This window comes from Hesperophylax consimilis, chromosome 11, assembly GCF_061612785.1.
Source record: "Hesperophylax consimilis isolate HC1 chromosome 11, BYU_Hcon_1.0, whole genome shotgun sequence".
Classification (NCBI taxonomy): domain Eukaryota; kingdom Metazoa; phylum Arthropoda; class Insecta; order Trichoptera; family Limnephilidae; genus Hesperophylax; species Hesperophylax consimilis.
In genome coordinates this window covers 26669254-26741342 of record NC_142846.1, presented here as the reverse complement: position 1 = coordinate 26741342, position 72089 = coordinate 26669254, and the positions used below count along the sequence as shown (strand labels likewise).

Below are 72089 nucleotides of genomic sequence, written 5' to 3'. Positions count from 1 at the left end.
GCCGTGACTGCACCGGGGGGAGAATTGTACCGGACGTGTACACCGACTTTATATTAATTTGCATAAATTTGAATTTACGCAGAGGCAGTTTCCTTTACAAACTCACCTCTGCGCGTCTTCGAATTTATGCAACAAACTCTCTCTAAAAATCTGTAATCTTATCTGCACTTGTGTAAAACTATAAATCTTATCTGCTGATTAATAAATAAAACCACGGGGTCAAGCAGTCATCATTATAGACAAAAAACAAAGGCTTGACCCCCCAACACCCTCTTATAAATTAAATACCTATCATCTGTACAAAACATGGAAGATTTGCATGAAATTTTGAAATTGTGCAAACGCAGTTTCCTTTACAAAACTTGCCGTTTGCACAAAATTGAATATTGTGCAAATCTTCCCCATTTAAATATATGTTTTCTCTCTTCAATATGTAAATTTGCACAAATTAAATATTGTGCAAAGCTGCCTTGTAAAAAATATTTTCTCTCTGTAATATGTGCAAACTCACAAAATATAATTGAATAAAAATGACACGGGCAAAGTGGTTTGAAGAACAGTCAGGACCTAGTCAAAATCGTCCCCTTCCAAGTTACGCAACACCGGCGCTCTCTCCTGTGACAAATTCCGGGAACCCAAAAATAATTCTCGGAATTTGTCGCTAACAAAGGGAGAGCTAGGCCCGTTGGTCCTTTAAAAGGCGGACAACTTGTGCAATTTGGCAGAGAGCCAGCAACGATCGGACCATCAACATCTCTCCTGGACTGCCCCTGACTGCCTTCTTCAAGCCTCTCCTGCCCTGGACCTTCACTGCAACCTGGCCTTCTTCTTTCACCCGGCTCCCTGGTGCTCATCAAGAAGAAAACATTTTCACAATAGTCGAAGCGTCCCTAGTCAGGGCGCAGGTTCCCCCCTACCTTCCTCCCCCCTGCCTTATACCTTTCTCCCACATTTTCCCCATTTCTCCCTTTTCCCTATATTTTTCCCCATTTTCCCCCACATTTTCCCCATTTTTCACTTTCGTAATTTTTCCCCATTTTTTACCACATTTTTCCCCATTTTTGCATTTTCCCCATATTTTTCCCCATTTTTTCCATTTTTTCAACATTCTCCCTACCTTTTCCCGACCTTCCCTTCCAAGGCGTCGAAGCGGCCAGCCGGCCACTCCCGCTATATCGTCTGTGCGGCCGGCGACTACAGTGCCGTCCCGTACATTACCCATAGACCACCAATCACATTCGGAACGTTGTTTGAAATGGTCCAACAGAATTCAGGTCTAAACTAAAAACTTACCTTTTTAATCTCTCATACCCTTAAATTAAATATACCTTGTGTACGAGCAATAGTTAGAATAGTGGAAGATACATATAGTGTGTGATTAGTCTATGTCTATACTATGTCTATTTCGTGTCGAAAGTAGCCAATAGGGAAAGTAAGAATACATATGTAGTGTTATAAAATAATGGAATATACCTGTCTGAGAGTACAATTCTTGTATTGCCTATAATATATCCTAATCACACTTCTTTTCTTATTGGATATACATTTTTCTAAATATTTTTTATACCGAGGGACGAATCACGTTCAAGAAGATGAATTATAATCAAAACCTTGTACTGATGTACCGCCCAGCATTAAATTTATTTTTACTTTCCTAAACACGCTTATTAAAAAACAGAAATACATATTATCAAAATGAATACCGGAAATTCCAATTATCTACGGTGCGTGCATACCATATCCAAATTTCTCTAATAAACAGTAAACAGTGTTAATCTCAAGTGACCCACCAGGTTAGTGTGGTACTGTATATTTTCTGCCAATACAAAATATAAATAAATAAGAAAAACATTAAGGACGGGTTGTTTCGGAGAATCTGAACAATTCATCAAATTTCAACGTTCATTTTCGGGTTCTGTGAAAGACTTATTCAAGTTCTGTTTTTATATCATTGTAGGCTAGTTGCTTGACAAAACTGAAATAAAAACAGAACTTGAAAAAATCTTTCACAGAACTTGAAAATGAACGTTGAAATTTGATGAATTGTTCAGATTCTTCGATACAACCCGTCCTTAGAATTAATAAGAATATTTGAGCAATTTTGATTTAGTAAAACATGGTGTACCACAAGGAACTGTATTGGGGCCGCTACTCTTTCTAATATATTTAAATAACTTATGTAATATTAAAATACCTGGTAAAATTTTCTCATTTGCTGACGATACTGCAATAACAGTCCAAGGAAAATCATGGGAAGACAATACTAATAAAGCTAACAAATGTATTACTTTTGTCAAAGAGTGGCTAGATAGAAACTTACTTACCCTAAATTATGATAAAACTATTTGTATTCCTTTCTATAACACACAAAAGTCGGCTCCTAAAACCAATCTTAATTTGAAGTTTCATAACGTAAATTGTAACCCAAACACATTCTGTAACTGTGAGGAGATGAAATCTGGAAAACTTATTAAGTATTTAGGTGTAACTATAGATTGTCAACTTAAATGGACCAGCCATTTTGAAAAAACTGTTAGCAAATTGAGATACCTAAAATATATTTTTAAAAGAATGAGTAATGTAGTAAATATAAAAACCATGATACTAGTCTATGACTCACTAGTTCATTCATCTCTTTCCTATGGAATAATTGGCTGGGGCGGAACTTTCAACAATCATGTAAAACCACTAGAAATTGCCCAAAAATCAATTATTAAGATAATGTACCAAAAAACCAAATCCTATCCCTCTAAACAATTGTTCCAAGAAACTGAAATTTTGTACCTTAAGCAGACCTATAGTGCTCAATGTCTTAAATTTATTTATACGCGACCAAACAACTTTATTTAAAATTCAAATCGTGCCAGCCAACGACATGGCGCTTGTGAATATGCTGTGCCTCAATGCAAAACCAAGTTGGCCCAAAGGCATATTAGTTTTATTACTCCAAAAATGTATAATTCTTTATGTACAACCTTTAAAAGGGACACGTGTGTAAACCTTCAATCTTTTAAAAAGTACATCAAATCTTGGCTAAAAAACACTGAACTAGATATTTTTTCTTATAAGTTTTAGCAAAGCTATCTGAAACATGTAGAGATTATTTTTTTATTATTTCACATACATAAAAAACAGCGGATATATTTTATTGTTTGTAATGCTTTGTCTGCTAATTCACTTTTTAAGATGTCTTCTTTAAAAACTAGTATTTACCTTATTTTTTGTGTTATTATTAAAACTTTTGCATATTTCATGATTTAGTTTCTTGTATTGCATCTCTACAGTAACTCTTTTAAAATAACTTATATTATAATTTATATTTGATATTGTATCTCCACTTAAACCATATAAATAAGATAAAAATACTTATAATACCCACACTCAGGCTTCGCCTTCGTGGGATTTTTTTTTTTGTTTTTTTTTTTAATTATGTACATTTATTTCAATATTTTTTGTACATTTTTCAATATTTTATGTAACCATGTATGTATAAAAAAAAATTCAATAATAATAAAAAAAATAAAAAAAAAAAAAAAAAAAAAAAAAAAAAAAAAAAACAACAACAACAACAACAACAACAACAACATGCACGTTTGTAGAAATATTTGTACAGTGCCCTTGAGGTGATTTTGCACAAAAACGGCGCTATTTTATATGTACGGACAAACATGATTTTACATATGCCATTATATCATTTATTAGAGTTGATTGTGTTTATTTTAAGTATTGAAATTTTAGGACTGGATAATTTTTTTTAACTGACGTTTTAAAACTTGAAAATACCAATAGATTTAATTACAACATTATCAATAGTTATTTATATTTAATACAAATCATGTATTTATTTGCAAGACGGGGACTGTATATTGTGCATATTAATAAGAGCTTTTTATTACTTTCACATTTCTCATTTAGACATCGTTTTAACATGAAACATATCTTACTAATTATGGCAAGTTTGCAAAACGTCTTGGATGATCGCTTGCCATAATATGCCAAACTAATTTTAAAAATGAGATGAACGGTGAAATCTAAGTGGATCCATTGGCATAAAACAGCAATAGGTAGTTCGTATAATATGTTTTCATATCAATATTTTGAGCATGCTATTAATTAAATCGAACGGCCAAATCTATAACAGAGATCCCATTGCTAGAGTGGTTATATACCTACCATCCTATAAACATTTTCTATGTTAGTTACAGTTAGTTAAGTTAGTTAACATAATAAATGTTTATGGGAGGGTGGGTATATAACAAGTAAAATTTATTTCAAGTTGAAAAGACATCAAAATGAAAATTGCAAAAGTAAATATGAACCCTTAATAATGTACATAATGTCAGCAATGTTTCACTTTCACAGTCTGTGACATTGTAAATAACTACACATGTATAAAATGTATAGAACTATTGGAAATTTTGTATTTAAACATACTTAGAATTTTTAAATAATCTTTTTTTTTTTAAATAGTAAAATTACAATATTCAAATGAATTTCATATTTTATCATTTTACTTATATTACTTTGCATTGTATCTCATTGTTTGCTATGTTATTTAAACAATAAATTATAACTTATAAAAATGTATATGAAACTAAACTTTAAGCACCTGTTGACAAGCCAATTCAATTGGCTTAGCAGGACTTGTTTGTTGATATGTATTAACTATTTATTCAATAAAAAATAAATAAAAATAAAAAAAAATTAAAAAAAAGTTCTTCAAATAACTTAGCATCTGTTTTACACTTTATTACCTACGCAATTTGTACTTCTCATATTATAGGTTTGTCCGAATATATTATACGTTACACCGTGGAAAAGACGAAAGCCGTCAATCATGAAAATAAATATTATGATTCAAGATTCAGTTTATGTCTAAATTCTGTGCGGTATTATTTTTTTTTAACGTCCGCAAAATATAATACAATCTAATTAAGTTATAATAATTATTAAAATACCTGGAGTTAAGATTTGGGATTGAAATTCGCGCCGTCACTCATCAGTCATCAGCGCCCACGGGCGGCGGCCGGCGACCCGCGGCCCGTCCCGGGACCAAGGAGAGGTGCATCGTATGAAATGTTCTAACAATTCATCAAAAATAATCGTGCGCCACTTTTTGTAAAAATAACTGGCTGCCCGCATTTCATTTTGGTCGCTGATTTAAATAAAAACCACATCCATCACCAACCTCTTTGTTCAGAGTATTTTTAAATATTTACTTTCCAAATTTGCGATCGAATAATATTGTATCAGATTAAACAACAGAATCTTAAATTTGATAGAAACAAGACTTTCTTCATCGCTCCTTTACAAATAAGATCCGTATTTCAAAGTAGGAACTTTTTATTGAAAAATAATCGAATATTTACGATATATACGAAAGTGTTTCAGGATATAAATAGTACACGAAAAAATGAGTATTAGGTACTAATTTATTAGAATCTCAATAAGGTCAGAACGGGATTGGAGGCCCGAATGAATTAATAGGTTTCCTTATAAAGTTTTAGTTTAGAACGAATATTTTATCACGATCGCGATGTTGGAATACGTGTTTATGAAAATCCCACTTTTTTCGCATTTCGCCATTACATATTATCAAGGCAAATGCAGGTGCATAAACAAGTGTTCCGAAATATTAAGAATAAAAGTTCATCACAAATGGCTTTCAATCCCGTTTTTAATCGGATTACCAATAATTTTAAGAGATTCTTAAAAAATTTGCAATACTAATTTTTTTCAATACAGTTATAATAAATCATATTATCGCCTTTACGATGTTTTTTGTATTCATATTTATATTCATTTTAAAGGGATCTGTTCCTACCTATTCACGTATAAAATAAATCATTTTGATATATGGTATAAAGAGTTACGAGGAGTGTTGATTTCTATGGAATGGTCACGTAGATGCTAACATTCCTTTAAGAAGCAGAAATAGATCCTGCAGTAAAGTTAGACGGACAGGCTTAACCAAAGCACGAGTCAAGAGTTCAAGATACCAGCGTGTTGCGTGTTGCGTTTTGTGTCGTGGTTATTGCAACACGCTCACATCTAGATAGATCAAAGCAGAGCAGAGCAGAGCAGAGCTGTTTATCTCTTCAGTGGCCAGTGCCAGTGTCTCGCGTATTAAGAAAACACATAAATCATTTCGGACATTCGGATAACCGTTGAACCACGGGTCCCGATTTGGATTTGATCGCTGGAAATCCATTAAGACTATTAGCCGCTAATACCGCGTATGACTCGAGAGCCGGGAAGGTTGTGCAAGTCACGGGCAATAGCGATGGCAGCTCGAGGAATCCAAATTGAACTTTTATACGGCCATCCGACGAGATAAGCTCTTTTATTGAATCAATTGAGAATTGCTTTTTAAGATGAGCCATTGAATATCAATTTGGGGCAAACATTGTTTCTCTCTCTGGCAGAGCTGCAGAGGTGGGCCTATAAGGATTGGATCAAAGAGCCAGATATAGGCCAATGAGTGATGTACCGCTTTGGCTTTGATGCGTGAAATCAAATTATTACCCGAATTAAACGATTCCGAGGAATGGAAATAAGGTTTATTTCGATAAATAGCTTAATAATGCTTCGGCACTTACGTCCGAGTGTTATTTTTTATATTTTTTTGTAGGAGAAGCAACTTATCTGGTACCTAATAATAATAGCACGTCCCACGATAAAAAAAAACTAGAAAACTCTTATCACAGATGAAATTTCTTTCAAATCATATTATTTAGATTTGTAGAAAGCACCGAGAAAACTTACTGATATAAAATATTGCTAGTTTATTAAGAAACACTTAAAATTATTTGTAATTCGGTTAAAAACGGGATTACAGGCCCTTAACAAGTGAATTGATAGGTTTCCTGTTAAATATTAAGTAAAGATGAATCATCACGATGGCGGAACTCTTGGTCTTGAAAATTAGGACACTATATATTAGGACTGTTCAAAAGTTAATCAGGAAATTACAAATAATTTGAAAAGGTTTGTAATAAATCAAGAATAATATCTTTTTTACTTGTGGTACTAAACTAATAAAGTTAATTCGTGAAGATTATTTTTGAATATTTATAATCCTATCTGGAACTAACCGTCAACCTTCAATAACATTTCGACTGAACAAACATTGGTGTAATGACAGTCTGATAACGGCTAAAAAACTAAAACACGTACGATTCATTATTAATTATTATTAAATTTGATATATTTGGACCAGAATGAAGACGGCTATGATAAGCTGAAACCGATAACGGTTAGAAATAAAAAATGGAAGAAGATTAAAAAAATTTCAATTAAATTATATCATTAAATATGATATAATTTTTTTTTTTTTAACTGAATTGACTGACCACAAATATGGATGAAAGCCCACACAATGTTGTGTAGACACACACACCTTGCCTCATTCACATTCATACATCGTCTCATAGATACTATTCGGTTTTTTCGACATTCTCCGCTCTCTTTCCTCTGCATAACTTTCGCCATTTCATTGTATTAGTATTTTGATCAAGAAAGTGACCAGATTAATTACCAACTAACGGTCACATAATTGGCAAACATTATGTGATCTCTCAAACAAGGATATTACTTAAATTTAATGTTGGAAATATAATGAATAAAGGCGTTTCTTAACAGAGGGAGACAGCCTTATATTAGTATATTCTAGTTGTTCCGAATTTAAATGGCTTCCAGTGTGCAATTTTAATACTTATTTATTCAATATTTCATACTGGTAATAATTGTTGTTGCTGGCCAGTTGCCGTCGTAATTAATTTTTGCTGGTATTATTGCTTTAATAAATACATAGTGCAGTTCTTCTAAAGCCGGATAGACAAATTATGGGTTATATTTATTCCAGATAGATTTTACGTTTGGTCAGTTGTAATAACTGTATTTGAAGACTTGTCTCAAACTTTCAATAAATAATCGCTATTGAAAAACAGCTCGCCAAATCAGATCTCGATACGTAATGGGGGCAACTTTGGCAATTATTGTAATAGAGATATTGTCAATATGACATTATACCTAACCAGTGTCATTCATCATGTTTTTTTATTGCTTTCATTTCTGATTAAATGTTATATGGATTGAGTTTAAATAAGTTCACCATTTGCCTACGTGAAGGAATACTTACTAATTTACCAACGAGCTTTTAAGTAAATTGCTGTGGTAATTTAATTATTTAGAGAAATATTTACTTAAAACAGCGAGAAACGTTCCAATCATCAACACCTCTTCACACGCAGAGACAAAAGTAATCTAATTTAATCCGTACCACGGTTTTCAATTACCGCCGCAATATTGACATTGGGGCAACTTTAAAGTGGGCGTAGTTTTCTCGGTTGGGAGAGAAAAGATCTGCGCTGAAACATTGAATGCTTTGGAAATATCTTTCAGCAATAATTAACATAGCCGCCGAGCGTAGCACCAGTCAGGAGTACTGGAGAATGAAGTCAGGGAACTGGAGAATTGAACTGATCGGCTGCGGGATACAGAATTAGGCTGGGCAATTGGGCATGTCGTGGAACACGAACTCATGCTTTCATTTCCCTCACTAATGGGCTCATTCAAAAGATAGGAAAGTACTAGACTTTATTTTAGATTTCCCTAGAACTAGCGCTTTACCGCATTTATTGAATGAAATGTAGATACATTCTGCCAATATTCAAACACGAGTATCTGATAAAACTTTCTTAAGTTGGACTAATCGAATAGTTCGATGAGATAATTATTATTAAAAAATCATCTCTGTTACATATTTATTATTAATTTATAAATAACGGCACAAGTAACATTTATATACATGATAGCTAATTACATACAGACATAGTACAGCATAGAAAGAATAAAGAAAATAAACATTGTAAGATCATATAAGTAAACAAGTCAAAATAAAGAAGAATATTTATTAGTACAAAAACAAAAAAAAACCTATTTAATTTCAAAAATGTGTAGTGCTAAAATTTGTAATAAGTACATTAAAGTAATAAGCATATTAAAAACATCAGCTAACGTAGCATAAGAGTAACCAATGGTGAGTAATCTATTTATAAAAAAATTGTAATCTGAAACCGTAGTATAATTGTCACAATAATACATATAGTGATACAAAATACATAATTCTTATTTTCTGTACCTACACATAATTAATTTATGTGGCCGTTCTTACCGGTGATGTAATGGTCAACACAGATGCCTTCCAAACAGTTGATCGGAGTACGATTCTCAACGGAGGCATTTTTTAAAATTTGAAATAAAAAATAAAAAGTAGGTACTTTTTTAAATTATAAATCTCGTGATCTTGGTCTGCTCTAGTAGATATATAAAAGCTCTGTGAACACAGATGGCGATAGCAAGTCTTCGGGGACCGAGAAAACTTGTGACTTTCATGCATCAGTGGATGAACAGAAATTTCTGATTATTATAATGACTCAGTATTTATAAAAAGTAATCACCTTGTTCTTCATTACTTTTATCTTCGATACAATTCTTAAAAACACTTACACATAACGACTAAGCATTTATTTTTAAAAGCTAGTGGTTGAATGTTTTAACGATTCGTGGTATGGACCCATTTATCTGAAATAATCAATCAGCATTCCATCACTTGAACTCATTTATCTGTATGCAAAAAGGATTCTGATTTTTATCGAGATAAGATATATTTTTGCGGTTAACCACATTACTTGTCCATTTCTTGGAATTATTTGTTTAACGACTCTAAATTACATTTATTTTACCATCACGACTATAAGGCGTAATTATTGAACAACCGGTAAAAATGCGTGTATTTTGATACTGAAAACCTTTAACCCTTCCAGCGTTTCAGGGTCATATATGAAATTTAATACTTAATTTTTTCTACATTAGAAAGAAAAATAATTTTTTTTTCAGTTTGCCTCCTATATTTATACTGGATCCCTTGCTAAAATCCAAAAAAATAGCTAAGTGAATAATTAATATTTCGCGCCGCTAAAGTAACACTCGGCTTAACTTTAAATCATATATTTTATTCTTTGAACGAGATAAAAATTGAAGTTGCGGTATGCCTTTAAATTCCCTAAAAAAAATAAATGTGTTTTCGAAATATCAAGTTCTCTTAATTTTTCTACGTTTGGAGTAAAAAATTAAGTAGAAATGTTGTAAGCATTAACTAGTATTTATTTTTAATTCATATACACGAATGATAGTATACATATTCTAATTTCTAAGACAGTATTCGTTTTTACGGAAAATTAAGATGTATACATTATAAATGCCGATTTACATTCTCTTTTGATATTTTTCTTTTAGTGTTATAATTATATTTTAATTTTTAATCTTTATTTTTTATTTTAAATTTATCTTTATTTTAATGTTGTTTTTCTTTTCTTTTATTTTTTTTAAATGTATAAATTCTTAAATTATAACATGGGGGCCTCAGCACGGGTAAACAACCCAGTGAGGCCAACATTACTAAATTGAAATATAAAATATTGTAAAAAAAATGTATCAATAATAAAAAAAAAAAATAAAAAAAAAATACAGTGTACGTCCCCTTGCTCTGATCTGGAGGTTTAGAGTTAGTTTTAATCTTTTTTTTTTGAAAAAAAAAATACCATAATAAGGATTGGCGTACAGTTTAAATAAACTAGGTATGGTAAGATAATTATGGTAATTACTGTCGAGTCTCTAAAAACAGAATGTCAAAGTTTTTTTGAAAAAAAATGATAACAATATTAACCAGTAGAAAAACAACGAGTTATCAGTTTTAGCTATCAAAGAAGTATAGAGAAAATCAGACAAAGATAATTTTTTCGTAGATAATTTTAGAAAATACAGTACACTCAACAAAGCACATTTGAAATACATAAAAAGCATTGCAAATTGAAAAAAAATTTAGTAGGAACTGGAGGGTTAAACGAATTACGGTGGATTCGATATAGTATTAAGCATGTGTCATTGATCTGGATAAGTCAAGATATTACGTCAGAATTATAAGTGGGTTTCTTTTGTTTTCATGGAATATTATTCCTATGCGTATTGCGTACGAGGAGTATTTATGTATTATCAAGATAAGATGTAATAATTGACTAATCCGTTGAGAGAGTTATGTTTTCCGATAAGAACACTCTCCTCGCTTCGTTACGAGTTGCGACTTAGCGGAATGTACTAGTACCAGCTCCAGTACTATTTGTAGAAAGAAATAAGCGAGATAAAACGCTCGTTTATCATTTCTAGATTATGACTTTTACGCATTATTATTCTGAATAGAAAATAATTAAATTATTTTTAGCATTCAATGGTAATCTCTAACCATAAATTATTAACAATCTTCTATCTGTGGGCAACCCAAATCCACAATAATTCTTGAACAAAATGATTTACCTACTACCTTTTAACGAGAATATAATATAATATTGGACCGTCGGTCGTCCCAAAAGCAGTATTTATGAAAACGGTTTTGTTCGTCATTTGCTAAAATGTACTAAAATTTTATCTGCCTAATGTTACGAATACTGTCGAATAGTGGTTGGAGATATGTACACTCACGTAAAAGACATAAATAATACAATTATTGCAAGAAAACAATTCGCACTTTCAAAAATATGCGCGAAATTCCAGATTCAAATCGTGAATCGAAAAGCTGAAGCAAGTACAGGAGTTGATTTTCAAGTACTGTGGAGGTTCTATTCAAGTTCTGTCCCAACACTTTGTCGAATCCTACAAATTAGAGTAGCGTTGGTAAAATAGTTTTAATGTTTTGTCTTATATGTAGCGTTGTTGTAATTTCTTTTTTTTTACTTCATGTTACTCTTACGTTTTACTAATATTGCTTCACATTTAGTTTTCTTTTTTTTTAATTATTACTTAATATTTTCTCATTATACTTGTAATCACACTTTTACAATTGTGTATTTTGTACCTTCCTTACAATGGATTACATCTATTTACTGTCACTATCTCCTGTATTATACAGATATTCTCCTATGTACACTGCATCATGTATCAATTCTATGTAGAAGCCTTTTTAGGCGTAAATATAAATAGATATTTCTATTTTGTGAAACAAATGGCCAATAATGATATTGTAACAGAATTTGCAAAATTTTTACAAATTTAAAATTATTTTTCAAGTTCTGTGAAAGATTTTTTAAAGTTCTTAGTACTTCAGTTCTGTCAAGAAACTAGCCTGTAATGATATAATAACAGAACTTGAACAGGACTTTCACAGAACCTGAAAATGAGCGTTGAAATTTGATGAATTGTTCAAATTCTGTGATACAACACATCCTCTCCCATTTAATAGTGCACTGTATTCTACACAAAAATATGGATTTGTGCGCAATGCATATTCAAGAGAAGACTAGTTTGTGTTAGTATAAAAAAATGCTATATCTTTCGATGCAAATTACAAATGTAAAAGTCATTGCCACCATTAATTGGTACCTCGATTAATTATTAAAACTTTAATGAAAAAATGATTACCGTATTATGCTGACTATCATTGAAGTACATAATATATAACAATATTAATGATATTCAATAATTGGCTCGTAAAATGAATAAATGAAAAGGTTTTTTTGGATATTTAACTAACTAACTAACTAACCATCACGCCGTTTCTCCGCAGGGGTAGGCAGAGAGGACGGACCGCTAAACAACTCGGTTTTGGCACACACTTCTTGCCTTTTTTTTTATTTTTTTTTTATTAAATTTAATATAATTACATTTAATACAATATAAGATATGGGTAGTCCCACAAAGCTGTGACAATCAGCTTGTCTGTAGGTTCTACCATGTAATGTTATAACATAATACACATTAGCTTAAGTTTAAATATTAATACCAAATATATAATGTTTAGGATAGATAAACGTTTTGTTCATTTATTAACCACTTTTTTGTCAGTTTAGGGCAGGGTTCCTCATTATTTTTCAAGTTAAAGTTTTCGTTAAATTTGTTTTAAATCACAGGTATCAAATAGTCAAGTGTTCTGCTACCATACTTATTTGATATTAGTGGAATTTTTAGGCCTTTTTTTTCAGTAAATCTTGTTTTGTGACTATGCACCAATGGCTTTTTGTACGCATTTTCTCCCGCATTATCCATAATTATAATAAACCAGAGAAGTCCTTTAATTGGGAGTAGGCCCTCAGAGCCATACAGTAATTTTAAGTTGTTTCTTTGTTTGTAAATGCTAGGTTTAACAATTTTTTTAATTATAGCAGTTTGTAGATTTTGAATGAATTTAATATTAATATTACTCGAGTGTCCCCAAGTTCGAATTCCATATCTAAGTATTGATTCGACCATAGAATGATATATAAGTTTGAGAGTACATCGAGGCAATACAAATTTTAATTTATAAAAATTACTCGCCAAACATCGGAGCTGGTTACAAATTTTGATCACACTTTTGTCCCATTTAAAGTTATTGTCTACGATTATGCCAAGGTAAGTATATTCGTTTGCAAAATCAATTTTTTCACAGCAGCAGATATTATCCATTTTTTTATGTATACAATCAAAATTATGTGCAGTTATTTTAGGTAAGTTCCACATTTTCAAGCTCGGTGATCTTATATACATGCATTTAGTTTTTTTGACATTAATAATTAATCCTACATCATGAGACCATTTAAGTAGTTCGTTAAAGTCAATTTGTAATTCTTGAATAGCTATTTCAGGGTTTTCATTAGAGACAACTAGTGCAGTATCATCAGCAAAAATAAATCTACGGGCTATTTTAAAAAGTTTAGACATGGCAATTACATATATAATGTATAATTTTGGTCCTAAAATTGACCCTTGTGGCACCCCTGATTTAATAAATCTAAAATTACTCATTACATTCAAAATCTTTACATACATTTTTCTATTTGTTAAATAGTTTTTGAAAAATGATAGGATTTTACCACGGATTCCTATGATTTCGAGTAACTTGATTAATTGTGTATGGCTGAGTGTATCGAAAGCTTTTGAGAAATCAATAAATAATACTAGTACATGTTTTTTTGAGTTAAGCTCTGAATTTATATAATTGGAAAATTTTTCGAGCAGTTTATCACAGCTTTTTTGTTTTTGGAAGCCATACTGACATTCATCAATAATGCCCAAATTATTTAAATATTTATCCAAATTTATAGATATATATTTTTCTAATATTTTTTCTAATGCGGGTAATAAGGAAATAGGCCTATAATTATTTATTACGGTGTGATCTCCATTTTTAAAAATGGGCCTTATGATGCTGCATTTTAGTTCAGTTGGAATGTGACTTGTGTCAATAATTCTGTTAATTAGGTGAGTAATTATAGGACTAAATAATTTAACATGTTTTTTTAGATCATACATGCGAATTAGATCCACGCCCGGTGTCTTTGAATTTTTTATTCTTCCGATAATGCATTCAGTTTGTTCTGTATTAGCTCTTGGTAGGTACATTGAATGTTGCAAATGTTCTTGCTTCAACTCAGACGCTCGAACATTGCATTCGTGCAATAACTGATTTACACCGTCGTCAAAGAATTTTGCAAAGTTTTCTGCCACTACATCCGCAGTTTGGGAATTTAAGAAATATTTAGATATGACTTCATCACAATCTGATTTATTTTTCCTACCCAATACTTGATTTACTTCATTCCATGTTTTTTTAATGTCCTTGAAACAATGTTTAAATTTGTTATTATAGTATATTTTTTTTGTGTTTAATATTTTTTTATTTAGTTTATTTCTGTATTTCTTGAATTCGATTTCATATATTTTATTGTTAGGCGTGTTTTTCCATTTCCTCCATAATGTATCACGTAGTTGTATATTTTCAATGAGATTATAATTTATCCAGCCTTTTTGGTTATTACGCTGTTTATTTGTATTTGATTTTGTTTCAGTACTTTTTTCGTAAATATATTTGAATTTCGATTTAATTTCTTCATAAATTAAGTTAGGTTCCGTTATGTTTAGTATTTCATTCCAATCAGTGATTTCAATAAGTAGGTCGACTTTTTTTTCCGATATTACAGTATATTTCGTATGGTGCGATTTATTGGTGGTACCTGCCTCATAGGTAGAGAAACGCATCGTTGTTGCAATAAGGTAGTGATCCGCTATTATAGTTTCACATACACATGAGTTGATTTCATTTGTCTCTCTCTCTCTTACATAGATATGGTCTAGACATGTAGCCGTTACATAGTTAGTCAGTATGGCTTCACGGGTCACGTCATTAATACATTTTAAAAATCCAAATTTAGCCATAATGTTTTCATATTGCATTACAATTGGTTCCTGATAATTTAATAAGTTTATGTTCGTATCTCCAAGTACCATAACGGATTCTTTAATTTCAATATTTCCCAATATTACATCTAGCTCTTCGAGAAATATTTTTTTTATTTGAATTAGGTGGTCTGTATATTGCCAATATATGTAGACGTTTATGTTTTTTGACAGAAATAGTTCCGTAGACACATTCAAATTTAGTTGGCATTATGTTAATTTGTTCAAACGTTAGGTGATCTTTCACATATAAAATAATCCCGCCTCCCGATTTGTTTTTTCGACAAAAGTAATGAGAAGTAAAACCCAATATTTTGTATAGATGTATGTCATTTTCATTAATCGACGTTTCACAAAGCGTGATTATATCAATATTACTCAGAGAGCTAGAGATAACGACAAGAAACGTATCCCAATATTTTGATAAGGATCGAATATTTAAGTTGATTGCAGTTAAATTATTATTTCCCGAAACATGTTTTTTGATAATCCAGTTCTCAAAACTTTGTGTGCGTTCATAAGCGATTTCAGAGGTGTCAAAATCTACGTTCAAATCACCCATATTGAATAATATTTTAATAGGCGGCAATAGTATTTAAACAAGTGTGAGGATTTATCAAGGCAAATAAATTGTATAAATATTTTTACGAAAGTAAACATTACCAATATATTCCTAGTTAGATTTTTGCTTTGTTCAGTAAGTTTTTGGTTAAATAATTGACAACAATAAATATTTTTTCTACATGTATGGGTATACCTAGGATAAACTAACATCAATATACATTTCAATACTCCCGTGTTAACACTATAGATACCGGACAATAAATTAGAATATAATATATTTAAAGAAGAAAAAAATATCAAAGATATGAGATACTCATATTTCGGAAGTAAAAGATATACATTATTGTGCTTATCAGAAGAAGATGTTAAGTATTTAAATAAAGTTTTGGTTAGAAGCATTGATTTTTTAGAATAATAATACATATAAACATACCTAATCATAGTCTATGCGACTTTGCGCGATATGCATCATCTTTTTAAAGTAAGTGCAGTTTGTGTTGTTTGCTTTATGATTTGTGTTAAGGGTCATCTTAAAAGTATTGTTTTGGTAAATACAGTTGCTACATGTTTCTTCCGAGTTTTTGTTTGGGCATTCCTTCCATTCGTGATCCTTAGCACAATGTAAGCAGGTCGCGCTTTTGTCTTTGCTCAAACATTTCAGTGCAGTGTGTCCAAATTTCAAGCAGTGGTAGCACTGCGTCAGGGGGTTGGCATCTTCCACTCGTACTCTGCTGAATCCTATATTGATTTTTTCCTTTTCAATGAGGTAGGACCTCAGTGCTCCGCTGGTTTCTAGAATATAGTTAGTGAGTCCATTTTGTACTTTAGGTTTAAACATTTTTATTAGTTTTACAGTGTTTTTTGTATCATTTTCCATTATATCTTTGATACCTTCATTTTGGGTTTTTAAAGCCTCGATTATATCTTCTTCTGTCAGATCTGCCTGTAGATTTCTTATGAAAATTTTTGGGTTTTTCTTTTTTAGTTCTTCCGCAACCATATTTTTTTTGAGCGTTTTGTTAATTTCATCCGTCAATTTTTCTGCCCGTTTTCTGTCCTCATTCACATTCATACGTACTCTTCTATTATTCTGGTTCTTGACATGGCCCGACTCGAGTATCTGATTCACTTGATTGTGCCATGTCTTCCTCGGGCTTCCCCGACTTCTGCTACCATTCGCATTTGCATCATATATCCTCCTTACACTCCTATCTTCGCTCATTCGCTCTACATACCCAAACCATCTAAGCGTTCCTTTCTTAATCCCACTCATTACGCTTACATCAGCCTCGCACTCTTTGCCGATCTCCACATTCCTCACACGATCAAACATGGTTTTACCACACATACGCCTCAGGGATCTCATTTCAACAACATTCAATCTACTTTCATCCTTTCTTTGCCAGTTCCATGCTTCACTTCCATACATCAAGATAGGTACCAGCATTCCATTGTGGACTGCTAACTTCGCTTCTTTGGACAATTTTTTGTTAGCGCCAACTGCGTTCAGTCCTCCATTAACGAAATTACCTTCATTTACCCTTTTTTCAATATCTCTGTCAGCCTTCCCATCGGATAATCTCAATCAGCCATCATTAGCGAAAACTTACCAATTTTGTTTTTTTAATGTCAAATAATTCGCTGTTTTTCCCATTTCCTACGCTGATTAAAAACTATGCGCTCGCCATTTCTAGGTAGGTACTTATTTCACGGTTGGATGTAGGAATACTATATACATATTTTTTTGATCAATAAAACCCTTCCGACATTTCCTATTTTGTCTATTTTCGTTTAGAATTAGACTATGAACGAAAGGAAATTTTTATCGCTTTCTATTTATACCGCACCCGTACAATATCACCCGTTTCAAGAATACGGGGAAGATAAATCACCCGCCGAAAAAGAAATTGATATCCTCCCATAGATCACTCCGTCGCGGGCATAATTCACAATAATATGACGTCTCCAGCCTCCCTGCGACAGTCGGAGATGAAAAAGATCTCCGGAGAGACGGTTCGTCATCACATTTGGGAGGAGAAGGAATTAAAATTCTAATTATGCGCCAGAAGTCGCTCATGACGGTAAATGGCGCGGATAAAAGTTAACAGGCACAGCGAGTCTGGTATATTTCTGGTGTCATCTTCCACAAACTGTAATTGCAAACAGATTCTTAAAGTAACACGACCTACCTATCTCACTTTCTAGCTTGCCTTTCTTAGTAATGAGAATTTGAACGGCAAGCATTAAGTACTATATGTATTTATTAAGAATAACATTTTTTTAATAGAAAGTGGCCAAATTTATATGTTTATTTTATATTTCCAACTAATTTCGTTTAAACATGGACTATGAACTACGATAGCGCAAAACTTCTTTAGATTGTATAACTAACTAACCTCATCGTGTAGACGGTTATAACGGAAAACCAAACAACTACATCTTGACACACAAGTGTTTCATTCACATTCAGATATCGTCTCATACATACCCTTCTGTTATTCTAACTCTAGCATGTAGAACGAATTGACGAAGAAAGGAGTGTAAGAACAATGTGAACCAAAAAAGTCACCCGTTTATTATTCAAGTATAAGAACGTGAATAGAACTTTCAAAGAACTTCAATTTTAACTTTGAAATTTTATGAACAAATCAATTAAAAAAAAATTATTTATTGCATATTGAGTAAGCTCATATAACATTTCGCGTATATAAACTTATATGTACATGTTACATTTTATTGTTTATAAAATTGTATTTTTGCATTGAACATAACATCTATTTAAAGTCATCCATTCCTCAGACTTTCAGGCATTTAATCATACATCTTTAATCCTTTATATATTAAAGAATTCTGTGATTCTGTTTTACTCATATGCGGAAATCTAATTCTATTAACATTTCTGGTTTCATAATTATGAATAGTTAACAAATATCCAAATATTTGATCCTTAAAGTATTTAGGAACTCGGTTATTCAAAATTGTATTATTAAAATTAACACATTATACAGCTGTCTCTTGTTAATTGAAATTCAATTCAGCTCCTCTCTCATTTGATTAACTTTTGCATATTTTCCTTTCTGTGGTACAAGATACAACACGTCCCTAGATCGTAAAAATTGAAGAAAAAACTGAAGTGTGCATTTCCGTACCTAGTTGAAGGATATTTTCTTTAAAAAAACAGTAGGTATACTGTATAGTATAAGAAGATAAATTGAACTAAATTATTACACCGTTATTAATTTTTTTTGTAAAATGCAGATTCTTATTGGAATAAGAACGCTCCATATCGTTTTTCCAAGTAACTGAAGCCTCGCGTAGCTGGACTTAATGCACATTACACATGTTTGACCTCCACAGCCTCTGCAATGGGCACGTTGTAAGGTACACTGTAATTTTAATTCAATTTGTGAAGTGATTTAAAAAATTAGTAAAATTGCACGTTTTAAGGTTCACACGGAACATTACGAAATTCTCGCTCGGAATTCCCAAATGAAACAATGTCATCAACCTAAGTAGACAAATAAAGCTACCGTTTTTTTCCCAACAGAATCATTATAATGTTTGTCTACACAGAGAGATGATTGCTGTGGGGTACCACTCTCCAACACTCCTCTATACCTGCAGCCATGTACCATGTACTAGGTAGGTACTGTAGTTTATAGTTACCGTAGGTAAGCTGTAGGCACGGGGTCTCATCGCATGTCTCGGACGTAGAAATTTGTGAGATTGTTAAACAAAAAGTAGCATCAACCGCAAAGGAAATAGTGATGGGACGCACCGCACGTAACCAATTAAGAATATTATATTAATAACATCATATTTTTATTTTCCGTATTGTGTGCAATTGGTAAAAACCATTTTTATTTAGATTCTCTTAAACTGAAACCAAATAAGTCAAATTTAAAAATAAACAAACTAACAGTGAAACAAATGCTGAGCTTGAAAACGATGATGTTTATACATAAAATAATAAACAACCTATTGAAAAAATAATATTTTAATAGTTTTATGTATACATATACCACGTAATATGGCAGAATAGCATTTCACTACCTTCCTAGTTCTACTGGATTAAAAACATGAATAAATATAAAATTAAATTAAAATATAATGCTTTTCAATTAAAATTATTTACAACGAGGACATTACAAACGTTATACAAGAACGTGCACCAAAATAAGCCTATCAAAAACGGTCAAAGCTAATACACAAACAATGGAATACAATATTGTAATGCGCTGCTTGAAAGCATAAAGCCTGCACCAACTTATTTTTACTATTCATCAATGACATTGTTCCCAAATTAACAGATGTAGAAGTTCTACTATTTGCTGACGACTAACAATTATATAAAAGAATACAAAATGTATACGATTGCCAAATTTTAACAAGACCGTCTTGGATCATCTATATCAATGGTGCGAACAAAATGCTTTAGTTTTGAAAATTCAGAAATTTCAAGTAATACTTACGATTTTTAAAATTTCATTATTTCTTCCATCAATATACACAATATTAAATTAATACACATTTGTGAATTAGGTGTAAAATTCGATGAAAACTTGATATTCATTGCACACATCAACTGTATAACTAATAATGCTTTAAAGATGCTTTGCTTCCTTTGCAGTTAATTTAATTTTAAGTCCTTAGATTGTGTGAGAACCCTCTATATTTCATTAATTAGAAGTCAAGTAGAATATAATTCACCTAAATGGTCCCCTTTGTATATCTAACAATATAGAAAGAGTTCAGCACAAATTTACTTTTACTTAAATTTTAAGCTAAAAATTTCAATTGAATACATTAATTATGTCAGTTTGATGAATCAATTGCATCTAATAACGTGGTCTGAAAGGAAAATTATGTCAGACCTGGTTGTGTTACACAAAGTCATCAACAACCTTATTGACACCGCTGTCGTTGCTACTGTTAAATTCCATGTGCCAACTAAGAATACAAGACAAAATGTAACATTTTTCTGCAATACATACACAACCAACAAATCAGACAGACTCACTAACCAATAGGATGGATGATCTGGGTAACAATTTTGGGGGTGCTATTGACATATTTACTGAATACATTTATAGAAATAAGCGTAATATATTCCAGCTTTTGTTGAATCCTACAAGTTTATCAGTTCAACGATAAATATTTCATGCTTTAAAAGGTTTGTGTACAATATTCGATAGCTCACGAGGTATTTTCCGTTCTTAAAATCCATATAAAAGCCCGGCTGGCTGTAAAACCATTTTTTTAATACAGAAATTGATAGATCCAAGCTGGATTACAGCAGTCATATTAATAAAAAGAATATGCAATTAAAAAATCCAAATGTAAAAATGTATAAATGTAATTAATAACAAATTATACATTTGTAAACTTCGACGTACAAATGGTTAAAATAAAATTAAAAAGTTATAGTTACCAACATATCTAACAATTTTAAAAGAATTATTATTAGCATTTTTGAAGAAGGGTTACAGATTATGGGCTCCTCTGCCATAAATACATAAATAGCATTCACCCCTAAGCCTATTGCCGGAGACATACCGCGATGCCGAGCAAATATTGACTTATTTCAAAAGATGAATTCCTGCTACAGCTTCAGCCTACTGTCGGGATTACCTGTTTAGGGTGCCCGCCATACCTATACCTGCTAGTAGCGTATAGCGGTAGAGTGGATACAGTGCGGCCTGCGCTTAGGCAAGGGGCCGCCGCTGAATCAACAACATAATTGGCCCGGACTCGTTGGCTGGCCGCGCGGACCAAACCGCAGAGGCCTCGGGCACACTCTACCTGGTCAGAACGAATCCAGTTAAAGAAACCAAACTTATAATTTTACGGGAATTTATGGTCGTTATAGACATAAACTCAGCCCCGAGACAACAGCCACCCGTTAGCGGAGACGCTCAAAATAAACCACGATGTTAAAACAAACACCGACTACCGACCGTCTCCGCAAGAAACACGCGGCCTTTCTGGTTGCGGGTCAACAATGCTGCCGACCCCTGCGTTGATTGGATCTGGAAAAAGATTTAGGGCTGAAGTACACAGCGATAGTTGTAATCAAAAATCAATGCTCCGATATGCAAATAAGACTCGAATTGGTATTGAATAGTTTACACAACGTTTAGGCTGCAGAGTCTGCGAAATTCTACTCGAGGCTGACTCAAGGCTGATCTGAAATAATTATAAATCTGAGCATACCTATTTGAACTTTGTTTAATCGATTTTGAATCATAAAAAAGGTCTTTACCATATCGGCAATTGCCCAATTAGGATTCTGTTGTCCGAAGACATTTTATTTTTCCTGATTAATAGTTGAAACTATAATATCCAACTTGATTATTCCCATCGATTGTATCAGTTAATATGGATACGGTTGCTCAGTTTGTAGCGCAGGTCTGCTGTCTTGTAATTTACATCTTTGAATGTATTATTGTTCATTTTTTACTGTTTGACCTAGGATGTAATGATAAATGATGATTCAGCGCGCGAGCATTCGTTGGGAAGACTTGGATGGGACGACCGCCAGGAAACATGTGTAACATTTTATCTCTCACCGATGCGGTGGTATTAGGATATCACGGATGGATTAGTTCGCGGTGGATTGCTGGTATTTTGTTTCACGGCATGTCAGATTTTACATCAATCTGTTGTCTTTCCGGAAATGTGTATTTTCAATAATCCAGAAAGCTTCTGGTTTTATTGAAACCTACACCATGCTTCCTTTGGGTTTATTATTACACTAGCTTTGACTTTTTAAACTATTTATGAAACGAACATCAACTCGATATTTTAATTTCGAAAAGAAAGACAAACATTCCCGGGTTACGAACAATCTTACAATATTTTAAAATCTTTTACTACCTCAACAAAAAAAATGCATGCTTAAAATATTGCATTTGACATGATGGGGGACTTAGCCAGCCAAATAATTGAACATAAGACAACGCCAGGACCCAAGCGTAATGCCAAATCAGCCACTGACCAGCAATTAATACAGTACATTATAATTGAACGGATTGTCGGTTACATATTTATGAAATAATTTAATTAAAGGTATCAAAATGTCGGAAGGGTTTCGTTTCCTACATACAATAAATTTCACATAAAAAATGAAATAATCCAAAAGAAAACTGGTCATGTTCACTTATTAACTACAATGAGTTCACTTTTGGAAGAACTACGTGTCAAGCATGTTTCCTTAATTTATTTTTAAAACGAGTTATCACCTCAACGGTGCTTAACAAGACTTTTAAAAAACTACAGTAAAATTAAAACCTAAAGTTTGTTTCACGAGGTGCATCATGTCATTAACTATCCGCCTTATGTTAAATGAATGTGTTTGATGGGTTGAACGTATGCATTTGAAATCTGTAAACACCCAACAACTTTACAAATGAATTTCTACAAGTTTATTTTGGTTTGCAATGGCAAGACCACCGTAACTAATTAGAACCTCTCTAAAGCCAGACAATGCGCTCGGATATGTATTAAGGTACCTCAACTAAATATTTACAAGATAATGGCGTGGTCGGCATCTTTCATAATTTCTATATGAAAGCTGAAAGAGGCGAGATGTATCAAAGATTCTTTAGAGATCATTGCTTGCTACATTGTTTACCTTTTTAACCTGTTCAAAATGTATTGACTGAGGTAGTGTAACGTGTAATTTATTCTAATCACGCCGAAAATTAAAAACGGTCTTGAAATTCAATGAGCGTTCTTTAGGAAGTGTTGTTTCACAGAATTTGAACAATTTACCAAATTTCAAAGTTGATTTTCACGTTCTTGCCAATAATGATATAATAACAGAACTTGAATAGAATCTTCGCAGAACTTGAAAATCAACATAATTTTTTTATGATTTGTTCGAATTCTGTGAAACAACCCGACCTTAAATTTTATAAAATTCATTTCGAGTTAGAGTAACTTACAATTATTGTAATTTTAATTTTTTTGAATCTCTAAAATTATTTTACGCATTTTTGCACAGGTTATAATGACGGAAGACAAACCCATTAGAGAAGTCCCCGCATCTCATGGCTTCGAAACTGAGTGAAAATAAAGTTGATATATAGAAGCAGCACCCTGTGGGGAAGATAGACCTGATGATAGCCGACCTGCGATACGAGAAGGCACAAGAAAACGAAAAAAAAGTTCTCACCTATGATTTAACAGTGACCTTTTTCACAACTAAGAAGAGAATTAATTTTTTAGACTTTTATAGATGTCCATAGAAAGTAAGTTGTTCGATGACAGATAAGTTAGACTTATTAAAGTTCCTCCCCTTTTTTGTAATAAGTTCGGTCCAGCGCAGCAGTAGAAGGTCCGGTGGAATACAGTACCGTCTATCGCAGATCTCATATTGGCTTGATTGATATTTATCATTGCTTTTGATAGACGGATGGAGTCATAATAGTTCATTTCCGATCCAAGTCATTGAACTCTTTTATAAATTTTAATTACTGATGTTGATTAACTTCTTCACATGAACACAACATCCAATTTAATTATTGTAAAACACAGTAAACGATAACGGTTCAAATGATTTTAGATAAAAATTCTTTCACTTGTAATTGAACTGAGTATATTAATTTGGTAGAACTCTACTACGACTTTATCTACAGAGAGATAGATTTATTTTAGTAATAATTAATGATAAAGCAGCAGGTGAACGGCCTTATAAGTGCATCGGTATATGTACAGACAAACAAGACAAATCTAGCTACTGTGACAAAAATATTTTATGAATGCCTCGCTAAAAAACGTCGTGAAAATTTTATTCACTTGATAAATGACCGTGTATGTCAAAACCTTAATAATTGAAACGTATAATAGAATCTGACATAAAATAGTTCATGAAAAGGTATATAATAAAAAGGTTTACATATTCAGCGAAAGAGTATTATTTTACTGTTGTATAAAGTTGAAATAATAATAAATTCTCATCGAATTTCGGAATTTTTCTAAGAAATTTAAATGTTCCAGATATTGCTTAATTTTGAAGATGTCGTAAAACAAATACCATTTTAGAAACTAGATAACTTTACCGGTTATATTTTTGGTCTTAAATGTTTAAAAATTTGCTATTTTTCAATTTCTAACACGAGAAAGTTTTTTTAAAATAGGCTTACCACAAACACTATTAAAACGTTAAAAAAATTACAGAATTCAAAATTTTTAAAATGCTGTCTTTTTTATTTAAGGAATATGCAAGTAATCTGTCACCCCACTTTTTATCTCGTTCATACAATTACAAATAATTGTAGTTATAATTAGAAGTTCTACCGAGCCGAACCCTCTGATATGAAAATATCTGGAGTCGGTGAATTATTTTCCCATTTGATCTCTGCTGATTTGACGTGTTGTTTTTGTATTATTTTGTATTTATTATGTTTATATAATGCACTTGCATAGTGTGGATTGACTATATGATCATGTGTGGAAGGGTTTAGTTTTTCCTGTGGGGAAGATTTAAAGTCGGAAAAAAAATGACCCCAAATATTTATTGGTAGTTTGTAAAATTTGGGAAATTCGTTCCCACATATAATACAAATAAAATAAGTTTTTATTTCTCTCCCCGAAAGCCGTTTCTCGAATGGGAATGTATCTATTCTTAGATGGGTTCTCGCATTATAATATAAGTGCCGGCATAGGTACTGTGCGTTACTACACACTTTTGCCATTCACTCTCGCTTGTCTAACATGATTCCACTTTCTTCGCGTTTCTATCTTGCCATTTTCCATGACAATAGGATAGGACCATTATGTGAAATGTGTAACAGCCAAACAAGAGGCCGACATCTTGTCCAACCAACATCATCTGTTGTGGATGCTGCATACAAATGTAAATCCCATTGTGAGGGCCCTTCGCCATTGAGACAGGTCCTGCCACCAAATGGGCCCTTGGAACATGAAAGGGCCGCACATATGTAAGTATGTGGTATTATCGAAGGGAGTGCGCTGGAAGATTGCATCGGGTGTCACAATTGCCCAAAAGGCATCATCGGCTCAATTATAATTATTTTATTGAATGGATACCCATCACGTCACGCAAGCACCCGTGTACCGACAACCGAAATTAAAAAATGATCCGGGAAGTCAATTATCAACTTATAGCAAAGTCAAATTTTTAAATTTTTTTATTATGAGTATTTTTTTTACTCTAGTCTACCATTAATTAATTAATCAAATATCGACTGACCGAAGTTGAAGGGAACGAAGTTCACATGACATTCCTTGGACCAATCAGTCCGATGGATCAATTACCGGAGATGAAACACTTAATCCAGCGGATGACTGCGGAACTAACTGAATATAACTGGAAGGTCAGAAACATTCTTGGATCCGGTGCTGATAATGGAGATCGTCGTGTTTCCCACGTCTTTCTCGGCTTCTCTTCTCTCGCCTCTGCCGGTTCTTCTGTCCTGGGCCACAATGGGATTATCCACGCCCTGGCCAGGCCGACAATACCGCGGACGCGCTAGAATTTATAAAACTTTTTTTCATATAACGGACGCAGTTTTGCATCCCAAAAGCTGGAAAAAACTTCTCCCTGAAAAAACCTGTACGATTATTTCACGTCTCTCCAAACGGAGGCGAATTCGTGCTTTTCACACCGAAAAAAAATCCTCAGACACAAGTTCTTGATAAACTGGCCTGTTTCGGCTTGTCGCTGCAATGTCAACACCTACAGTTACTTTTTAACATTCTCGATAATTTAAATAGTAGGTAGTTACTGTAAAATTGGTTAAAATAAAATAACATAACGTGTCAATTGATTATGTTTTTGTTTGTTTTTAATGCACATTAATGCTGCCTTACTAACGAATTCAGTAAGAACCTGCACATTTGACACCAAAGCGGAAATAAAAAAAGCATCTGCACGTGGAAGAATCTAAAAACGGAAGTTAGATTATGTGTCTTTTGTAATTGTGTCAAAATATTGAACGTAAAAGAGCGGAAATGTCTTGGAAGGCGTCAACTACCACATTGTAATTATGATTCGCCTCATTCATAAATCCAGCAAAATTTACACCGAAGATTTATCAATAGTTTGTCATTTTATTGTGTAATTCTCGCAATTCAATACGTGTGTGGCAAACCAATTTCTCGTCATATCCTATAGACACTAAATGGCCAACGTTTGAACTGTTTTCGGTTTACCCGACTTTACAATAAGAAACCAAATATTTCGGTCAGTATTACGTAATTGGGTGAAACCTGCACAAAGGAGACTTTATTTCCTGGAAGGTATTCACGTATTCTCCTTTGTGGGGGCTAGAGCTCAGAGACCAGAGACGTGTGTGCATTGAAAATCAAAGCGGCCATTCATCAGATGTAATGTTCCCAATTGACACGAAGCCAGTCACAATATTTAGTGTCGTGGTGAGACCTAAATGGCTGTTGTCCGATTGTGTGGGGACCCCACTGTCACTCACACACAACACATACTCACTGGCGGAGAGTGGACTAGGATATTAAACATATCAATTTTCATTCAATTTTTTAAACAGTGTACGCTCCTACTCTTTTGGAAAATAATTCATCGTGTTTACACAAAAATTGAAAGAAAAATGAAATATTTTGTTTAAGTAATTTATTGTCCAAATCTAAATGAAGGTAAGAAAACGTTTTTAATTTGCGTCCATTCAACAAGGAGTTCGTATAAACTATAAGCGAATGTACCCACGCCGTCCATGTATTTTGCGAGCACGATTAAATAACAAACTTGCTTACATAACCTAAGTAAAAAAAAAGGTAAAGTATTTTGGAAAATATACAAACTTAAAAAATGTATGTAAGTATGCACCTATTATAATATATAGTATGTACCATAAATAATGCGTACTCATCTTCGCGATATGAGTGTGAGAAACGGCGAGAAACGTAATGAATTTTATTGTTTTTTATCAATATACTCTCTACTTGTGATGAGCATTTTAAATATCTTGATCGTGAAGCCATTTTCTGCAACTCTCCTTATAGTATAGGTCCTTGATAGAGTAGGTTTTTTTTTAATTATAACTGATCATCCAGGCTCCTAAATAAAATGCATCCACCAACAATGGTATGTACTGCCACAAACAAAGCACATTTTGTACGTTTTTCACAATCCAAATAATTTGCTAAATGAAACCCATTAATGGCCGCCACTGCGACTTTTTTCCCTAGAGGCGCACAGACAATACTATTTACTATCATTTTATATTGACGCCTCTAATAATGCATTTAATGGAGATTTGTGTGTGCATTTTACACGGGGACGCTTTACAGCGGATTACAATAGCTGCTGCTTTTTGTGGCAACCACACGCCATCTGTGATATGAGCTTCTCTGGCTGGATATTGTGGATAGCACTAGGCACTAGCACTGGGTGCCATATGTCGACATTTTTCTGTAGCCGTTTCGTTATGGGTATCATGTCACGGAACAAATTTGCAATAAAAAAATATAGGGGCATCATCATCTGTTTTACCGTTCCGTTAGCACCCCTTTAGCGACATATCATGGCCGTTTATAATTTGATTTCTCCTCTCTCCGGAGCGTAGAATATCACGGCGGTGTTGTGAGAAGAAGAGAGCAGAGAGGATATTGCTTTGAATAAATAAATAAAAATAAAAAATTACAAAAACAAACCAAGCAATCCACGTGAGTCACAAATAAAACCATCAGTGCTAACACAAAATTTACGGTACTATTTCCTACTCGGTTTGATTCTTCGAATTTCATGCATTTCAACGGAAGTACTTACGCCTAACACGGTCACTCTTCTAACTTTCTTTTATGATATTGGCTTCGACTGTATTGTTGTTGACTAAAATTTATATTCTAAATATAATAAAACACAACAGCCTAGTCTTAAACAATTTTTTTTTACTATTTTTGCCGGCTAGTTGGGGCTTAAATATCAACAAACATTTGTTAAGTTATCTGTTTCGTCTTATTTTAAATATCAATCACTAGTTATAGCTTTTCACTGAAACTAATCATCTCTCATGGTCGTGCTGACTTTCATGATAAAAATATCGCAATAAAAATAATATTTGTATAAAAACCGCACCCATAATGATTTATTAAGTGATTGTAAGTCTGTCGCTATTAAAATAGATTAATGTTTACAAATGGCAAATCCATTTATCAAGTTCCCTCGATGAACACATTGTTAAAATACTCTGCTGCTCCTCTGAGTTAGAGGCTCTAATCTCTAATGTTTAACAGTTACTGTAAATTTGCATGATTAGAGACAAACGTTGGAATAATATATGTCTTATCTTGTAGTAGGACACTTTCACCATCCTCTCTTCATTTATATAATGTACGAGAGTTGAAAAAATTTATGTAGTTGAAAACATGTATGTAGTTGAAAACATTTATGAAGTTGAAAACATTTATGAAATTGAAAACATATATGTAGTTGAAAACATTGAGATGTGAAGGATTGGATTGGAGTAATGAGGAAAAATTGTAATACCAATTTCAGAGGAGAGTATTATATTACGTAAAACAGAATGTTATAAGTATATCATGAAAATTCTCCTTCTATTAAAAATCAGCTTTCTGGAAGCCGTATCTAATAAATATGTTAGACGTCTTTTTTATTTTTATTTTTTTTGAAAATGTTTCTTCAATCAGTATGTAAAATTAGTTTACATCTATATTTAATTAATTAACTTAGTTTAAAAGTTAAACAGTTTTCACTTGCTAACATGTCACTGTAGTCAGAATTCAGATTTATAGGAAAAACTTTTGATTTTTAAAAACAAAACTGAAAATCTTTTCAATAAAACTTTTTACCTAGTTACCATTTAATTTTTAAAAAATATTGTAGATAATTTTTTTTCAATATAGATGACGGTTGACATAAGGTTCTCGTGAGCACTTTGGTCAGAGGCCCATTTGCTATCTCCTATTTTACCTCATTTCTTTAACACTAACCCGGTCCCTTTTATAAAGTTCACCAGGGTTGTCAATGGATATGTCGCTATTTCTTCTGGTTCCACAATGTGTCTTCCCAGGTATCTGAGCCTTGATCCCAACAGAGCGGGACATTGGCAGTATTGGCACCAAAGGTGAATTGGAGTCTCTTCATCCTTTTCACATTTCCTGAGTGATTTCCACTCCCGACAACTGCATGTGTCTCCTGAGATGACAGGGTCCTTTTAGTAGTCCTACCAGTTCCCTCAGTGAGTTTCTATCCATATTGGGCAGTTGTCATGTAGATAATAAGAATAAGGGTTTTATATTATTGACCGGTCGGTGGCCGAGTTGACATCGCGTTTGGGTCCCACTCAGGCGTAGTGTGTTCAATTCCTCGGCTAGCTAAGTCCTCCATCACAACACAAGCAACATTTTCCGCTTTCTGTGGTGGTGGTAGGAGATTTTCAAATATTGTCAGGTTATTCGTAACCCTGGAATGTTTGTCTTTCTTTTAAAAAAAAATATATATAAAGTATTTAGGTAAGTAGGTAGGTAGGGTTTTATAAAAAGTATTTAGGTAAGTAGATTGAATGATGTTGAAATGAGATCAGGAAGACATGGCACGATCAAGTGAATCAGATACTCGAGTCGGGCCATGTCAAGAGTCAGAATAATAGAAGAGTATGTATGAGACGATGTGTGAATGTGGCAAGAAGTGTGTGCCAAGACCAAGTTGTTTGGCGGTCTGTCCTCTCTGCCTACCCCTGCTGAAAAACGGCGTGATGGTTAGTTATTTAGTTAGTTAGGTAGGTGCCCAATCAAAAACTAATTTCGGGTAATTGCACCGAATAAAATAAGTATGGCCGATTTATTGAAATCCTTTTTAAAATATGATTTTCCACTAGCATCATCATTAGAAGCTTTATAAACACGTGTTCCGACGTCCTAATAACTTATTCATGTTTTACCGACAGTTTGGACACCTGTCAATTCATTCGTTGAGGGCCTGCAGTCCCGTTTTTAACAGGAATACGAATAATTTAACCAGAATTTTAATAAATCAGCTATATTTTATATCAGTAAGTTTTTTTCCGTGTGTAAGGCGTGAAGTCATGTTTTCGTTTTCGTTTGATTGCATACAAAATACAGTTTTTTGTATTGAAAAAGTAGAAAATAATGTAAAACGACGCTGTGGTTCCGTCGGGATTCGATGGAAGCGCAAGACGGTCTCTCCCCGCTGTTCACTATCCTTTCTCTCAGTTAGGAAGTTGCAGAGTTCATTCGATTAATAACAGAACTATTGGACGGCTCATTTGGTATTCTGTCAGCGCCCAGCGGTGAGAGGAGGTAATATGATTCACGTCTCGCCAAAGCAAACATTCAATGATGGAAGCATTCCAAGTCACATTATTATTCTTCCATCGCATCGTCATGTGTCACAGACGTAATGCACATTACGAGAACTGACATTTTATATGCAACTTTTACAGCAGGCAGTAATAGTTTTACCCACAGTTATGCTTTATTTCCTACTTTCATTTTAATGACATATTGTATTTCTCTCTAAATGGTGCGATTCCTAAAGTGGATTGTTTTGATAAACTGTTCTGTTTCTTAGCACATCACTATGTATGCACAATACTATGTAATAATTATTTTGATTGATACATTCAAGTTGAACTTAGAATAGAAATAGCAGATTACTTTTACTTTTATGGGTTTACTTTTACTTTTTATGGGTTTTCCAATAAGGTGTTATTTTGACATTCAATCGTAAAATATCAATGGTTTTGTTGCTTGTGTGGCACGTAGCACCGTTTTGTTGAAAATGATCATTGTCCAGATCAATACCATCCAATTCCGGCCATAAAAAATCATTAATCATCTCTCGATAGCGCAATCCATTCACCGTAACTGTTGCTCCAGCCTCATTTTCGAAAAAGTAAGGTCCAATGACTCCGTCGGACCATAAATCGCACCAAACAGTCACACATTGAAAAAAGAGAGGCTTTTCAACAATAATTCTTGGGTTTTTTGAACCCCAGATGCGACAATTTTGCTTGTTGACGAAGCCACCGAGGTGGAAATGGGCATCACCACTCAAGATGATTTGCATTTGATTCACTCAAGTGAATTTTAATAATTTCAATGCATTTTTGAAGCGTGTATTGTTCCATTTTTATGAATAACATAGTTTTTACTTGTAAAATGTTAAAAAATAAGAGCTTTAAAAGTAACATCTACCGAAATAGTGGGCTATTTAAAATAACACCTCTTATTGGAAAACCCTGTATTACAGCATCTTTCTACAACCGCTTCAGAAGATCGCCCAATTTTTGTATAGCACTACTATTGTACAGTCAGGTCAGGGGATGTCTAAACTCATCAGAAAATTATCTACACGGAGCTAAAATACTGATAATTCGTAATATTCGTAACCTGGTTAAAAACAGGATTGCAGGCCTTTAACGAAATAATTTATAGGTTTCCTAATAAACAGGTGCAAACAAGGTGCATGAACACGTGTTCGGAAGTATTATGTATTTATTAAAAGTTTTATAGGAAACGGCCTAAAACCCCATTTTTAACTGGAATTTAATAAATCATCAATATACTAATTTTTACACTCATAAATGTTGGTCAAAAGCTTACTTTTTAGTCTCTTTACGGGCGTATTATTGAGCAATTTATCTCTTGCTAATATTAAATATTTCATATACTCATAAATGCACAATATGAACAGCATGCATATTTATTACAAAATTATAAGCCAAACATAACTACTCTACGAATCAAAGTATTGCTATTGATGAACATGCGAACAAGATGTTAAATGTTATTATTTGAACACGGTATTTACTACCTGTTTTCTCGATCCTTTCGGTAGATATTCTTTCAGGATATTTGATATTTTCAACAAATTCTTCATGTCATAAATGTATAAGGATCCTTAGTTTTTTAATGATAAAAAAGCATTTGATCCTTCGGTAAAGTAATTTGAACCGTTTCGTGTGTGTTCTTTTTGAGACATTTCAAGAATTTTCTAATGTGGATACGTGAAACCTTTTGATTACTTTCTGTAAAATATTTTACAATAATTGATGGAAGGCTGAATATTGAATACTCCGTTTGTTGTTAAAGAGTCAGAATGTGTTTTATAAGAACACCACACAAGAGAATCACTGCCTGCAGCAGTTTTAGAATGGCACCCTAATTGATCGATTATGCATATCCGTTTTAACCGCAAATGAGTATTCCAGTACCTATTACTGGTAAAAACTATTAACCCCGGTGAAGGGTACGCAGGAACTGATAAGATCTGAAAGTGGAATTATTTTGACAAGGTAGCAAATGGAATGATTCATAAATTGGTTTGTGAAAGTTGCAGAGAGAAATGAAACTAGCAGGGGAAGAACGAAAGTAGACAGAATGAAGTTAATTTAAAATCCCTTTAACCTTTGTTTTAAAACTATGTAATGATAACTATGTATGAAGAAATACAAACTATGTAATTTTAAAGATAATCTCGATACATTTACCGAGTTAAAAATGTAATTATATAAAATTCCCTCGGTAGAAAAAAATCCCAAAGTATACTGAGAAAATTATAAAAAACATATTTGGTTCTGTTATTTAACATATTATACGAACGAAAAAAATTACAGTATTTCTTTAAATGCTACTTAAGATATTGGTGGAGAGATCTATTTTGAATCATTCATGCTTTATTTAATATTTTCGCTCATGCCTTTTAATTACGATAGTTTTTTAGCATTTGCGCGCACCCTCTAATATTCGTTTTTACATATCTTCCTTTCAAACCATATTCTTCCTCTTTTAATAAGGCATACGTACTGCGAAGCTTTATGCCCCGTAGTAAGCGTTTAAATATGGTTTGAAAGGGAGATAAGTAAATATGAATGTTAGAGGGAGCGCGCTAATATTAAAAAACGATAATAATAAAGCGAAAATGGTGAAAATATTGAATAAAACACGATTCGTTTGAAATAGAGCAAAAATCTCCCGAAAAAAGCTTTAGTTTTTCATGCCTATAACATATTAAATAACAGAACAAAACGTGTTTTCAATAATTTTCGAAACTCACTTTTTTTCTATCGTCGGAGTTTCATACAATTTACATTTCGGCATAACAAATGTATAAATATCATCTTCAAAACAACATATACTTTGTATAACTTGAAAACTTAAGGAGTTAACGGAAAACTTGTTATAAATCGTTAGAAATTGCGTATGCGTGGGTTTAAGAAAGGGACTTTTAAATGGAGGATCGAGATGGTAGTCGAAAACACTCTAAGAAAATATGGCTTAATTATATAATTGAGTTCATGAAACGATGTATAACTATGAATGAACCTAAGATTGAACGTTTCAATATAATAAATAAAAGATTAACAAACATTTTTAATAATTACCTACCAATACACCTTCTTGCATATTGAAGTACGTCGTAATTTTTTATAATATGACGTGAACGTATTCCTACGATTTCTATTACTATTTATATAACCACTCGGATAAAAATTAATGTCGGCATGTAAACATCAAACATGATTCACCTAATGGTGACCTCCGATAAGCAAACAAATCAACATTAGTCAAAGGAGAAAGCTAAATAAGGGACAGATTTCCACTGAGCCGATACCTTATTGCTCACGGCTGAAGGTACAAGGGACAGTTTAGTTATCATTAGGAAGTAGGTAGCGCTATAACCAATTTACAAATGACCGTCAGTCATCGCGCATCGCCTGTATTAATCAGCTCAGCCCACTGCAGGCCACTGATAATCATAATATGATGTAGCCTTAATGTAGGCTTAAATAATATCGTGGGATGCCCTTTTATGACTAAAACATTTCTAAGTGTGAATGATTTAAATAAGTAACAGATCGATCATCAATGATCATTGATAGCTTAGTTCCTACACTATGAATTCCATAAAAATATACATTTATTTATTGAAGTGAAACTTCTTTACGCGCTTTATGCATTTTCGAGGACCGGAGTAAAACCGACTCATGACTGTCACGAAAAACCGTGATCATTTCGCTATAGGAGCCTAGCCAATATTATATACCTAGTTTAGGTCACTCTCCAAACTCACCTTCGCGGTCTAGAGGCAGAGCGCCCGACTCTCGTCGTGAAGAACCGAGGTTCGATCCCCACTTTAACTATTTTTTTTTCTTCTTGTGATTTTTTTAATACGAGGAAAAGTGATAAAACGCTCTCGTGCTGCGACTTTGTCAGGCATACATATAAGAAGATATCTACATGATTGTTGTAAAAATGCACATTTTTATTTTTTTATTGAGTAATTTATTTTTAGAATTTTTGCGATCGAACCTTCTAATTCTGTTTGAAACGATCGATTGAAGGAAGCGAATTTTGTATCGGAATATAATATCATATACAAACTCCGTTATAAAAATAAGCGCGGGACAAGTTAATTGAGGAGTACACGTTGAATACGCGGTTCTCGTCGCGCGAGATACCTCTCCTCGCGGTCTAGAGGCAGAGCGTTCGATACTCGTTATGCGGGACCCGGGTTCGAATCCCATATTTTTAAAACTTTTAATTTTTTTTTTATCACATGCTACTTATAAATATGTCAATATTAGGAATCTAGTTAAACGTTCATTTGTTAACAACACGCCTATAAATAAATTTATGCTTTATAAAACTATAATGTACAGCATTCTGAATAATAATAATATGAAATGAAAAGAAAGAGACAAGAATACTAAAAGTTTCACTTCCGTCGTGCGTAGGCTTGCCACACACTGTATTTTTATTTATTTATACTTTTTAAATAATGTATTATTGACATCAGTCGCTCAGATCAGGGACTTGGGTGTTATATTCGATGAAAAATTAACATTTACTCTGCATTAAAATGATATAACAAAGAGAGCTATAAAAATGATTGGTTTCATATGCAGAACGGCGAGTGATTTCAAGTCACTTGAATGTTTTAAAACATTGTACCCTTCTTCAGAAGCCACATAGAGTATAATTCGCCTATTTGGTACCCATTGTATATAACGCATTCGTGACAATATTGAAAGGGTACAGCACAAATTTCTGAGATTTATTAACTTTAAACTGAATATTCCAATTCAAAGTATTAACTATGTCCTTTTGATGAAACAACTTAACTTAATAACGCTGTCAGATAGGCGGATCACCTCTGACTTTATACTATTAAATAAAATTATTAATAATTGCATTGACAATCCTGAAATTCTCGCCAAAATGAAATTTTACGTACCGACCAGAAATACGAGGCAAAGTGCAACATTTTTCTGTGACAATTTTAAAACCAACTATGAAGCTCATACACCTATAAATAGACTACATCATTTTGGCAATAAATTTGGGAATATTGTAGAGATGTTTAAAGATTCCGTATTAGTTATAAAACGAAATCTTTTTAATATCTTTACTGAGATGTATGAATTTACGATTCCGTAGTGAATACACCCTTTTTTTATATTTCTATGTTTCTTAATACCTATTTTGCTTTCCGTAATCCACACTATTAATTTTAATTTACCGTAATATAATCATAAATCATTATTTATTGTAAACTATGTACCTAACACAACTGTATTACTTGTTACCTATTTTTGTAAAAGCCCATTAAGGCGTTAATAAATAAATAAAACGTACTATATTTAGGTACCTACATAATGTGTTTGTTACTCGTAGGTAGTAGATATTCAATGTAAAAAAAGAAATTGGCCAATTTAGATTTTCTTATTACACTACATTCTTTCCAGCTGGAAAAACAAAAGATTCTTCAGTTATTGGATTTCGATACAACTCTAAACATTATTAAAATTTATGTTCCTGCCTGCCTATGTAGAAGCAGGGTCTAAGAATAACCCTCGACCATAGACATTCAAACTGATAGACCAGCCAATCAGGGAAATGGGGACTAAAATCAAGTTGCGCGGAGCGAGAGAGGCGGCGTGCCCTTTCTGTGATCTGTCAATAAATGAACCTGACAGTATACAGGCAACTCGCATTGAAATATCACAATTCAGCGAAAATAAAATCTGCTCACGAATTAATAATCCTTTTTACAATAGCGCAAAACTTCACTACAAATCCCAATCGGGTAAACAAATTTTGGATTTGTTTTCAAAATATTTTGTTACACTATTTAGTTAGACACCTCACTAATTTAAACCGTCGCTACGCTAAGCGGTTCGTTTAAAAACTAACATTCAGATCCTGCAGAGAAAAATTCCACAATGTACTGCGCTTCAAACGTTTGCCTTGCCTTAGCGAACTTTATTTTCTTAGTTAGTCGAAAGTATACTCATGTTAGGGCAAGTCTATCAACTTGGATGTCTATGCCCTCGACCAAAAGCTGCGGCACCTACCAAATGGCGAAAAGATCACATTTTCGATATTTCACCGCTCCAGGTATTTATAAGTCTCCAACTGTTTCCCATTGTTATTGGGTGTATTTTATAATGGGCCAGTATTTTTTGTTGTTGATTTTACCAATATTCTCAAGATAGGGTTTTACAGTCGGTTTCAAAACGTACCTACCTCGCCGTTGTTGATTTTTGATCTATTTTGGAATGACGCGTGTCTATTAACACAATCCCAGATATTCAGAAATACCATTTGGTTGTGTTTCCGAAGGGGTAGGCAAAGATTTGTGCGTTTTCCCAGCATGAGTGAATTCGATGTCTAATGGTGAAGACTGAAGGAGTACAATGTTATAAAACCTTTGTTAACAAATTAGCTTTATTCTCACCAACTAGCGACTAGCGACTCGCGATGGATGGATGGATGGATGGAGCGGTTGGCTAAAGCCCAAACAATGATTGATATTTTAAATTGTTTCCAGTTATCTTCGGAAGCATCTCCCGTCCATCAATGGAGTGACTTTCGCCTTGGAAATATTCAAATTTATCAAAGTGGTCCATTTGGTGATCTATCGTGAGTTCGGTTCGTTAGTGGCTAGCAGGGCCGCCTCGCTGCTATTATTTCCTTGAGGTGGGTGTAATAATATTTTACGTTAAAGAGTTGCTGAAATTTTATGGTTTACTTTAAAAGGAATAGCTCTCCTTAATTATTCACGTCATTTTATAAAATTTTATTAATTTTTTAAAAATTAAATATTATTTTATATACCTTGTTACCAGCGCAAGGACGTATATTGGCATTATTTGGAGTACAAAATGTAAGTGACATTTTCGTCATCAGTAAAACTTTTTTTAAATATTTTTTTTGTCACTAAATATCAATAGGTACTGGCCAGTTAGTAGCGGTTATTCGGCTTAGATTTGTTGTTGTTTGGTTTTGATAAAAAACGAAAGGGTCCATATTTATTTATTTGTTGTTGTTATAATTAAGACACCAGTTTTTTGTCTACTTTTTGTTTTGTTAAACTTTTTTTTTGATAATTATCAGTAGGTAGAAGTATGGGAGGTATATTTTATAGACCACAAATCATATTTTGGATAGTAAATCTCGAGATAATTGATCAAATCACTTTTAAAAAAAATCTGTTTTTGAAACAAATTATTCATGAAAATCTCGCTGTTAATTTGATTCCATAAGCATTGGTTTCTATATATCTTCAGTATTTAGTTAATGTTTAATAATATATTATTAGAATACCCCGGCCAGCCCTTGCGGTTATTCCTTGTTATGAGTGATGCTGGTTTGGGAAAATATTTGATCATCACTGGACCCGCCGGCAGCTCTCCGCTCCGCTCTCCGCTCCGCTCTCCGCTCTTGCAGCCGCTATAGCTGGCCGTATGCCGCGCGCCCCGCTGTTAGCTGTTACCGAGAGGCCACTCTTGGACCAAGATTCTTATTATTTAACTGTTAAAACATAATATAATCTTATTTATGGGCTTTATTGGGTCGGCCCTTCTAATATTTATGGAAATAATATATTTAAAGCATTTTTTGGCGAAAATAAAGCTTTCGTAAAATCTGAAGTAAATATTCAGATATTATGATAATACCATAATGTTGGATGTGAATATAACTTACAATTTGTTCACGAAAAGCTCTTAGGAGAGAAAAGCTTTATGGTAATAAATACATTCACACTACTTGGTATTTACGGATACCGCGTTACTTACTAATAAAAAAATAATAATTGGATTATGTGCCTACTAAATTATGAACGAAAATAATTCTGTTATTTTTTTTTTTTTTTTCAAATAATTTTTTTGTAAAAGGATTTTCAAGAATTTTGTGATTGCTGAAAATCTTTTTTTTATATAAACGAAAAATCATGGCTACAGTGACGTCAATAATTTCATGTGTTTCTAAACACGGTGTCTGGAAACACATAGTACAAATTTTATTAAATTGATAAACGACCGTGTACGTGAAAATATAAAAAAAATATAGAATCAGACATAAAATAGTTCATGGAAAAATAAAATATAAACAACATTTATACAAACAAAGATTTGTATTTATGTCGTATAAACTTAAAATTTCTCATCGAATTCCGTAATATATCCAAGGTATTTTAAATGTGCTTTATTTTATTCTTGAAGACTTCGTAAAATCAAATACCATTTTAAGAAACTAAATATTCTTCAAACTACCTTTTAGATTTCTGTATTTGAAATGTACTATGATGATTTTTTTATGAATTGTTTTGTGTATTTTAACGGTTGTGATTTATTTTATAATAAGGCTTTCACGTTTTTATTTCTTCACGGTGAAGGTGAGGTAGGTTCAAAGTTATTTTTTTTTCGTTGTCTTTGTAGGTTTTTCAAATATTACCACAACGTAATCTAGTTACTCATAGATACCATCATAGAAGTGTAAATAAAAATACGCATACGAATGTAATACTATGATTTTAGAAACTAGACGTTTAAATAAAGAGGCATAAATTATTTAGATTTTTTTCGTTATTTTTCCACAGAAATACACGTGAGGGTTGAGTGTTTGAGAAGTGTGTGATGGGATATGGCCACCATTGCGAAAGTGACCATTATCCATTTGTTCCGCAAAACTAATGACTGGTCCGCAATGGGACGGCCCCGACCACTTTAACCATCCTCGTCATGTCCAATACTGCTGAATCAGCATTCCTGTAATTATTATTCACTCTGATTGTAGGCGGCGGGAATAATACGAAAGACTTTCGTTATTTTATGCAATCAGCAATCATTAAATTACTATTAGGTCAATTCAAATTTAATTCATGTTGATGTATCTATAATTATTATTAGCTATTATTTTACTAATTTATATTTTATATACAATGTACCATGCTCTGGTACAGTTCAATGTTGTGAAAAAATGTTTTTCCTTATTGACAAAGTAGGAATTAGCCAACACAGGATTTTTTGTTTAATGTACAAGTACATAATTATGAAATGAAAATACATGTTATGGAAACTATATACTAATAGATATTTTTGTACAATCCTAAAATATCACTAGGCTGATCCTGTTACAAGGTAGTAGAAATGGAATTGAGTTTTAACATATGAATTGAATGTGAATAAGTCAGAAAATAATAAAATTATATTTGTATAATTTGTACGGCGCCGTTTTTTTTGTGTGAAATGTCACCTCATGGTCATTAGTTATGGAACAATGCTAAAGAAAGTACATCGTACTGATATATAAAATAAGCAAAGTTACAAACATAACGCATGAGTTAAGCATATGAGAAAAATATTGAAAACTCATTTCCCTAATTTGAGAAATCAATAAGATTAACAAATTAAATTAATTAGTGTAAAGTATAAAAAAAATATATAAAATAAAATCTATTAAAAAATAAGGTAACATAGAAAAAAATCCATCGGTTTCACGAATGAAAATAATATGATCCCTATTAAAGTGCTCGGTGTAGGTTTGCAAAATAATAATAAAAACACTTTGCAATAATAAAACGGTGACCGGATATGACATCTTTAAAAAGTTATATAAAGTCATGGAAAGTGATGAAACAAAAACTTTATTAACTGGGTTAGGTAGGTTAGGTTAGGTTAGATTAAAAAAAAAATCATCGTTTATAATGACTTTATATAACTTTTTTAAAAGTGTGTTGAATTGTCACTTTGTTGAGTTATCATGGAACCAATCAAACAAATATTCATATTATCTTTTATAATATTTTTATAGTCGTTTTTTTTACATACATGTATAATTAAATTTTTTGTTTGTTTTTTCATTAGATGATATTTTAGTTTTTTTTGTTTGTTTTTGGGGTGTTATGCCGTGTTGCGCTAACTCCTTCTTTAGCCGACGTTTCGGACAGCGTTGCAGTGTCCATCATCAGGGCAGATCCGGTAGATCCGAAGATGTGTTATTACATTATATAATAATCTATTTAAGACTACCATGATACGGGCATGAGCCTAGTTTATTATTTACCTTTCAGAAAAATGAGATATCGAATGGATTGATAGTAATAGTGTTTCTTTCAAACATTAGAAAAATAAACGAAATGGTCAGCAATAAAAAAAATCATTCGCCGGATTGGAATTCCACCGTGAATTATTATAGAAGATGAGCATTTAGTTGGTTTGCTTACCTTTGTATTCGTTGTTATTGTGGACTAAGCCATGGGTTGGTTGGATGGGTAGAAGGTATAAGGTAGTGGCAGTGGGTAGGTACAGTACCCGTCTATAGTCTACAGCCGCTGCCGCCACCACTTGTTGCCCGCTGTGGGGCGGAGTGCGGGGCAGGGGGAGGGCGGGGGGATCGGAGCCTCCGAGGGGGACCCACACCGCGCTCACGTCAGTCAGCTCTCAGCACTCGTCGAGAGCGGTCTTTCGTTTAGAAACACAGAACAGTTAACGCATTTCTCCGTAACGTACACTATTTCTGTTGTGTTCGGAAAGTTCAAAACTTTTATATAGTTGTTTTTACAAGTTTCAAGTGAATTCAAAGTTTCGTTCGAAGTTGAAATACACTGTTTTTACCTGGAATATTATTTGATACAATGAGTTTTTTTTAAAAGTTTTGGTGATATTTGGACAGTTTGTGCAATGTTGACGGAGTACAGTATTAGTGACCGGAATAAAAGCGCTGTATTGTTAGCTCGCGCGCGGTGACCATCATGATGATGTTAACAATGTCCGTGTCAGTATCGTGTGTGTGTGTATTGGTGACCCTTGTTGGTGTACTGGTTGGAGGGGCGCAGGGCCGAGCTGCGCGCCTCGAAGGGGCCCCACGCCACTGCTCTTGGCAGCGCCTGGCGGCCGAGGGCTCGCTGGGCCTGGCCTGCCGCCTTCGTACCGTTGCCGGTGCCCCCGCTCTGCTGGCGGATCTGCCCGCGCCGCAAGCTGAGCGAGTCTCCTCACTTTCCCTCGAGTGCAGCGACGTCCTCTTCTTCGAGAGCTCTTTGGAAATTGGAAAACGCGCCGATGACGCTAGCTTTCTAGGCCATCTGAAAAAACTCAAAGAACTTCACATTGAGTATTGCAAGATACGCTATATTCCTGCTTCGGTGTTGGCCCCGCTCCGCGATCTGCGCACTCTGTCTTTGCGCACCCACAACACAGACTGGTCTGCAATGTCCATGGAGTTCCACCGAGATAGTTTCCGCGGCCTCACGGAACTTCGTATCCTAGATCTGGGAGATAACAATATCTGGACACTGCCGGCGGAGGTATTTTGCCCGCTGTTTAACCTTAAAGAACTGAACTTGACATCAAACCGCCTGCAGGATATCTCGCAAATGGGATTTTCCGATTGGGGAGAAGGCCCCACGGCTCCCGGAAAGTCGTGCAACGGAGCTCTGGAAACGCTCGACGTATCTCAGAATGATATCATAACCCTGCCAGACAACGGGTTGTCCAGTCTGCGCTCATTGCGCAATCTGTTCCTTCAGGAGAACTCCATCTCCTCGGTGGCGGACCGCGCCTTCGTGGGTCTCAGCGCACTGCAGGTGATGAACCTGTCCAGCAACAGTCTCCTCGCGCTGCCGCCGGAGATGTTCCAGTCCTCGCGCGACATCAAGCAGATCTACCTCAACAACAACTCCATCAGCGTTCTCGCCCCCGGCCTCCTGGAGGGACTCGACCAGCTGCAGATATTAGACCTCTCCGTGAATGATCTGACCAGCGAATGGGTAAATAGAGATACATTCTCCGGATTGGTTAGATTAATCGTGTTGAATCTATCGCACAATAAAATTTCTAAGATTGATTCGTTGCTATTTCAAGACTTAAACAACTTACAATTTCTAAGTTTAGAAAATAATAAAATATTGAAGATTTCTGAAGGAGCATTTTCAAATTTAAAGAATATTCATTCCCTTTCGATGGCTCACAACAGATTAACGCACGTAGACAGTTATCATTTTTCAAATCTGTATGTTTTGAATCAGTTGTTTTTGGATGGAAATCGTATTGAGTCTGTCCACGCCCGATCCTTTGAAAATATTACTAAATTACAAGATCTGGGACTGAGTGGGAATCTTCTGAAAGAAATTCCTGAAGCCATTAAGAGTTTAAGATTCTTAAAATCTTTGGATTTGGGAAATAACGATATAAGCGTGGTGGAAAGCAGCCTATTTGAAGGCTTAGATGATCTCTATGGCATGAGATTAGTCGATAATAAGATCGTCAACATAACTAAAGACGCATTCATTTCACTTCCATCGCTTCAAATTTTAAATCTCGCATCGAATAAAATAAACCACGTCGACCAAAGTGCTTTTGGATCGAACCCGACAATAAGAGCCATCCGTTTGGACGGCAATGAACTAACAGATGTTAGAGGAGTGTTCACCAATATGAATGGCCTGGGCTGGTTGAATATCTCTGATAATAATTTAATGTGGTTCGATTACAGCCACTTACCCGCGAGTCTCGAATGGCTTGATATGCATAGAAACCAGATTCAAAAGCTAGAGAACTATTTTGACCTCAAAACCAACGTCAATATAAAAATGTTGGACGTGAGTTATAATCTACTCACAAGCGTAGACGAATCGTCAATACCGAATAGTATCGAAGTTCTCTTCCTGAACGACAACCAAATAAATAGAGTAAATTCCGGAACATTTTTACACAAACCGAACTTAGAAAAAGTTGTATTGTACGGTAATAAGATAAAAACGGTTGACATTGGCGCTTTCGCCCTTTCGCCGGTTTCCGAAGAAAAAGATTTACCAGAGTTTTATATCGGAGGGAATCCATTTCACTGCGATTGTACCATGGAGTGGTTACAGAGGATAAATCATCTAAGTCACCTCCGACAGCATCCTCGGGTCATGGATCTAGATATCGTTACTTGCACGCTTGCGCACTCGAGAGGAAAAAATAGCGATTTCCTGTTAGATGTGAAACCATCGCAATTTCTTTGTCCATACGAAACACATTGTTTCGCTCTTTGTCATTGTTGCGAGTTTGACGCTTGCGATTGCGAGATGACTTGTCCGGACAGATGTACCTGCTATCACGACCTCACGTGGAGCTCCAACGTCGTAGACTGTTCCAACGCCGGCTTCGAAAAGGTTCCCGACAGGATCCCTATGGACGCCACGGAGATATATCTGGACGGCAATAATCTCGGCGAACTCGGAAATCATGTTTTCATTGGAAAAAAGAAACTACAAACATTGTACCTAAACAATAGCAACATCAACTCCATACATAACAGATCATTCAACGGAATCGACAGTTTGAGAATTCTGCATTTAGAAAATAATAACATAGAAAAACTGGACGGAATGGAGTTCAGAAAATTATCTAATCTAAATGTTTTGCACTTGGAGCAAAATAAAATACGCACGATTCATAATGAAAGTTTCTCAGCAATGTCATCGCTCGAGATTCTTAAATTGGATAATAACGGTATCGTTGATTTCCTACCGTGGAAGATATTAAGCGACGCTTCCCTTCAAACCAAACTCAGTCTACAAGGCAACAAGTGGCAATGTTCGTGCGAAGAAATAATGAAACTGGAACAGTGGCTCCTGTCGCACTCTCAGGACCCTGACAGCACGCCGTGCCACGCTCTAGTGGGTGATGCTAGTACCACCGCCAGCTCAAACAATTCCACCAATCCCACCGTAGCCGGATTCCTCCTCAAGTGCCGCAAACTGGTGGAGCAATCCACCGTCGGCTCGGTCACCCAAAAACATTTATTTCTCGACTCTTCAAAGTTAACGGAGAACTATATTCCGTATGTGGCGATAGTACTTATAGTGACAATTGTAATTCTGTTGGTTTGCGCCCTTCTATTCATGTTTCGTGAAGAGTTCCGACTCTGGATGCATTCCAAGTACGGGGTGCGAGTGTTTACGTGCTCCGCTAAAGAATTGAATGACTTTAAGGACAGAGGTTATGACGCGTACATTGTGTATAGTTTAAGAGATGAAGACTTCGTGACAAGAGCCATCGCCACCGAGCTGGAGCAGTCGGGCCATTCTCTTTGCCTGCACCACCGAGACTTGCAGGCGGGAGAGAGATGTTCGGACGACGGAATTGTGCGCGGAGTGGAAAACTCTAAAAGACTAATAATAGTGTTATCCATTAGTTTCCTTCAGAACGAGTGGTATAAAGCGGAGTTCAAGGCGGCCCTTCAGAGTGGTATAAACAGTACGAACGCTAGTCACAGGCGTCAAAAGATTATATTTATAGTGACCACTGACCTGAGCGCGCTTGACTTGGACCCCGACTTGAAAGTTCTTCTTAAGACGTGCACAGTTATCGTGTGGGGGGAAAAGAACTGCCGGGAAAAGCTAAATTTTCGCTTGCCCGACGTGAAGATCAAATCCCCCAATCGGACGCACAGTGTGAATAACGCCAAAATAGTGAACGAAGGTGGCAAAAATGTGAATATGCGCTACACCGCCTCCCCCACGTGCCACGACACGTGGTTCAAGTACTACGGTGGGGCGGGCAGCCCGGGGGTGGGTACCCCCAGCCCCCCGCAGTCCACTTACGTGTCGGGCGTGGGGTCGGAGGACGAGGCCGGCTCCGAGGGGCTGGAGCACAGCTACGCCAGCATCGACAGTCGCGAGCAGCTGCCCTTGCGCCAGCCCTGCAGGCCCTGCGCCCCCTGTGTGCCCCCGCACCCGCCCCACCCCTCACACCCTACACACCCCTCACATCCCCCACATCCTCCACACCCCCCCATGCACCACGCGGCCAGTAGGAAAACCTACTTTGTGTAAATTACGATTTAAAATTATCACCGTGTATATTAAGTGCAAATGCCAAACATTATTTGAGTCCTACTATTATAATATAAGTCACCACATACTATACTATTGAGCTCTTTCATTATTTTATTGTTGTGACTTTTATAGAGAATCAGTTATTCTAATATCTTTTAGAACATTGAAAAGTGATATTGTTAATATGTAAATAAAAATGTAGATATATGAAGAGTTAGGAGATGGGGAGATAGATGTATAAAGAGTTGGGAGATGGAGAGATAGATGTATAAAGAGTTGGGAGATGGAGAGATAGATGTATAAAGAGTTGGGAGATGGAGAGATAGAGGGAGTAATTAGGAAAATCAAAACAATATTTGTGTTTTCTTCGATCTTTCACAATTTATTAAATTAGCATTCCTGTAAATTCATAATTCATATTCTTAAAGTGTTAAACAATAGGTAAGCCAACGGTTAAAATTAATTTTGTGATTTATTTGTAGGGCTACCACATTATTGTCGTGCAAATGAAACAGACTTTATAGATCTGATAATACAATATTGTTCAGAATCAGTAGTTTAATTGAATGACTGTGAATTACTTTAATTAGTTCGGTTCCTCCATGAAATGTTTATGATCTGCTGGACTGTCGAAACTAGTCAATTTATTGCTTGTATTATAGTTATATTATGTTCACCTAATCGATTGAATATTGTACATATTTTAGTTATTAATTTATTGTCATCTTTGATGAGTCATGCGATAAATATTTTTGCATTAAACGCTTATAAATATATCTGAAAACTGTTTTTTCTGTTCTCCTATCAAAACCTTAACATTGATTAAAACTAATTTACTAAGTCATTAAAAGTATCCAAAATAGTAAAGAAACAAATAAATCTACCTATAAATAATTATATTAAAACATATATTACAATTTGTTTGTCATGGATAATTGTTTTTAACGACTTTTTAAATTGTGTTTATATATAATCACTGTGACATTCATAAACCTTACATCGATTTTATGTTTTGTTTGTCTCTAAACACACGTTGAATTATAATTATATCAATTCAATATAATATTATTATGATTTCTGTTCTCAAAGGTGAGTTGAAATTGATGATTTATTATTATTATGAATTATTATTGTCACTAACACTGTATATTTTTGTTAAGATTGAATGATTCATCAATAATCATTAATTTATTAGTCATTTACATTCCCTACTAATAATTATATCTCTAGTATAATTATAACATTCTGCCTTCATCAAGTGGAGAACAAAATTAAGAATTAAAAGTTCATTTTTAATTTGGTTTCCTTACTGACATCTGAACAGATCATTTTTCATTCTCAAAACACATTTTTCTATGGTAATCATTCACATAAATAACACATTTTTTTATGGTTATCATTCACATTAATAATAATTTTGCACTTTGATAATGTGTTTTGTAAAATGAATATACTCTGTATGCTTCTGTATTATTTGGAGAAGTAATTTGCATCTTATTTGCACCATAAGAACATCCATGGGAAATAGTAAGAAACTTACTTTACCTGGGGGAATAATACCTACATATCAGGGGAGAGTTCCTTTCCTACAGAGACACAATGAGCCAATTATAACCTGTTCTGAGCTCAATTATCAGAATAATTATAATGAACCATTAATTTATTTAATCGAAACAACAGAGGGTATGAACCTGCACATCACAGCTCTACGTCCTCCTAAACAGGTATTTAAATACCAAGGAGGCAGTGAAAAGTGGATGAATATCAATTCTTGGAAGAATATCAGAATTTTTATAGCTTTTATGAATATGTGTTCTATCTTTAATAAGCCCTGAGAACTATTTTCTAACCACCACACGTTTCTTTAAGGGTCCAAATAAGAATAGTAAAGCCTTTTAAAAAAAATTTATTACCTTTCTTAGAATATAGGTATGCACGTTTTTATTTCGAGTTTCACCAAATATTACAGATGCTCATTCTCTACTTCAAGCGTCATGGTAGCATTCATTGACTTATATTCAGTTGGTTTTAAAACTTTGTTCAGAAACAAACGCAATAAAATTAAAAACCCATTAACAAAAGCAAAGGATGTAAAAAATGTACTTTTTTGCTGTTCATAAATCTACCGAAGCGTTGTAAGTAACCCAACGTTCTTGCGTCGGATTCCAAAAAACTTGCCACAATAAAATTCGTCGCATCTCGGTGTTTGGGACTATTCAGGTGAAAGTGACCTCACAAAGATATAGGCCTTGTGAATGGATTCGGCGGATCTGGCCAGCAGATTCTAGTCACTAAACTAGTCGGAGGGGTCTGACGGTCCCTCCCTCGTGGTTGCCCCACCCATAACGTGTAACTTTAAATTGAAATTCCGCGTCCGATCGCCCGCCGCATCCTCATCGTCTCCTGATAGTTCTAACTCATAGTTATATAGATACATAGCTAGTGGTGCGGCTTGGGAAAATGTTACATACGGACATTTATAATTGAAGTTTTATTCGCGATATTATAGGATATTCCGGATACAAAGCCGTACATTGTAATCTTACTTCGAAGTTACTTAGCTAACTTTATTTGTATTCCATTAATATTAACATAATAATATAATATGCTACTACCGAAAGTTGTTTCCGAGAATGTAAACGTACGGAGCAAACATCACGTTGTGGATTTTTAATGTCACTTCTTTATTGCCTTTTTGAGCGCTTATTTATTTGACATTATTCCATACTACCTCTTAACTAAAAGCTGCCGTAAAATCGTTTGGTGTCAAGTTTCACGATCCAATATTACATTGAAATTTGTAAGAAAACAGACATATTATGTCAATTTAATCGTCTTTAAATGTACTTTCAGAATTCTTTAGAAAAATTTAATAGTGTTAACTTATCAGATACCTGTAGGTACGAATTGAGTAGGAAATACCTATTTATAATATTTTTTTCTACTTTAGGAGTGTTAACGTGTGGTAGCATATGGAAAAATTTTGTAAATAATTTTCTGTAGGTTCCTGTTGTTTAATGCTTTTTTGATAATTTTCTTTGATACCTTATATTATTTATGACAAGCTGGCGATGCTGGGGGTTATTCTTAGAAGATATACATACATCACCTTACATTTTTCTGAAGGTCTTTTTAAGATATACTATTCCGTAGTACATTATTTTGATGTATCTCAAAAGATTTAGCCAGCATTATCAATGTAGTGCTTGAAAAAATATGTTGACTACTTGATTATGAAACATCAACTTTTCTCTACTTTATATAAATACAATATGCATGTATTATATAAACCTTCCGGAAGAAATTTTCTAAGGACGGGTTGTTTCGGAGAATTTGAACAATTCATCAAATTTCAACGTTCATTTTCGGGTTCTGTGAAAGACTTATTCTGTTTTTATATCATTGTAGGCTAGTTGCTTGACAAAACTGAAATAAAAACCGAACTTGAAAAAATATTACACAGAACTGGAAAATGAACGATGAAATTTGATGAATTGTTCAGATTCTCCGAAACAACCCGTCCTAAATGATAGTTAAGACCCTATCAATATCTAAGAACTAAGCGCACAAACAAACGCGGATAGCGTCATTATTTTATACTATTTAGAGATTAAAGATACGCCATGTGAATATCATGTTAAAGCTCTGTTATAAGCGTTCAAAAAGAAGAAGAAGATTACTAAAGATTGTTTAAAAGGGAAAAATGCATATTTGAATGATGGAGGGAGCGAATATAAAAAAAACATAAATTAAAAAGTATAAGCGACGGCTGTGCAAAGATTTAACAAAACATGACTTATTTAAAATGAGCAACATTTGAGTTAAGTAGTATTTAAAGAAGCAGTGTAATTTTTTTAAGACCTATGACATCCTACATAAAATACCAGATTTTTAAAATATTTTTTTAAGAATTTTAAAGGAATTTCATTTAATTACTTTTTCTACTCGAAGTCTGACTAGAGATTATATTATGTGTTCATAGAATGTATGTAATATGTCAATAGAAATTCGGTATAAATGGATAGTGGTGCTTATTTATCACAATTAAACTTGATTCGCACTCCACGACACTTAATATATTTATTATTTATACAGTTGATACTATTAAAAAAGTCTTCAAAATTAGTTGCTTTAATAAAAAAAATATAAAAATCATTAAGTTGAAAGTCCGTCCATACAGTCGCGACGGGTAAAACTATTTTAGTCACGTAGTATAGCTTGAAAATGACCTACGAAAATCCTTTGTAAAAGTATTTTGTTGGTCTTTGGAAAATTCCACGTTATTTCCATGCCCTTCAAAATCAGGACATCGTCTTTAGTGATCAAAATTTGAACAACGAAACAATGAATTATTAACTTTAGCTTTATTTTCGCCGAGACACAAAAATATAAAAACGTTGATAATTTTTCCTATCTATTTTCCTTCGTTTAATTTGGTTTCATTGATCCCTGCTATTCCAAGATTGTTAAATTTAATGATACTTTTTACTGATGACCTCAAAATTTTTAAAATTATTCTCTTTATTTATCTTTGCAATATTCTTCTCTACTTTATAAAGTTTTAATTATATTTATTTTCGTTGTAAACAGTCTTGATATGTCCACATTTTACAATGTTAGGAATTTTCAAATCATTGACCAACAAAATAACCACATTCAAAATTTAAGACCACATCTTTAATTAGAACATTGATAACAATACTTTTGAGACATTAACACAAATTACTAAAGACTCAGACATCCCTTTTCAACAAATCTTTCATTTGTTAACTACAAAATAGAAATCTCTAATAAGGGCTTACAAATGTTGGGATCTATAAATGTGTTTAACTAGAAATTTACTGTTATATTTTGCCTTTGTCAGTCGTCAACTTGAGAACAATTCTTCAGTCTGGAACCCACATTATAATATTCAAGTACAGGCTATTGAAAGAGTACAAAACAAACTCTTATATTTTCTAAGTTTTAAAATGGGTATTCCACATAGACATGAGAAAATAGTTGCAGGAATTTTTTTGAACTACATCACTTTTTAAAAATCAATATGCTTAAATTATCGGATGGAAGGATTTAAACTGACTTGATATATCAAAATTCTAAATGATGCATTTGAAAGTCCAAAATTGCTTACATTAATAAGCTTTCGAATTCTAATTCGTTATACTAAAAATAGAGATTTATTTCAGTACAAAAATTCTGGGACTAACTACCGTATATAGCCCAGAATTCTTATGAAGGGGAATAATTATGCCAAAGCAGTGGATATCTCCAATTTATCGCTTAAAAAATACAAAAGACTGTTAGTGAGGCAGCCCAGTTATTTATAATAAATACTCAAAATGGGCGTTAGTAAATCAATCAATAAGAGTGCATTAGAAAATGGTTCTACAGCTGTCGTAAGGAACAATGAAAAAAATGTAATTTCATCCAACCGCAAAGCTTCGTTTTTTTCGTCCTTTTTAAAATATCAATCAGTTTGTGTAAACAAGGATTTATGTATCGAAAATAATTGAAAATTTATTTTTCAGACTAAAATGATAAAGTGTAACATATTCAATATTTTTCCGGACTACGATTATATTTTTTCAAATTGTGCCCACAATATTTACATTCATAGGACATTTAAAAAATAATCGCTAGATGAATACTATTTATTTACAGCACAAACCCGTGAGGAAATTACAATATGTTATAATTAATATAGGATTTGTTAAGCTGAAATTCTTTATAAAATACTTGCTTCAGTATCTCCATCAAAAAATATCAGAGACATCAGTAATTTACCTTTCGAATGAATAATAACGTTAGTAAACTTTATTAAATATAGTTATTACGATTTAGAACTGTCAAATATAGGAACATATTTAAATCTGTTTAAAGTGTAAACAAAAGAAATGTGCATTTCAAATAAAGAATTATTGAAATTTATTATTTTGCTGTACCTATTGTATCGCTTGTCTGATATGATTTAATACCTAACAGTTTTTGAACATTAGAAGTTCATTGACTTGAATAATTTTACGCATTACACAAACCATGCATGCACCGATAATCGGAACAGTAGGTTTAATTATTTTTTTATAATCATATTGTTACATTATTCTAACTTTCATGTTTTACTAAGGTCATTTCTGGTAGTAATTACTACCCGTCTTCGCCTTAGTTCAATACAGGTTTTCTGATTTTAATTAATATTTTTGTGGTATAAATAGTAGTTGGTAGGTACAAAAGAGTCTATTGCATCATTTTAGTAAAACACACCCGGAGGGCGCAATTAGGTTTTGTAACATAATTAAGCCATTGTAGGTCGGTACCTACTCGCTACACATTTATTGTTATTGTATTTAAGGCGAAGCACTACGAATTAATGCAAAATCAAGTGTTTTTGTATTGAAAATTTTATTGCTTGGAAATATTTTAGATGCTTTAATAAAATGCTACCAGTGGAACTCATCTCGACCTATGAATTAATTTTTTTCGATAAGTTAAGTATTTTATAATCTTTAAAAAAATTAATTGTCGGGCCTATAAAAACTGCTTTATATCAAAATCTCCTGCTTGCGAACCCTACTTCAGTTTATAGTTATATTGTATACTGTGACAAATTAAATTCTTTAGAGAATTATTGTGAAATATTTAAATATTTGAGCCTAAACTTCGCAAAATAAAACAAAACACACTTTTTGATGGTGTTTTTTTTTCTTGCATAAATCATTTATATATTAACATTATAACAATTATTCTTACTTGACTTTTTTATACTGGGATAATTTATTTGCCTTTTATGAAAAATTACCTTAAAGTTAATAAAGTTATGTATTTAATTATTAATGTTACGTAGTAATAGCGCAGACATCTGTAACAACGTTGAACAAAAGAAATGCACGTTCCAAATACTTAAAGATTATTTAATTAATTGAAATAAAATAATTTTAATAAATTCTTTATCTTATTTGAATTATTGTTCCAAGATCAGTCCCAGTTCAATGAACCGGTGTTACAGACGGAGGCACAACTGAAATGGAATATTTAAATAAATAATTACTAACAAAAATATGGAATACAGAACTAATAAAAATTTTATTTAGGTTGGTGTTACTACTAATACCTACTAAGAAAGTAATAGTAATTTGAAAAGTAATTTAATCTTTACAAAAAACCGAATACGGGAACATTTCATAGTTGGGTACGAAAAAAAACTCTTTTATGGTGATCAACATAATACTTATAAGAAAGAAATAAATTTAAAAGTTCGTATTTCCTTAATAACTTTTCCTGTATTGTTATGGCCCGGTATATCAGTCAGTCCGTATCCTCGCTATGTGCAATCGGCCGCTTAAGCCTTAGAAAGCCGCAGAATAGTCCCCTGAGACACCAAGGCGCTAACAAATGTCAAATATGACGTTTACGTACTCAAATCTCACCGACACATTAGTAAATTGCATAATTTTATCAGTATGGACTGTTAAATTTATCGAACGATGGAGGCTGTCGATGTTATTAATTGATAATCAATCTAAAATCTAAATCTAAATCAATTTAAAATAAACAAATGGTCTTGTAAGGTAATATAAAAGAAATTTTTCAAAGACGGTGTTTTCAACGGCTTGTATGTCATCATTTAACGAATAGTGCATTTACTATAGCAAAACAAAAACTATTTAAAATTAGAATGCTAATTGAAGTGATGAACTTTACCAAAAAAACAACTCGTAAATTAGCCCGCCTAAAACATTTTACATTTTGATAGCCCTCGATCTCCCGAAAACGGAGGAGCATAGATATACTACTCACGCAGCATAGAATCAAGTACTTTTCTCTAGCAAAATCATAGACAATACGTGTAATATTGCTAAGCTCCACATTTCAACCAAGCCGAGCTTTAAATCAATCGATACACCGGACCTAAGTGATATATATACCTGCTCACACGATGTTTGGTCAAAATCTAAACAAATTTAATATCAAAAGTTAGACAAGGAGAATGACTAGGATTTTTTTTTTGATTGGCATCAAGTAGGTTGAAGGCTCCGGCCCAGAGACTAGAGCTGGAGAGCTCTCGAGAGCTTACCGTTACGACCCGAAAGCATGTAAAGTGTTTTATTATCTTTTATCTGTGTACTGCTTCACGAAATTTGACGATGCAATAAAATCAAACAAAAACAAAATAAAAAACTGTTGGTAATATCGACCATCGACCAGCGACCACCGTCAGTCAGCACAGAACAAACGCTGCAAAAAAACAAAGGGAACTCTCGATGGATTGAGGCGAGGCGAATCAGGTAATTCGGTGAGTGTGTCCTCGGCACGTGATCTGCCGCCGCTAGGAGCAGCGCAGACTTCATCATAGTCCGCATCATCCAGTCATCCGCCCCCCGTTCGACAATAAAGCTTCCACTACGACCGGTTTCCGCTCATTTGTAGGAATCATCGTGGTCTCGTGTCCCATCAGGCTAAGTGTGGCGGTGGAGACGGGAGACGCGACGGGAGGACGGGCGACCCTCTCAGGTTACTGCGCTCCGCTGAACGCAATCAAAACATAAATAAAAACGGCACAATGCCACTTTTGTGTCGGTTCATCAGATTTCATGCATTTCCGGAATTGGATACAATTGCAGCGCGGGAGCGGTTTTATATTGTTGTAAGTGTACTTCCAATATCATTCACGATTTTTTATTCTAGTTTTTACACCACATAGGAGGCTCTGAGGAAAGTGATTTCCCTTAGAGCCTATGTCACCTCTGTGGATGCTGTGTGGAGGGTCATTTTGAAGAGAGTAAGGAGTGAACATGGGTTCTTTAAGAAACCCATGTTGTAGGAGGGAGGTAACACGAAGGTAAGCAAATCGATCCACAGCTGAGCTGTTGAACTCAAGAACAAGTCATAGAAGCGATCCATATCTCATATGTGCCACATATCAACCGTGTACAAATGTTGGGCGCGCGTTTGGCGTGTTTCCCGATTGGAATGATGGCACCGGAAATACTGTACTGAAGTTCGTAATTCGGCATTGCACGATACTTTTTTTCGGCTTTTAATAGATCAATTTCAGAGTGACAGATACTCTCAGAATCACCCTGGTGAAAGACCACCATTATTTGAATAAATGAAAGAAAAAATGACTTTAGTCGTTTTGATGACAAGATCAGAATAGGCAGATACTTCCCCACCTTCCTCTTCCCCATCACCCTCCTCTTAGTCATCACCTTCCCTTCCCCTTCCCATATCTACCTTTCAGCCTCGCAACCTACCCATCCAAATTATTGTGCGGTATTCGCATAAACAAAAAAAACGTATTATTATTATTATTACGAATAGGTAAACACCTAAATTACCCTATTCTATACCTACTTACTCGAAAGTTTCTTTCTTTATGAATTTAGATCAATTTCGCGAAATTCTAACCTGCAAACTTTATTTTCAAAAGTTTAAAACTGCGGGAAATTAAATAGGATATTTATAATGAATATAAAAAAAATGCTTGGAATTTGAACATAGAACATTAATGTTTTCTAAATTACTCGAATAAAAATAAATTCCCACAGTGTTATGGAATGACACTGCCATGAATCAGATCAGAACTATTGAATGCACTTTTGATACAATTGCTGAATAGTTTAGCGTCACATATGTTGTGCGTATTGCTTGCAGCTCGTCTCACGTTTCTTCAGATATCTATCTAACAGCTCCTCCCTCCTGTTCTCCTGCTCCTCGCTCCTGTTATATTGTGCAATTCAGGATGTCGTGGTTGCATTATTGTGTGCACTCAGGAAGGTACGAACCACATTCTAAAGGTAATCCCGAATACCTGCGTTTTGTGCACAAAGTATCTTTTCGAGTTCCGATTCTGAGAATTGTGCTTTTTAAAATGTAAATTTAATACCATTTTTTATCGTTTTGAAGGTAAGCAGTATTTACTTTAAAATGCGTGTACGATTATGTAGTTCTGTTTATCTTGTTTTTTTTTTTAAATTTAATGCTTGAGATGTTTTTAAATAACTATTCGCGGTACTTAATAATTTTATTGCAAACATATTTGCATGTAAAAATGTTTCGAATATCTTAACCATTCGGGCTAATTTGTTCGTTTTTTGTCTCACAGAAATCGTTGCGTCTCCCTTACTGTCGTGGTGAGAACTATGATCTAATCCGTGTTAGAAAGAGAAAACACCATGCTTTATATTTAAATTTAGAAGTTAACCACAGAAGAAGTAAAATGTTCACCTTTATGATACCAAAGGTTCTGAACTTTTGAATTGAACTCAATGAATTTTTTATATGAAACGATAAAAAGTGATGTGACAATTGCCTTTGTAAAATAAAATATGTGTGCTTTTGTAAATTTTTTCGTCATCAGTAATTTTAGTTAAAAAAAACGTAGTGAACCATTTTTATTTATTTTTTTTGTTTACATTCAAAAATTTAATATAATTTTTTATGTTTATTTCTAATAATTTGAACGCTTATTTCATCATCTTTCCAAAACTATTTTTAGTTTTCGGATATGTTCAGAAATATTCCAATATTTATATTTTATTGCAAAGCGGAAATACCTCGACCTTCTCACAGAATAAGCCTGAGGAGTTAAGTCCCTTGGTCTCTTTAGAATTTAAACATTGACTATTTGTGTGGAGTATTATAAATCGATTGAGATTTTTCTATTATCTGTAACAAGATTAATGAGCTATCAAGAATTTAGGTAGTTGAACAAACGATAATGGCCGGCGATACTGTGGTCTGCTTTTTTTATTTCCGATCTCTCTAATACGTGAATTGGCCAGTGGAATTGTGACGGCAATAAAATAATATCGATACCATCGATGCGATGGTTGATCTGATTATTTTTTGTAGTCAATAATGAATCTGCGATGGTCCAATCTCACGAGATCTCGGAGCAAAAAGCTGGCAAAAAACAAACACAATAATGGGCCTGTTGGTCCAAACAATGCCGACCTGTTGCCTGTTGCTCGTTGCCTGATGGCTGTTTGCTGATGCTCTTGTCTTCAGCCTTTAATTTACTTTAATTAAGAACACGGTTCATTTACTTAAGTACCTACTTCATCAGGAATCTACCATCTACCATCTACCTTCGCTGAGCATTGTGTATTGATAATTCTTGTTATCGGTGATGAAATGCCTTTGAACGAAATACCCCGTTGTCAGTCTCTTAATTAATATGAAAAGGGCAAACATGCGTTTAGATTTTTTTTATATCTCCGGTTTTTTTGTAATGACGGTAAATATTTGTGATATGCCAATCACGTTGGAAATATTTGTTGTAGAATGCAATTATTATTGCACACCACGTCTCGATCTTCACAAAAAATAGCAAGACTCAAACTCCCAACTTTTGGGAATAACTCCATAATGATTGCATCTGAAGAGTCTCATCACTGCCTGCATAATGCATGTTACCTCTTTATTTTCTAATTTTTAACATAAAACAGAGACGGTCGGGGTCTCGATAAATATATTTGGAATTTAAACTTGAACCACCCTCGGCGAATGACACCATAAACTTGTCCACTTCTTGCGGCGGGTTTTTTTTCTGGGGCGGTTCAGGTTCAGTGTTCCCGACCGCTCATTGCGTCGTTAATTTTTATGTTTCGATCTCTGTATCGCTGAAACAGAATCACTGATCCATTTAAATTTATTCACTAATTTAGAATCAGTATCAATTCGGCCAATGCACTAGTACTAGCCAATTACAGTACACGACCTAAACGTGACGTTGCATTACTTCCTTGACACGTTTCAGATTAGCCGGAACTACTATCAGTTATACAATTATATTGAGAAGGGAATATTTGGTTCATAGTTTCTTGTACTAATAATTATAATACAATTATTTATCAAACCATTTAAAATTTAGTGTCCAAAAATTGTCAGATTGACGAACTTCTTAGCTTAGTGCCTTCCGCGTTTTTCTTCATGGGGTTTATGGTTGTGGGTTATATCCACTTCGCGGCCACCTATTGGGTCACCGCATTATAAGATTTACTCTGACCATTGTAATATTAAATTCATAATAAGGAATAATCCTTATTATGAATTTAATATTACTTTTGAAAATATAATCTATGACTCTCAAATGAAAAACTTGAAATTAAAAATGCTGTCCGAAAGAAGATTGGTCATTTTTAATTTTTAAAATCATTAATTCGCTTATTGACGGTCCTGCATTATTGCAAATGATTTCATTTCATGTTCCTAATATAGTCACAGGCACCCAAAATATATTTAACTGCAACAATAATGTCAATACCAATTCGTTTAAAAACTCCCTTTTACCACGCATACGCAGCTTTGGTAACCAATATGTAAAAGTAGCAAATGTTTATATACTTCCTTGTACCACGCATACGCAGCTTTGGTAACCAATATGCAAAAGTAGCAAATGTTTATAAACTCCATTATAACACGCATACGCATCTTTGGTAAACAATATACAAAAGTAGCTAATATTTATAAACTCCATTATAACACGCATACACATCTTTTGTAAACAATATGCAAAAGTAGCTAGTGTTTATAAACTCCATTATAACACGCATACGCATCTTTGGTAAACAATATGCAAAAGTAGCTAATGTTTATAAACTCCATTATAACACGCATACGCATCTTTGGTAAACAATATGCAAAAGTAGCTAATGTTTATAAACTCCATTATAACACGCTTACGCATCATTGGTAAACAATACGCAAAAGTAGCTAATGTTTATAAACTCCATTGTAACACGCATACGCATCTTTGGTAAACAATATGCAAAAGTAGCTAATGTTTATAAACTCCATTATAACACGCTTACGCATCATTGGTAAACAATACGCAAAAGTAGCAAATGTTTGAATGGCACCGAAATAACTTACAAAAAGCATTCACATATTTTTTGAAAACAGTTATTAGTTAACATTTTGTTTCATTTAGCATGATGGTAAATCGTAAATGATTTGAAGCATATTTGACACTGCATACCAAATGTTTTTCAATGTTGTTTTATCAGAGAGTTTTAGTCTGTGCATTTAAAGGTACTTTTACCGTAAATAAATAAGTACATAAAATCGAAACTATTTTAGTATTTACTTAATAAATATTTCATATATACTTTTATTATTACAATTTGGACTCTGCGGTATAAATGAGGTGTTAGATTTGGTAGACCTTCTTCCATCTTTTAAAAATGGGTTTACCGCTGCGGTGAGGAATATTGACTAATAAACAAGTAACTTTTTCCATAATTCATCATATTTTCTTAAAATTGTTTGGCCTTATTACCACCAAATTAGGTACACGTTCACATCATGGTGGTAAAAGTGAAAACTTTTTTCTGTGTTATTAATTTATTTATGGCACACTTCATATAATTTACATCGAATAAAACGAATACTAACCAGAAATTGAACACAAAGATAAAAATACTCGATCATTGAAGACAATATTAACGACTCGACTCGACAAACGAAAAATTGGGAAACAGAAAAGATTTTTCTGTTTCACATTTTTCGATTGAGAATCGTTAATTTAGTCTTCAATGATTAAATATTACAATTTGAGGTTTTATTGTTTTTTTTTTGCATTAGCTCCACACAAGAAGCTCTGAGTAAGTTTCGGTAAAACCCTTCTAGTCACATTTTTGGGGAATAGGATTTTTCACAAGTATTGTTTCGTATAGAATAGTCTTCGAAGTACAACATGATTAAGTAATTTTTTTGATTTTGGCATTTTTAATACTAAAACCCAAACTCATGCATACATTTTTTTAGGTTATTTCAAACTTTCAAAAAGATTTTTAATATTTAAGTTTTACGAATTTGTAAATATATTTTTTTATTGTCTCATGTTCATTGTATGTTTTGAAGGATTTTACCAAACCACAATCGATGTGTAATATTATTATGAAATCAAAATGCACGAATATTTACAGATTTAAATACTTGCTTATTTAAAAAAAGGTATTTTGAGCAGGCCCTGGATTAAAAAAAAACAATTATTTAAGGTTACTTATTAATTATCCAAACGGATTCCTACGCTTAGTTGCTACATCGCAAAAATCATGCAGGTAGATATTAAGTTCAATAAAAAAAAGTTATATTACTTGTAACCCCCAAAATGATACCCGTATATTATTCATATGCACTTCACGTATTTTGTATCACCGGATTTTCTACACTTCTGAATACGATTATTTCCTTCTTGTGTGTTTTTTGAGGTTTTTAGACATCACATTGAATGTTAGAACCCCTATCTTTGTAATGCCGGGCATACGAAGACAAACGCCTATGTTTTAACAAACTAAACCCACAGGCAGAAGAACTAAAGACACCAATACTAATGCCGGAAACGTATCCAAACAAACAAAAAATAATCCAGGCTTTCTCATTGTTTAGATATTACAATAAATTATATTCTAAATCCACTCGTGTCCAATCGGGCCACCCTGGGGATAACCCTTCAGGCTACATTATGTGCATATGAAATGCAATGTTACTTTGGAATAGTTGAACTGCAATAGTACTTTCTCATTGAATATTGTAATCGAGAATGCATCATTGAGACAACTCAGGGAGAAAGTCTTTTTACAATTTACGGCACTTTTCTGCGAAATTACTGGTTGAAACACGCCACCCTGCAGGCTTTTACAAGAACTCGTAGCTTTTACTAATAAATTATTTAAGGTCCAATTTTTCTGAATTGAAAGTAGCCTGTTACATTGAAATTAAAGTTATTCAGTGTGTAGGTTCCTGTATGAAAATCAGTTCGAATCAGCAAATCAAATTCTAAACCCTTTATTGTTGTTAAGTGACGATTTCTCATGTTTTCAGCTGTACCAATTAATTTAGGTCAAAATTTATGGAAAATATAGTGAACTGTCAGAGGGTGGACGAGAGGAGACTAAATGCATTTGGAATGAGATTTCTGAGGTTCATTTGTGGTTGAATCTTTTATTAACAAGATTCGGATAAACAGAAGGGTATAACGCATGAATTCCGATGAATCTAGGAGTGTGCGCCGGTATATAGATATGTATAACTTTTGCGATTGTTAGTTTATTTTATTTTGAACGGTCAGTGTTCGAGTGATTCAAAGAATCGGGTTCTATTTTCCAGGAAAAAGGTAAGGTTTTGACTCTGCAACTTTAACTTTGCATTTCGTCTGTCTGTAAATATGTTTGTGTGTTCCGTGTCTGGTCAATTCTGTCGCAAGCTGTCAACTGTTGGAGTAATCAATATAATGCGAAGTCGACTATTGTAGGAGGAATTCAAATATTCTATGGTCTGTATTAGTAGTCTGAATTTTTTAATTCAAAAACACTATTTTTGAAATTTTTAACTTTACCTCTGATTGTGATAGGGTGAGTACATAGCTGACGTCCAGTATTAAAATATTTTAATAAATTGTTGGATATTGTAATATTATGTAAAAAATCACACTAAGAAAAGAGCAAACGCGAAGTATTTTGTCTTGCACGACGCGTTATTAGATGAGTCATGCGTCGGGGGCTGAGGTTGTTTTATATTTCCTCTCCTTGTTGCAATGTGTTACCTTGAGTTATGAGGCAACCACAATAGACTGTTCCCCGAGTTTCTACTTTTCTCTTTCATCTGACGGTAAACATGGCACAGAATACAGAATACAGCACACAGCAGCCCACCTTTGATATGCGCTGATGAATGTAAACAGACACAAATCCCATCGTGGAGACACGCGGCGCGTTCGGTGATTAGTTCCGCTGCATGTTTACTAAATCGGATCCAAAATGATATAAAAGGATTGAGTTTGTTTTGTAAAAACCAATAATTCATCAATGGGGACTTAAAAAGGGGTAAATCGATTGAATAGAATTAAGTGTATTGTAGTTGTATCTACTTATGGTTCAGAATGATACTGATCTTCTCTCATAAAATAAAAGCTCAGGACTGTCCTCGCATAACTTAAATATTGATGTGAATTTATTCTCAATAATTGCAATAAATAATAGAATAGCTTAGCAGCATCTTTATTATAATGAAATATGCATTTGATTTTGAGTCGGGAGCGGGAGGGTGCGGGATCGATTTCCGCGCAACTCAAAATAATAACTAATCGGAATCATCAAATTATTATAAGCTATAATAATTAGTCGCTTAAAATATCAATACAATTTGAAAATATCTCCGGAGTAAAAATAAATGACCTAAAAATATAATCAGCAGTAATTGTTGATTGAATTACTATTACATACTGAATTATTTGACGTGTTGGAAATAAGCCGACGTAGTCCAGAGTCTCAGTGGTGCAGAACACCTGACCGTACATCAGAAGGTGCGGGTTCAATTCCCGTCGGCGGCATTTATTTTTACTCGGCAGATATTTTCAAATTTTATGGATATTACAGGCGACTAATTATTGCTTATAATAATTTGTTATCCTTTGTGCTATGCATAAAACACCTTGTCTCATAAACATTAGTTTATCATTAAAAAAAATAATTGGAATCATGTTCTCCTCAGTAAAAATATGTTCCTACATAAGTATGAATAATGGTGGTAGGTTCATTACATAAAATATTGGCGCTACGATGTCTTCGTGGATTTCACAAATATAACAGTTGGCTGCTGTTAGTTAATAATATGTGTCGGTCGGTTTAAACAAACTAGCATGCACAAAAATCCATTGATAATATAGGAAATATGTAAATATAAGGGCATTTTCACCTTAGTTAAGTATTGTAGAATATTACAAAGTTATGTATTTTTCACAGGCAAATTTATTATTTTACTTTATTTAGTCAGTTAAATAACACTGTCGAACTTATATACATTTTTAATGTATTACTTAGATCAAAACGAAGTGTGTTTTACATTCAACTACACAAAGTATGGAAAAATGGAAAAAAATATTAAGGAAAATGGCCTTGAAAGCCGAAACAGCTGTAACAATAACAAAAACCAAAAAATACTTGCAGAACTTAATAATTAGATTTTAATTAAATTTAAAAAAAATAAATAAAAAAAACTAACAAAGTATGTTTTCATATTGAATTTTAGTTATGTAAGATTAATTTTCTGATGTATTAAATATTTTGCATGACATGTTTTAGAAAATATTTTTTATAATAAAATTTGGACAAACATATAAATTACCATTATCATTTCTGGTAAAGAATCCGTAAGTTTCTTTCCGTGACCGAATTTTTTTTGGAGTTTTTTATAATCAATTGTGTAACTATTAAACAGTTTATTATTTATTTATTTTTTGTATCTTTATATTTAGTTATAAAAATTAACATTATTAAATCTAGTATAAGCCTTTTAAAAACTTATTTCTATGACATTAAGGACACTTTACAATACATCTAAAACTTATTCTTCATAGTATTTAGGCATAACACACGAAAAGCAGCAAGGCTTTTAGCTTCTTTAACATCTGTCGGAAGTTCATTGAAAATCTTAAATCTATTAAAATAATTTTTTTTTTTTATTCGATTAAATTATTTATGCATTGGAGTGATTTTTTTAAATATTTTACAAAAACGTTTTGAGAGATCGCTTGTCATGTGCCGGATCTATAAAACCTAAACATATGGAATAAATAGCGAAATTTAGGTGGATTTATTGGCTTTAAACCGTAGAAAGCAGTTTTATAATTTATAATATTCATAGTTTGATGCACGGTATTAATTAAATAATATGGTAAATGTAAGTACATATGTGACACCAATCTCTGCGGTGGGTAACTGAATTGAAACAGCAACAATCTTTTGTATTTATTAAGTGATATATTGAAAATGTCCACTGAAGAATCCACATTATAACCCTCCATTATTATTCTGGGCAATGCGGAGTATATATTATAAATTGTAATATGTGTGTTATCGTAACGGTAACTTTGTTTAGTTTAAACGTGAGTAAACATTGCATGTGAGTAATAACAGTTATGATGTTGTGGTTGGTATCAACAGACAATTATCAATCCCAGTGTTTTTTCCTCGCCAGTCGCCATGTGACGTGTTTGGTGTTTGCGGGAAGGATAATATGCAAAGCAGAAGGAAGGAAGGAAGGAAGGGTAAGCAGAGACGATGCGCTGCATAAACTAAAGGGATTTCAAATTATCCGTAAATCAAACAATCCTTATGACGCTCCAGGCGCAGCGCTTCTCTGTGTTATATTACTGTTATGGCCCTTTCCGCTTGCTCCCTTGTTCGTGGTCGACTATTCTTTTGTCCTTCATGGTTTACAGGACGAGATAAGGGTTGGGGGCTCCCATTTAAATATTGATTGTTTTAACGAATTAATTTTTTTAAAAATAGAACATCAAGGTTGTTTTGAATTGCCTAATACAAAAAAGGTTGTTTTCAATAATTAAAAATAACTTTGTGAACGTTAAAAAAATTTGTTTAATTTTTTTACACTTGTTGTGGACTATTCTAAAAATAATAAAACACCTCTAATTTCTGTAATTGCGTTATTTTGAAGTGCCTAATGTCACAGGGGAGTTTTCAAGGCTAGAAAATATATGTAAATGATATACAGAAACATTTTTTTAACATCAATTGTCTTAATTTTATTCAGCGTTTTGTCACCAAAGGATAATCATTTTTAATACTCGTGTACTCAACATCTCACCTGTGGATTGCCAGCGTTTCCTACCTCCCACAATATTTGTCTCTTAAAGACTCAGGTTGCCTTCTTCCTTTACTAAAGATCTTTCAAAAGTTAAATGGGCACTAGGGGAAACCTTTCGTGGAGTAAATATTGATTGAATATGAAAGATTTAGGATTCTCGTACAACGTTGTTTTACCTTCTGGGTATCGGTGCCTTTTTCAGGCAAATCTTAATTTTGAATTTGAGGCCAAAATACACAACCAAACTGAATAATTATTTTTAAAACCAAAGTGTGTAGCAAACGTCTTGTAAAAATGTAAGTTATATTATTTATTCGTGTTTTAAATTATGAAATAAGGTCAAAAATAACAGTTTAAATTAAAATTATTGATATACTATAAGTTATTTTATTTTGGATTAAAATGATTTAATTTCATTTTATTCGTTTCTTTTTCTATACCGGTTTTTATTTTAAAACTCAAAAAAATAAAAATAACTCACATCCGCACTAGATATTTGCTATACATTTTGATTAAAACAATTTTTCAGTATGGTTCGATATTATGGCCTCAAATCAAAAAATATGTTTAAGCTGTTCCTCTTAAGCCGTGTTGCTTTTCAAGTCTTGGTATAGCCAAAATATTGTTAAAATACACCAGAAGTCAAACAATCTAAACTTGGGGAATTAATAATAAATAATAACGCGGGCAGCAGCCCTGGTGGAAAGGCAGGGATCATTCTATTGCAATCAGTTTAACATCCCGTCTACGGATCCGTCTGCCTGTTGTGCAAATGTGTGATGTTAGCGTCAGTTCCCTTCCCTCCTGTAAGTTCATAATATATACGTCTAGTCTGTACGAGTGTATTCCCCACATTATAAAGGGTTCAGCCGCTGTTGGTACAATGTTGATACGGGGGCCGGCGTTTCCCCACCCCGTTAATGTATAAATCATCCTTTCCTTTCAAATGTAACATTTACTACGGTGTGTTTTATTTTATCCCTTTTTAAAGGGCAACTTGTCTTTGATGGCGTTTTACAAATGTTTCTCGAAGCACCCAACATAATATATACCTTTTACCTACCTACTTACCGTACGTAAATTTGAGAATTCAATGCCGATATCGTTTACGACTCACACGTAATAAACTATGACAGGTATTATTGATTTCTTTTGAACTTACTTCGTTGCATAAAGTATTATTATTTCTTATTTGTAAAATCCTGTTTTGTTTCATCGGGCTTCTTGAAGAATCCTCACTGGACAGATAGTGATTTAGTAAAGTTGTGTGAGTTATGTTGGTGTATAATTAATATGAGAAATATTTAAAATATTATCTAATAAAACTAATTTATTATCATAGCGCTGCATGAATCACGGACAGGTTGTATGATTAGAGGCATGCAAATACTCGCACATACCTCAAATTAAATAATTACTTCATGGCACGAACCAAAAGCTTTTATACTTGGAGTGGATTCCTGAATAGGTGGGTACATTAGAATACAGCAAACTCTCGTTTCAAAGATCAAAAATATAAAATCATGTGAATAATAACTCATAATTGCTGCGTAAATACAAATAAGGATTCGATGGTCTGTTTATTGTGTGTCCTGTAATTTTGTTTTAAGTTAACAGGAATTTGCGAAAATTGTACTTTTATGGAAAATCGCATGTTATCGTGTTGCTTTAACTGCTTTATTTGCTTTAACCGGAAAACCCGTTCAACAGAGGCAATTTTAACCATCTATCCTTGTACATGGTAAGGCTACTGTGTAAGTGTTTTCTATTCAACGATTTTAAAGAAGGATTGTATGTTTTGAAGAAGGATTGATTTCCGAAGATAAGGATGGTTGATGGCATTAGCAAGACGTTGTTGTTAAGATGTAAATCCTAGGTTCTGTCTTCCTGCAGTGGCAGAGAGCACAGTCTTGGCAGGCGCCTTGTCTGCTGTCTGTTGCTGTCAACACGGCGCACAGTGGACTGGTCACTAGACACTGGACAGTGCAAAGTGTGGAGTTGTGGAGGTAGCCAGGCATGTGTGACAAGTGGGCTCTGTCATGTCGTGTTGTCGGAACACTTCCGCCACTTCCTGCCGTCCGTGGTATGGCAGGATTGGGTTATCCGATGGGTTACCGACTTTGCGGCCATTTTATTGTAATTGTTAAAAGCAGCTGCTTGAGTTAGTTTGCTTGTTACTGGGCGTGGCGTTCCCCATCACGCTTCACGCACACACTCTCGCGGGCGCACACTCGGCACCGCATTGGCTGGCTTTTTAAATTAAACTCGATTGCTTGCCATTAAAATGGGAGTCGCTTTCAGCTGTTTGGCTGAGAAGGGTAATAATAATTTGTTCATCGTCCTTATTCAAATTATCCTTAACCAACTGAAAAATCTTCTGTAAGTCAACGTGTACGTGATGCATCATCGCCTTCTGTTTGGTTTTGTACACCCGAGTTATTGATGGCTTATTAGTGATAACCCTCGTCAGAGATATGTAAAGGTTGTCTCGTGCGAGGCTTTACTTTACGTTATTGGGAACTAGGTTATTTCTGGTTGAACGCATAGATGAATAATAATTAGGGCTTCATAAGACAATGACGTTTTATTTAGAAAACCCATTGGTTTACTGATGGCAAGGCCGATACAAGCGTAATGATCATTATAAAGAATGTTCGTGCAGGAAAGAGTGACTAGGAAAATACATGACACGCAATTAATAGAAAAAAAATCAAGTTCAAGATGTAAATGTTGGAGTCAGAAGTCGTTGATTATAATGGCATTAGCCGTATTTGGTGACCAGATCTGAACAGCCAGATACTTCCGACTACTTTCAGCCGTAGAACATAATCTAATTGGTGATTTCATATACTCACTAACGACGGTTGGGAGCGGTCCGGACTCTTGTGTGGTATTCACATAAAATAAATTGAAAAGTTGACAATTTAATAAAATTCAAATGTAGAATGTTTTAGTGACGCTCCAACATCTCCGATCCAATATATTTTTCCAGGACCAAAATGAAATATTTCATTGGCACAACATCATTATATCCTTAACGGAGGAACTTTTTTGATCGATTATCAGAAGAAATTAGTATTAATGATAAAATTCGAAAATTCAACTCTGTTAAGAAATATTTTAAAGACATTCCCATCAAACAAACTGTTTCCACTTGAATTAATGTTAAAAATGTTCCATGCGGGCGACGTTTGTTTTATTTTTCTTTGAGTCTCCAGTAATATTCAGAAATTGGTGACATTTTGCACACTTGACCTTCAAAACAAGAGAAAGTTCACTGTTTACATTGAATTTTAAACAGCTTTGTGTTAATCCCGGGCAAAGCCGCGGACATCTACGAGTTATAAAATGAATAAATACATGTATGTCTATGGTACAAACTTAAAATGTATTTGTACCCAAATAAAGGACGTCCTAACTTTAAAACAAACAAAAAAATGATGTGGTGAAAGAATGGACGTGAGTTCGTCAAAGAAATTATGTAAGCAAGTTTGAAAAATGAAAATTTAAAATTTTATTTATTTTCTGAAATTTTCTTTTCATACACTTTTAAGTGGACGCGAGGTTAGCTGTTGTTAGTAGTTTCCTAACCCATCAGTACCTGCGGTAAGAGTTTTTTACCATGGAAAGTTCAGAGCCGGTTTTCCTAGTTGTTTAGCAGGCAATCGAGGCACTGAGAACTGTCCATGTACTTCAACTAGTTGTTGTTTTAATTTAAAACAATTACAATATGGGCGTGCTTTGGAAGTTAACAAGTCGTTACTTATAATCTTATACTGACGAAATTAGCCAAATTCTCACAAAATGCGCTCATTCCCCACACTATCAGCTTTGTGAAATCACCGGAGTTGTCTATTCACCTTGTTAAATTGTTCGTATCTCATAATCCACCATCCGCTTACGTACTGTCTTTATGGTTATGATTTAATTAAATCCGAGCTTTTTGTGGGATTATTACTTGAGATGGCATCAAGCACTATTAATAGCACCTACTTGTTATTAAATGAGTAATCTGATATAGCATTTGACGCAGATATGTCGCGTCGGAATAACACTAATTTATAATACTATAAATTATACGGCTAAATAATCTAGTTCACAAAAGGCTGAATGTAAGTTGATCCGACAGCGTAATCTCGCATCAAGTAAAACTTCTCTTAATTGCGATAATGTAAATCAAACTTTATTCTGTTGTATAAAAAAGACCCCGGGGATTAATTTGTAAAGAAATAACTTACATCAGAGTTCGGGGCTCGGCAGATACAATAGACACGCCCCAGACAATGTCGTCATTAAAACGTATATTTTTTACCGGTAGCTTTCAAGATCGCCTCGCAGCATCCCATCTCCCGGTGCCCGCCTCACTTTACTAGGGGGAAACTCCGAATAACTCAACATATTACCTCCTCTCGTGGTACCGATCGAAAACTTCGAAATTCGCCAAACGTTACATGAGAAGCGGGTATACCTGTTGCCACTTGGCACTAGGTACATTAGGTACTAGGTATAACAGACGGAAGTAATAAAATGGAAATCTTAAGAACAGCAAAATCAAAATTATGCGATAATGTTTAACAGGATGTGTGGTGTGTACTTTGATAATAATCGCTATTATTATGGACTATAAAGGAATAAAGTGAATCATTTATTTTTATAACATAATCAGACAATTTATTAAAAATTAATGGCGGCAAAATACCATCCATTTTGGAGAAATTATTTACTCTAACTCTTTACAGAGGTTGGCAAATTTCATGAGAATAATATTTCAATCGTTCGTTATTTCGTAAAGTAAATTAATAAATGTTGACATATTTATGCAAAGAAGGCAAGAACAAACCTCTCGACTCTCGACCCACCAGTTTCACGATTCGCCTTCCATCTCCATCAGCGGTTTCAGTGATTTCTGATTTTTCAAGGACGGGAGAGTCTCGCTGGTTCCGTGTGTTGTCTCGATTTTGCTCTCGTTTTATGGACGGGAATGATTTCACGAGCATTAAACTAATGATTAGTCTCGACGAGCGATCATCGCTGCTCCGCTATTGTTAGAACACTCGGTCTTGGGAAAATCGATTACCACAAGTATTCTAGAACTTAGACAAAAAGGAGCTTTTCATCAAAAGGTCCAATTCCAAACTGATGATTGGAATATTTCTATTCTGTTGTATGGTTTGTTCCGCTATCGCCGTGTACCACTTATTAGAAATGTAGCGTGGGAGACTTGTATGTCAGAAATCAGCATATCTAACGCACTCATTATCCGTTCTGAAGATGTAATCAAATAAAATAGCGGACTTTATTGGAATTACTCACGTTATTGACTGATAATAATTTTGTAAAATACAACCGAAAATGCATTAAATGGATGATTTCTCAAATAACGAATTAGAGTTAAATATTAAAATTCAAGAATATGAATGTATATGTACCGATTCGTGTAACAAAATTATTTCTAAAAACATCAATGATATAATTATTATGCACATAAACATCCGTAGCGCTCAAAAAAATTTAGATGAATTAATTCTAAAAATAAATAATTTAATTAAAAAACCGGACTTTATAGTGTTATCCGAAACATTTACAAACGATGAGTCACCGTCTTATCACTTACCTGAGTACAACTATATTTCTACCAAATTAGACATCAATAAAAATTCGGGAATAATAATATTTGCAAGCAATAAATTTAGTATTGTTAACATAATAGAACATCCAATACACTTAGTAAACTGCATCGAAGTACATTTCAAACTCGGCAAATCAATATACCATCTAATAGCTATCTATAGAACGCATGGCTCGAATATTATTACATTTATTAATGACCTCAAATACATATTATTAAAATTAAAAAATAAACTTTGCTTCGTCGTAGGAGATTTTAACGTTAATATTAATGAAAAAATAGAAAATAATAACAAAAATGAATACATCAATTGTATGACTGAACAAAATTTTATATCTTGCATAAATAAAAATACTAGGGAAATAAAAGAACATACTCCATCTTGTTTAGACCACATTTGGACAAATGTAAACATTAAAGATCTTCACAAAATAAAATCAATTGTTTGGAAAACTAACATAACTGATCATCACTCATGCTTACTTCTGTATAATAATAATATTACACATAAAAAACATAATTTAATAACCAAAAAATCAACAATAGATATGACTATTCTCTCTGAAAAATTAAAACAGGAGGGTTGGAATAATGTTTTAAACAGTGATGATACTGAAATTTGTTACTGTACTTGTTGACTAACTTCGAAAATATTATGTCACAACACATTAAAAATTCGACAACTGAGATAACAACACACATAAAATCAAAATTAAGATGTTTAAAGCCTTGGATTACCAAAGGGCTTATTATATCTATCAGAAATAAAGAAAAACTTTACAAAATAACTTTAAAAAATCCCCAAGATGAAAAAGCATATATTTTCTATAAAAAATATAAAAATAAATTAACATCTTATATTAAAAAAAGTAAGGAAGAGTATTTTAAAAATAAAATATTATCTTCAGAAAATAACCATAAACAAATGTGGAAAACTGTTAATTTCGCCATAGAAAATACAAAAAAAACACAAAACATTAAGTACATTGAACATGATAAAAAAATTATAGATGCCAATATACAGCCTAAACAATGTGCAAACATACTTAATTCCTTCTTTGCAAATGTTGGGAAAAATCTTGCGAAAAATATCCATAAGCCTTCAAACCAAGAAAACCATAAAAATAAAAATATACAGAAACATAATATACTTTCAATGTTTGAAACAACAACAGAATGTGAAATCTCGAAAATAATAGAAAATATGAAAGGAGGTTCGTCTCCCGGTTTTGATTCTATTACGACACACATGTTAAAAACTATGAAACCTCACATAATAAAACCTATCACTCATTTAATAAACTTAAGTTTAACAAATGGAATTTTTCCAATGAACTACAAAACCACAATAATCTCACCTATTTACAAATCTGGAGATCCACATCAAGCAACGAACTATCGCCCAATATGTCTAATTTCTAATATAGGAAAGATCTTTGAAAAAATAGTAAAAAAACAATTGGTAAATTTTCTAGATAATAATAAAATATTACACAAAAACCAGTTTGGCTTTATAAAATCACTCAGCACACAAGATGCTATTGCTAACGTAACTTCATACATTCACGAATCATTAGATAAAGGTAAAAAATGTGCGGGTATATTTATTGACCTTAGAAAGGCATTCGATAGCATATCCCATGAGATGCTATTAAAAAAATTGAATAATATCGGCATAAAAGGCAACGTGATTAAATGGATCACCGACTACTTAAAAAACCGTCCTCAAGTGGTAAAAATCAATCGTGTTAAAAGTGATCAAGAGATTACAAGCTTTGGAATCCCCCAAGGTACAGTGCTTGGACCAATTCTATTTACTATATATGTAAACGATATTTTTTTTCAACCTTTACATGGTCAAATCACGTCATACGCCGATGATACAGTATTAATAATAAGTGATAAGACTTGGGAAAAGTAGAATTAAAG

The 72089-nt window shown here is 33.6% G+C and overlaps 1 pseudogene across 1 annotated transcript; it reads left to right on the top strand.

The window, feature by feature from the left end:
* Positions 1 to 41547: 41547 nt before the first annotated feature.
* Positions 41548 to 46695, top strand: LOC149419983 (toll-like receptor Tollo pseudogene; annotated as a pseudogene). The gene is made up of 2 exons (XR_016302777.1): positions 41548 to 46219; positions 46251 to 46695. The product of XR_016302777.1 is annotated as a toll-like receptor Tollo pseudogene (transcript).
* Positions 46696 to 72089: the final 25394 nt, after the last annotated feature.